Source organism: Rhododendron vialii, chromosome 3a, assembly GCF_030253575.1.
Source record: "Rhododendron vialii isolate Sample 1 chromosome 3a, ASM3025357v1".
NCBI classification, from domain to species: domain Eukaryota; kingdom Viridiplantae; phylum Streptophyta; class Magnoliopsida; order Ericales; family Ericaceae; genus Rhododendron; species Rhododendron vialii.
In genome coordinates this window covers 29,314,626-29,386,714 of record NC_080559.1, presented here as the reverse complement: position 1 = coordinate 29,386,714, position 72,089 = coordinate 29,314,626, and the positions used below count along the sequence as shown (strand labels likewise).

The following is a 72,089-nucleotide window of genomic DNA, read 5'->3' as shown; positions in this document are numbered from 1 at the left end:
TACTTTTTACACCTAAGAAAATTTAAACATAAACAAAAAACATGGTGCCTTACATCAAAATATTATTTTAAATGTGAATTTTAAAATCACAATTATGCGCAAATCATGTTGTGCATAGCACGGGTTTTTTTCTAGGGAGAATTTTTCCCAGGTCCAATATACCACTTTTCAAACCCACTAAATCCACTTCTAAATTCTATAACCCTTAAATCCATTAACCTATTAACAAGGATATAATAATCCTGGTTGGTCTAATATACCCCTGCTTTGAAAAAAAATTTGCCTGTTTTTTCCTCCATTTCAAATAGATCCAATTCATCCCCTTACAAAATCCCTACCCCCCCCCCCCCCCGCCCCCCCCCCCCCCCCCCCCGCCCTTTTCCAGACAAACCAGGTTTTTGGTGAGAAACAGACGATTTCCCATTACGAACGAGACTCGTTGGCGTACGAACGAGACTAGTTGGCGTTCTAGACTCGTCGCCCTACTTCGTCTCCCCTTTCAAAACCCCTCACCCCCTCCCCACCCCCCTTCGTCGGCCTACTTCGTCCGAGAACGAGAATCAGAGGAAGAGTTGTTCAATCGCCTACCATTTGTCATCGGCGTTCTTTGTCGTCTTCGTCAGACGATCTCCGTCGTCCACCAACAGTCGCGCTCATACCGAACAGTCGCCCTAGTCTCTATCATTCTGCATCCTCGTCGCCGTTGAAACCCTTCGGTTCATCCCTATTGCTGTCAATCTCCTCCATTCGGTATGTTTCTTAGAAAAGTAAAAGTGAACTTTGGGTATATATGGTTATATATATTTGATAGGTTGGTGTTTGGTATAGTGATTGGTAAAGTTAGGGTTTTGACTGTGTAAGAGACATGGGCATGTAAAGTTAGGGTTTTATATACGAATATTGGGTTATATGTTGCAATTGTGAACTGTATGCGAGTCAATCTCCTCCGTTCGGTATGTTTCTGTGGGCAGCATGCCCTTTAAAAGGATTCCGTTCCTTTTAAATGCCGGTTCGAGGGAGCGCTAAGTTGGACGACAAGCGCTCGCAAAATACAGAGTCGCCACTCGGGTTTAAAGGTCCGACACCCAAGGAACCGTATTTCAAAGCACCTGCCGCGCTTGTTTGATTTGAAAAAGTTAAGGAACCAGTCCGTTATAACCATATCTGGGTTCGGGAGCCAGGCTACGAGAGGGGAAGGGTTTTTATGGCACCCCTCTCGCCCAATCCGGAGATCGGTCTCTACTTAGGCATTTGCAAAAAATGTTCGTGATTCTGTTTGATTAATCAATTCTTTAGCAAAAAGGGCGGGGGAACAGTTTAAAGGGAATTAAAGCTGTAACATGTTGCAAGATGTGAATGATAACATGGATGACATACTAGAAAATAAGTGAGATAAAACCCAAAATTGCGTCTGGATATCAAAACAGTGCGTTGGTGTGAATTTGACACAAACAATGGCCAACTTGCATGCGTGAATCTTCCAGCATGCAAGTCCACCATCGCGCGTCAGTCCCACTCCATCGCGCGAGGGTCGATGTCCTTCCAACAGATTAAGTTTTATCTCCTTCTGGGCTCTGGAAGGACCAGTGCACACCCAGGACAAACCAAGCAGTTTATAGGCAGCATAATATACGGATCTGAGCAGTTTAAAGGCTAAAAAACCCTACAAACTAACAAAACACCCCATAAATAGTGTGGGGACAAAATAATGGCCTAAAACCAAGTTACCCGTGCAAGGCCAGCCACTGGTCAGAGGCGCTCTGGCGCGCAATGGTTGCGCTCTGGCGTGCGATGAAGTCAGTCTGGCGTGCGATGGTCGCACCCTGGCGCAACCAGACCAGTGCTTGGTTTACATGTTTCTGGGTTTTGGGACAGGTCCAGAATGATCCCAGGAGTACTCCAGAATAACAGATATGAATGTTGAACTAAAGCTAACAGTTTTAACTAAAATGCAGCAAATGGGTTATTAGCATGCTTAACAGTGATCTATATACAAAATAAAGCATAAAACAGTAGGACACCAATCCCCACGCGGTCCATCGCGCGCGGCTACAAATTGTCGCACGCGAGACTGGGATCGTCGCGCGCTAGTTCCTACCACAACGATTTTTGAAACCCTACCAGCTTTAGGACCAGAACTGGTATTGATTACCAGCCTTGGCCCTACCAGCCCCCCTCAGGGATCAGAACAGAAAATAGTAGGTAAGCTATACCTAGATTGAGTTTGAAAGAGATTGAGCTTTGAGTGAGAGGTTGTTTGAGTGGTTGGATGATTGGAGGAGGAAGAACAAGCTTTGTTCTTGGATGGTTGAAGTGTGAAAATAGAGGATGGTGAGTGTAATCCTTATTTGGACTTAAAATTTGGTAACCCAAGGTGTAACCCTTTGAAATTCTTGAACCCTATTAATGGAAGAACCATAGGGGTATAAATAGGAAGAGAAGGAGGTAGGTGTAGGCTGCAAACAAAGGAGTTTAGCCAGTCCACGAGGCTGAGAGGGAGGTAGGTGTAGGCTGCAAACAAAGGAGTTCAGCCAGTCCACGAGGCTGGCTAAAGGTGCATTGGTGGCCAATTTTCCACCTGAAGAAAAGTTGGTGGGAACAGGCATTGGCGCTCCGGCGCGCGATGGAGTGAGTCTGGCGCGCGACGGAGTCAGTCTGGCGTGCGATGGTTGCGCCCTGGCGCGATGGTCAATGGTCAAACTTTGACTGTTGACCGCCACTTTGCAGTTTGACCATCGCGCGAAGGTCTGGGAGCAACGCGCGTCAGTAGGTTTTTTTGGCCTTTTGAAGTGGCTTAGGATCAAGTTAGGTTCAAGGGTTTTTCAAACACTCAAAGCTCAAGCACTTATCATTCCCGGGGAATTCTTGATCCATTTCATCATTGGGGAATCAAAAATTGTAAGTAAACTAATCTGGAAGTCCAGATTGGGGTGTCTACAGTTTCTTAGAAAAGTAAAAGTGAACTTTGGGTATATATGGTTATATATATTTGATAGGTTGGTGTTTGGTAAAGTTAGGGTTTTGACTATGTTACAGACATTGGCACGTAAAGTTAGGATTTTATATACAAATATTGGGTTATATGTTGCAAATGTGAACTGTATGCGAGTCAATCTCCTCTGTTCGGTATGTTCCCTAGAAAAAATACAAGTGAACTTTGGTTATATATATTTACTATGTTGGTGTTTGGTAAAGTGATTGGTAAAGTTAGGGTTTTGATTATGTAACAGACACGGGCATGTAAAGTTAGGGTTTTATATATGAATATATTGGGTTATATGTTGCAAATGTGAACTGTATGCGAATATCTGGGTATTTGTGGACAATCCATTGGTAATTTTTTGGATATATGGTTATATGCATAAATATGTTATACGTTAACATATGGTTATATCTGATGCAGTTTGTTACGCATGTTAACTGAAAACCTCAAAATTTCTTTTCACTAGAAATCTAAAGGGCATGGTACCATGGAGCAAATGTTATATGGCGATATGCTAATGCGAATGGTTATCTCTGATTATACATTCTTATAAAATCCCAAATAAGATAACATTTAACATTTGGTCTGTGAATATTTATGGTTATATAGTGGATGGTTTTGAGTTTAGTAAATCCACAATAAGTTGACATATAATGCCGTAGGTTTGCTTCTGTTTCACTGTTTGCTATATGTTTGATAAATAGATTTGATTTTGACTGACTCAATTAAGGTATCAGTTTTTGTTACTCTGTTTCTCAAAAAAACTGCATGAATATGGTTATATGTGAAATGTTATATCTGATTGTACGTGATTTGTAAATCTGAAATAAGGTAACATATAATGTTTAGGGTTTGTCCAGGTTATATCGATGTGGGCAACATATTCGGATCAATTAGGCCGCTGCGCGGACCAATTCAATAATGTAATTTTATAGTTTTATGTATAGATTAGACCAAATTTAACGAATATATGGTTTTCCCTCTGTATATGAGATACATATGGTTATATATCCAAAAATGTAACCCCCAGATGTTTAACTTTTTTCTTATATGTGCAAAAATGACAATTCGAAAAACAACAGGTAAAGAGAAAAAGGTGACCCCAACAAAAAAAAGTGAAGCCAATTAAAATCAATATCAAAAAGCACGAAGTTGATACGGTTAGTGAGAGAAAGAGAAAAAGGCAAAATAATGAAGATGAAGAAGTTGATACGGTTAATAAGGTTATATGATATCTGTTGTTCATGTTCTGTTGCTAAACTGATATAAAGTTATATGATATCTGCCGATATAACGTTATATCAAAGTGAATATGATATAAAGTTATATGATATCTGTTGTTATTCTGTCCATAACTGTTTTGTAATGCAACAGACTATATTACACGCAGACAATGACGACATGACAGAAGTTGTCCTTAACACAAAGCTTAAGCTTGTGTTTGAAAACATCCAATAACATGGGACTGAATACTATCGGTATTTGGTTTTCCCTATGAATGGCACTGAAAACAAAGGGTTGAAAATTACTCCATACCATTGGACGATTCTTTTCTTTGATGTTCGTAAAAAAACCTGGATGCACTACAATTCCTTAAGAAAAAGAGATGGCAGCGATCCACTCCTACAAGATGCGACCACCGTGGTACTTTTACATTAATCTCCTCATAAATCCAAAGTCAAACAATATCTAGACTAATTTTATCTTTTCCATATGCAGAAAAAATACAAGGAGAATTACATGAAGGAAAGACATACTGAGATGAGGAGTAAATTTTGCTTTGATCTCCTACCATCACAAGTACTCTTTGAAGAACAGGCTTTTGATGCTCCGATTTGTTCACCTCAAAATTCACCGTAACAACAAAGTACAACGTAAGCTTTAATCACAATGATTTATTCCAATACGGTAGAAACCAAATCTCCATATCATATTTTCTTATATTTTTCTCACAAAATTATCCAAGGGTTGATTGTGGGGTTATAGTATGCATAATCATTGATAAATTGAGACATCTTGAGCCAATCCCGGATAAGCTGTCAAGGTCTGAAATTGACGAGTTCAGAGCTGGATTAGTCTCTCGATTCTTGAATGATAAAGGACAAAGTTGGACATTAGGTGAATGGTAAGCCAGGCATATTCAAAATGAGCCAGATTAAGCGATTGTTGGCAAGATGGTGATAGAGATAGTGAAATGGTGTTTCCGAGACAAATACTTTTTAGTTTTAGGGCTTTCTTTGGATAAAGGGTATGTACATTTTGATCGGAACTGACTTCGCCTCTAAGCTGTTAGTGATGGTCTATTTTAGATGGTACATTGCTTCTCCTGAAATGCTTTCATCACTGTTGACGCGAGTAGTGCTAGAGGTGATGGAGAATTTGAAGGGAAGCTTGCATTGCCAGTGCAGTTTCTACATCTAGTTTTGGATTTTGTAGCATCGCTAAGAGTTTTAACACTGAACGCTCCTGAGTTTATATATTTATTGTATTCGTATTTTGTATCTACAATTGAATGACTTTTGGAACTTGTGTTAGTTATGTTACTTGTTAATTTGAGCTCAACTTGATTGCTGTTAATGAATGTGAGTGCTAATTATTTGGACATATTTTGCTCAAGTGTGTCTTGCCTTGAGTCAAAAAGGATATGCAATATGTTCCCCACCTTTGATAATTGCAGTTTGGCAGGCTGTTTCTTGGTTGATTTTGCTAAAACTGTCCTATAACTCAGCAGGGCCTGCCTAATTCCCCATTTCATATTGAACTGTGCAGGTGTACATGCATGGATGTGTTCAGAACCTTCATGCTTACATAAAATTCATTTTTAGCGGCAAAGGGAAAAACACTGAGAAAGAGATCGTGAAGTTTGCTCATCCCTCTCTCACCTCCTTCCCTAGTCTAATCCCGTTCCCAAACGATTGACTCCAAGGAATCCAAGCCCTAGTCTTGCCTCCCTCTCTCTCGGGTCTCTCTGTCTCTGTCTCCTTTTGTTTTTGATTTTGATATCGTTTCTGATCTTCAATTTGTTATCGTTGTTGGTGTTTTTGAAGTTGTTATTGTACATATGAGAGTTGCATGTTAAATCTGGTTTTGATTCGTATGTAACGTTGTTGTACTTATATAACATTATATAATAGTCGAAGATTCTTCTTATCTGATACACTGTATATTACGTTATTGTACATATATAACGTTATATATTCTCCTTTTTAGAGTTACATATGACATACGCAAATATATGACCATATATCTTTGTAACGTTGTACAGAGTTTGATATATAACCATGTTTCCGGTTTTTTGATTTTCTTATTTTATTGTGTCTTGTTATGTGTGCAGTTGTCATGGATTCAACAATCATGTTTCTTTGTAAATATGGATTGCAGATTCTTCGGGTCGGGTGGTAGTAGGTTGGAGGATGTCTTAAGTAGCATTTGTAATAGGTGGAAGAATCTGTCTGTTGGTAGGTTTTCTGTTTCATATGCTTATGAAGATGGTCATTGTGCTCTTTAGGATGAATTTGATTTTGAGAACATGTTTTTCCTGTTTAATAATTGTGATCGCATAAATGCAAAGATTGACGAGAATAAACATAGTAGCAGGTTAATTGTTGGTAGTACTATTGATGAAGTCGGTGATGTTGATGAAGTGGTTGATGATGAGTCAGAATATGTAGATAGAATGGACCCCACAGAAAAGTATAGTAAACATGCTGCGACTAGGTATTTGACGGAAGCTTGGGTTGATTTGATAGAGGGTGTTGGACAAGAATTTCCCTTATGTGTGAAGGAGTTCAGGGCGGTGCTGGCAAAATATGCGATTGAGAATGACTTTATGTCCCGTTTCGTGAAGAATGACAAACTTAGGGTGACGATTGTTTGTGTTATTGAAGGGTGTGGATGGCACGTGCATGCTATTGTAAATAGAACCAATGGAGCATTTCATATTAAAAAGTGTCATAACAAGCATAATTGTGGTTCAACATACCGAACCAATAAGCATAAGCGCGTGTCATCCCGTTTGGTTGCGAATGAGATAGCTGGGATTGTCGAGAAAAAATCCAAGACTTCTCCAATCGACATGCTGGATTAGTTTACAGACAAGTATGGTCTTGATTTGTGCTATCATAGTGCTTGGTTAGGTGTTGAGAAGGCAATGGGGGATTATATGGAGATTACGAAGGTTCATTCGATAGGCTTCGGTGGTACGTTGAAGCTGCAAGGGCAACGAATCCGAGGAGCGTATTGAGGCTTGAATCTGATCCTGTAACCAAGGAGTTTTCGCGGTTGTTTATGTCGTTTGACGCCTGTATCAAGGGGTTCAACTATTGTCGGCCTTTTCTGTGTCTTGATGCGACCCATCTGAAAGGTAAATTCAAAGGAATACTCCTCGTCGCAACAAGGAAGGATGCAAATCAATGTATGTTTGTGTTGGTTGTTTATCTTTTGACCTTATATATTGAATTTCATTTGTACAGTTTACAATATATAACATTATATATTATATGTTGAGAAGCTACACATGACAGAAGTTCGCATATAACGTAATACGTTATCATTCATGTGCAGGTTTATTCCCTATAGCTTTTGCCATTTGTGACGCTGAAAATGATGTGAATTGGATTTGGTTTTTTGGCCTTTTGAGGAGTACATTGTCCACTCGCCCTATTACCTTTATTACTGATCAAAACGTAGGTCTTGTCAACAACATTCTTGTTATGTTTCCCGGTTGTCATCATGCATACTGTCTATATCACTTACGGTTTAACTTGAAGGATCACTATCCAGGTTGGTTTAGGAAAGGTTTTCGGAACATGCTAGTTGAATTGTTCAACAAATGTGCATATGCTTCATCGGTGTCGGTTTTCAAAGCTGCTGAGGAAGAGTTTTACCAATTTGGTGGAGATAAAGCTCGGAGCTTTATTGCGAGTGTCCCCAAAGAGCATTGGAGTAACGCGTGTTTTGAATGTCAATGGTATGGCGAGATGAGCTCTAGTGCTGTGGAGTCGTTTAACAATTGGATTCTTAAAGCTCGGGAAATGTCTGTATTTTATTTAGTTGATGAGATTTGTCGCAAAATTGTGAAGCAAATGGCATCTAGGAGAGTAAAGTCGATGAAATGGAATTCAGTGATTTGTCTAAAGATGGATAAGAAGTTAGCTCGCTTTATCAAGAAAGGAGGGTCGTGGAGGATCATTATGTCGAAGGGGGGTTTGTACGAGATGCGCTGTCTTCCCCGGAAGTTAGTATCTGTTAAGGAAAGGACGTGCTCTTATGGTCAATGGCAGTCTACCGGTTTCATGTGTAGGCATGCTGCAACAGTTATTATAAAAGCTTGTGGAGGGGAAGGAACTTTGGTGGACCACATGGATCCGTTATACCTTGTTGATGCGTATCGGCGAGCATATGAAGAACTCATATATCCAGTTGTAGAGAGTGACATTCCTGATTTTATACAGGAAGGTGACCGGGTTATAAACTCTCCACAGAATAGGCGGCTAGTAGGTAGGCCCCAAGTTAAACGCATTCGTTCAAGGGGTGAAGAGTCATATACCAGGCCAAATAAATGTGGGAGGTGCCATAAGGCTACAAAGCACAACCGAAGAACATGCAAAGAGCCAAGCGATATATGAGACAAAGAGGTCGAATATGAGAATAAAGGAGAGATTATGATCAAGCGATATATGAGACAAGGAGGTCAAATATGAGAATAAAAGAGAGATTATGATGAAGAATAGAATAATGTTGTTTTGTTTTTCCTTATTTATGCTTAAATATTGAAATTGTTTCTCTTGGATTTTGGATAAATAAAGAGTTTAATGTTTTTTAGACATGAGTTGTGCACAGTTTGACATATGAGGATGCAAACTTAAACCAATTTTGGTTATGAAATGCCGAAATTTCCAGTATCTCTTTATAGTTGAGGGAAGTAGGATTTAGAACATAACTATAGATCGTAAGAATGTTTCTTGTTCTTCTTCTTGTTCTTCTTCTTCTATAGATCGTAGGATCTACATATGTTCCTTTTTTGAATGTTTACACATGAAAGCAGATCACATATAACGTTATATAATCGTTCAGATATATACATTTAACATTAGATACTTACGTTTAACGTTATATACTCATTCACATTTCACACAGGGATCAGAAGCCATGTGCAATTTGCCCAGCTGAGGTAGAGCTGCTTTTGAAATTATCAAACATCATTATCTTATCACCACAATGTCATAACGTAGTTAAAATGGAAATTGTTGTATCAAAAAAAGAAATATCTGCTATATTCCAATGTAAATGAGGAGATTTCAAACGTATAAGGGATAAGGGCTAAACGGATGGAGGGATTTGAATGGAAGGTTAATTTTGTCAATCACTATTTCCCCTTTTAAATGGAATGGAGTTTGTGCCTTACCAAATACATATTAGTGGACTTAGTGGGTTAGAAACTTAATTAGTGGATCTAAAGGGTTAGAAACATGGTATAGTGGACCATAGGCCAATTTTTTATTTTTTATAGTAGTATTATAAAGCAAAATATTCGTGTAGAAATTAGCCTCCATCACAATGATTAGTGCATAGTATAATTTAACATGACCATTACGTATAGAGTTGTGGATACTCTTTTCACGGCTCAACTTCTTGTTACATAAGATGCACAATCTGACATGGCGTGCTTCTTTTGGTGTTCCACTTTCATTGCGACAAATGGGTAATTGTCTTTCCCTATTGGATCGAATTAACGTTCAAGTAAAGAAAATTACGCAATCTATTCTTACCGTTAGGGGAGGAAGGGAAATAAGAACAAATGTTTTGAGATTTGAAAGTAAAATCGTTTGGAGATGAGATGGATAGGATAGGTTAAGAGGAGATAGTGAGAAAAATTGGATGTTTGGATCGAACACCTACACACATCGGATGGAGTTGAGTTCTTAAGGGATCATTTGAAATTTTTTTAAAAAAATTTTGAACGGCTCGGATTATCCGTGTGGGGCCCAGAGTGATCCCCTGTGCCGTCTTTGGCCGGGGTCGGCTGCCACGGTCGGTTGCTCTAGCATTTTCGTTTGTTCACCCATCTGATAAATACGTGAATTCAAAGGTAAAAATTACTGTTAAGTTCTAAAAGTCGCGGGTTGAATTATTTTTGTTACAGTAAGACCCTATTCCATTAACATTTTTTCTACTTTTTCTACTTTTTTTAGTTTTGTCCTTATTCAATTTTTTTTTACGTTTGTTAGTTTTACACCTTTCATTTTTACTTTTCCGATTCGTCTCTTCGAGGTGAATCGGAAAATTAAAAAAAATGAGGCGTAAAACTCAAAAACGTGAACAAAATTCAAATAAGGACAAAATTGAAAAAAGTCCTAAAAGTTTTTTTTTGGTCAAACAACTTTTAGGACTTTCTTTTTTAAGTCCTAAAAGTTGCTATTGGAACAAGGGTATAAAATTGGGATTTTGATTTTCACACTCCATTTTAGAGGATGAACATTACCAAAAAGTGTATTACATGGTAAGTGTGACATCACTTTGTGGTAGGATTCATACCATTTCAATCAATAGAAAAAAGGGTAACATTCTCCCTCTTTTAAGGAGCGTTAACAAAATTGCACTCACTTTTTATTGATGGTGCTCCACTTTGTTCATGAAGTTACTAGTAACTTCACGTTAAAAGTGGAGCGCCATCAATAAAAAATGAAGCACGAAAAGTCTAATTTTGTACATCAAGTGTAAAGCTTGTTAGCCCAAAGGTTTCTATGGAATACCTTATTGATTTTGATGATAACAAAACATATTTTATTGTAATTGACATATAATTAATAGTATGATATTTGCTATTGATATGTTTATTTTGTAGGATTTGATTGAGGTACACAAAGAAAGATTCTACATCAAATTTCTATCTTCAATAGTCAAGATTTATTTTGGAAGGAAGAAGATTAAGGACAAATTTTCTTCTAACATAAATGGCTAGAGAATTCTCTCAATGGAAAGTATGTGGTTTGATTGATCAAGATACAAGGAAAATCGTTCCCTAGGTGGTGGAATCCGAATTTGAAAGCATGCAAGATTTTTACCAGTTGATTGAGTCAGCTTTAGAAGAATTGAGTCTGCTCATTTTCAGGATTTGAATACATGATTGAAGGCCACGAATTTTGGAAGTATTATTCATTGGGAAAAGAAAAGGAAATGCTGGAGATTATATCTATATATTGCATTTTGGAAGGAGCTTCATTCAAGTCCAATCAAAGAAGAAAATGGAAAGAGTTGGAAAGGCAAGATTTGTGCTACAAGATTATTCTCCAACGGTTATATTTTCAAGCATATAATGAAGAGAAGAGGCATGCACGAAAATAGAAAAAGAGATTGAAGAAAAGTGCTTATTGTAAAGAAGAAATTAATCGTGAACTAAACTGGTTTTATCCACACTTAGAGAGAGTGTTATTTGTGAGTTGATATTCATTGTAAAAGGGATTGTACATCCCTATTCATACTCTTGTGAGAGTTAATCTTTTTGTGAGTGGTTTTGGAGAGAAAATCACTTGAGAGTTAGGTGTTACTAGCACCGGAGTCAAAACTAGTTGGGTTAGGTGTGACTAACACCGGAGTCAAAATCAGTCGGAGCGATTGGGGATAGATTGCTCGTTGTAAAGGTTGTCTAGCACCCGTGAAGCTAGAAGATTGTAACTATTGGAGATAGTGCAACAAATCTCAAGTTGGACACTTGGGGAGTGGACTAGGCCGTGAAGTTGCGGACCGAACCACTATAAATCCTTGCGTTCGATTCTCTCTTCCCTACTCTCTTTACTTTCCGTTTTTCATATCAATAATATTGCATGAGTAGAATAGTATATCATTGAAATTGCATTTGTAGTGGAATATATTGCAATTAGTTTTTTAAAATTGAGCGTTAAATTTGAGATACCCAATTCACCCCCCTCTTGGGTTGCTATTTGGACCAACAAAGCTGTATGAGGTGAAGACCACAAGATTATTTTGGGACTGCAATTTTTTTTCCCATGAACCCAATAAGGACTGCACGTCAAAATAAATTTCATTGGATAAGGACCGAAATCCGATCGATTTGATTTCTTGCAAAATGCTCTGCTCATCAAGCTCTACAAGTTACTACAACTGAACGATTTAAATTTTTGGACTCACGATGACACCATTTTTTGACGGCAAAATAATGTCTCACGTCAATGATGTCAAATTTGACATGAAATGCCAAGTCCATAGATTGGTATTTGAGCTAGCTCTAATCACAATGTAATTTTAATAAATGTCACTTTACATCTTCTCTCACATATGAAATTAACATGTAATGTCAGATATTTTTTTTAAATTACATTATTCTAAAAAAATGAATAAAATAACAGATAAAAACCAGACTATGGTGAAAACATACGAAAATCATAAACTTGACACGTGAATAAGCAGCTTCAAATTGAGATTCTCTATAAGATACATGCATGATTGAGATCATTGAGCTAGAACTCATAATGGATCGCCAATACATTCAAGATAAATTTTAGTGGTACACAATATGCATTTTAACCTTCTGTTTTTTTTTTTTTTTTTGTCAAAAATTGAGAAGATATATTAATAATTGTCTAGTGGCACCTACATAATGGAGTTTATTAATCAAACTAATCATCTAACCATTGGTTGAACATTCCTCGTAATTTTTTATTGGACATGAATCAATCGTTTACGGGGTTTCAAGCAGTAGATCTCTTCACTATCTAAACTAATTAAGAGGAGTGATTGGTAATGTTCGTACTCTTTTAAAGTCGTGGAACAAGCTTATTCTAAAAATCGTGTTTTGATGATTATATTTGGTGACAGTACACTGAATCAGGGCCGGCCCAAGATTTTTAGTGTCCCAAGATTTAATAAAAAAAAGTGTGCCCTTAAAAAGTTAATACTTAACAATCTTTACAGCAATAATCACAATACTAGAAAGCAAACCAATATAAAGTTCTACTAATCATTACAAACGAACACAAAATACAAAGTCTCCAAATAGGCAAATACATATTATCTCAAAAACGCATGAATATCACTTGAATATTACTCGTGTTGCATTTCTAAAAGGAAAAATATCAATTAAATTTGTATAGTCCACCTCTTTCATCAAGTCATTTTCAATTGATTGATAACACGGATAACTCATTTAGTCTTTCTCGTGACATGGTTGATTGAATGTAATTTTTGATCAATTTCAACTTTGAAAAGTTTCTGAAAAGTTTCTTTCTCTCGTGACAACACTAACCGGTATAGTCAACTTGGGGAGGTGTTATTCGGTGGTTTGGGGGAAATGATTTTGGGAATTTAGTGGGTTGGGCACTTGGGCTGGATTATGGGATGGTGGATTGGGCACTTGGACTTATGGGATGATGGGTTGGGCTAACTCATTACCTCCAATTGGGCAATTTTTTTTATTCTATTGGGCTCAAAAAGAGTCTTACTCAAATCCAAGCAGTAAAAATATTAGAGTACTCCTAAAATTTGGGATTTTCTAGATGCCCAAAAACTATCAATAGACCCATTGCCGTCACAGCTGAAAGTAATACAAATTATGTAAGAAACTGGTTTTAACTAATGGATATGTGCCTCAACTAATTGGTGTAAACTTACGGTCATCAAAACCAAAAAGAACTAAAAGTCGTTGATGCTGAAAAAATTTTATTCCAAAGAAAGACAATCATTTCTTCGTACCTCCAAGCCTCCCACTGCAAACCAAATCTCTCATAAAGCTGACACATCTTGAATTCGTGCAAGCCACAATGAAAGGAGCATGCCTTCCCTATCAAGCGCAATACCCAAAAAGTAAAAAATAAGAAACATTAGCTCCTGCACAGAGAAAGAAAACATGTTCACTTCATCAAATATTGAAATAAGTACTTGGCTGGGCTACCTACTTAACGCCACTAGAAAACCCCTGTTCTGAAACACTTGGTGTGCCACCTCCAGCTGCTGTTTCTCCTGCTTCAACTGAAACCAAAAACAAAACCCAATTAAAAAACCGTGTTCGATTCTACCTCTCATCTTGTTCGGCAACTAATTTCCAATTTTGAAGGGAGGGGGGGAGTGTTACCAAAATTTCTGATTTCTGTCCAATCGACGGAGAATACCAATCGACGGGAGGCTGTTTCGTGATTTTTGCTGGAATGTGGGGTGTAAAAGTGGAGTTTGGTTCCTTACCGTTTTCAGAACTCCTTTGGAAACAAACAATGAAGTGGATGAAATATGGAAGAAGATTAACAAATGGACTTTATTAATCTCCAAAATAGAAGTACAACCGACTGAGATAGTCGAGTGAACGATTACAAGTTATAACTACTCCTAGAAAAGAAAAGATAAAGGCATGTTGGCGTTGTTTGTGTTGTTCTTAAAACTATCATGATCTCAAGCATAAATAGGCCTGCTTAAGTTTGAATTTGAATCTTCCCTCTAATCCAATATGGCAGTTACTTCTCCTTTTCGTCCCTCTTTGTAAATAACTTCAACGAACATTTGAGCATATCCAAACAACTGCTCCTTTAATCGTGGGAGAACTACCCCTTTGATCATGGGAGAAACCGAACATCCTTCCTTTTGACACCTGTGATTTCAATCGTTGAAGGTAAGAAACTATAACAGTCAATCGACGGGTGAACCCTCCTCTCATGTTTCACTTAGAAGACTTTATTATGGCTCTGTAATAATCACGTTAATTAACCACATTAAATAACCAGACCATAAGTCTCATTGATTTTCCAATAATTCCCTTCTATCTATGTCACGTGTCGTTCAATCGACGGGAAATTCGAGAAATTACAAATATGGTGCAAGCGGGGTGGGGAGGGGGGATACCTCATGGTGGTGTGCCGGTGGTGGGAGTGGCGCCGTTGGTAGCGCTACGAGGTACGGTGCGGTGGTGGTGGTGGTGTGTTGGAGTGGCTAGGTGTGGGAGTAAGAGAGGGACGATTGAGAGAGTGAGGGAGGGAGGGGAGTGGCGTTGGGTAATGGGTATGAGTGGGTAGGTCAGTGGTGGTGGGTATGGGGAGAGAGACAATTGAGAGAGTGAGGGAAAGGGTGTGCGAGAAGATGGGGTGGAGAGGCAGCAAATCTGGAGGGAGAGAGAGACATAGGAGGAGAAGACGAGAGGAGGTGTTTGGGGGCTTGGGTTTTCTGAGGGGGTTGACGTGAGGGAGAGAGTTAGAATGGAGGGAGTGCAGACCGTTGGATCAAATGAATCTGAGCCGTTCCAATAACTTATCTCCACACCCTTTTGTTTTATAATAGTAATTACATGTCAATAGTCTTTTAAAATTTGTCCCGCCACTAATTTTGTGATATTCGAATGAATCGTAGTGCGCATAAAGATCACTCAGACTGGTTCTCCTTTCAAAAAATTTGTCTCCAACATTTTAGACTTTCATCATCCATATTTTTTCGTCTTTAGTAATTTATTTCTTATTTTTAACTTTTTAGATGTATATGGTGTACCTCTATCCAAAAATTAAAAAAAAAAAAAAAATCTGTTTAAAGAGAGAGTAATTAGTTGGTAATGAGGGGCGAGAAGCAAGGGGGTTTGCACGTGGGAAGCAAGGGGAAACAGCTAGACGAGAGAGAGAACAGAATTGAAGGGGAAGAAAATGTGGGGAACGTGACTGGTTGTGGCGGGGGCTCTTTGCTTGGAGTCTGGGACTGATTATACAACGCTCTTGGTGTGAGTTGTGGCATCTTTTACAACATGTATTGGGCTGATAAATAAATCAAGCAACTTGACTTCGAGTTTGTGTTCGTTCGTTAAAAACTTGTTCAAGATCGATTTGTTATGTAAACAAGTTAAATTTGAACATTTGTTAGGAAATTCGTTGAGCTTTCAAACTAAGCTCGAACAAGCTTATAATACCATCTCATTAATTAAACTTGCAAATGCTTTTGCAGCTTGTTAACTTTTCAAACTATTCTTGAACAGTTAACTGCTCGGTTTGTTCGGTTCGTTTATCAACCCTAATAATAATGTAAGTAAAAAATAAAAATCATGAAATACGGTGTAGTGCTCTAGAGCACTTAATAATTTTTTCTTAAGGAAGAATCACGGGACAGTGGAGCTCAGTGGAATTAATCACCACCTGAGGGTTCTGAGTTCTGAAATCACAGAAACATGGCACATCGCATAAATATTGACCAAAACATGGTAAGACTTTGTAAGTTTACGATTTTACCCCTTTCTTTAACAGCCAACAACGTTCTCCTCCTTACTGTCTTACACGTCTCCCTCCTCTTTTAACATACAACCTAAAACTCTTCATCAATTTTGAACTACTCTTTAAAATGCCACTTAAAAAAAATAAACAGCCTATTTGAATTACTTTTTCGTCTTTGTTCATATTTTTTCCCGCATTTTTTGTTTTGTGTTAATTTTTTCGTCAATTATTGGTTCGTCATAACGAGAGTAATCTAAACAGTAGAAAATATTGTCCAAAATTTTAAAAGAAAAAAAAAAAAAAGAAGCCGGAAATGAGTAAGTTTTAGATTATTTTTTACTTTATTCAAAAAATATAATTTTGAACATAATTTTTTTTTAGGAGACTTAAATATTCATCCTCAAACTTCATCCCAATTAAGTATTCATTCCGGTTATTTTGAATAGTTATATTTTCATCCTTTCAGATGGTGAATTACCTATCTTACCTTTTTAATAAGATAATCATATGTGTGTGTAAATTGACTTCCTAAATTAGTGGGATCCAACAATTTTCTAATTTGGTGGGATTCAATCTCAATATTTATAGGAGATAATTACAAAAATAATTTTAAAATTTAAGAAAATCATAATAACTAAATTTCACCAATTTATTTTTCATCAATTTAAATTGGAAAACCATACTTATTTTTCCAAGTATTATCATAAAACCTTTTGGAACATAGTGGATCAACCACATTTTGAAGAATTATATTTCGCAAAATTACCGTAAAAAACAGTTCGAAACATGGCAAATGAAACTGAAAACCAAATTCATATATTTTGAAACAAGCATTACCTATCTTACCTTTTTAATAAGATAATCATATGTGTGTGTAAATTGACTTCCTAAATTAGTGGGATCCAACAATTTTCTAATTTGGTGGGATTCAATCTCAATATTTACAGGAGATAATTACAAAAATAATTTTAAAATTTAAGAAAATCATAATAACTAAATTTCACCAATTTATTTTTCATCAATTTAAATTGGAAAACCATACTTATTTTTCCATGTATTATCATAAAACCTTTTGGAACATAGTGGATCAACCACGTTTTGAAGAATTATATTTCGCAAAATTACCGTAAAAAACAGTTCGAAACATGGCAAATGAAACTGAAAACCAAATTCATATATTTTGAAACAAGCATATTTCATGGCAAATGAAGCAAATAATTTACCATGAAATTGAATAAAACTAAATAAAACAAAATCGTGGTTTCATGGTAAATGAAGCAAATAATTTACCATGAAATCGAATAAACCAAAATCATGGTAAATGAGACAAATAATTTAAAATGAATTAAATAAAACTAAATAAACCAAAATCATGGTTTCATGGTTAATGAAGCAAATAATTTACCATGAATTAAATAAAACTAAATAAAATTAAAATCGGAGAACCAAAATCGGAGAACTTGGATTGGAAAATCATATTTCATGGTAAATGAAGCAAAGAATTTACTGCATATATACATGATGATACAGAATACACCATGATTGGCCGGAGCCCCAAACTAGATCAGAAATTATTTATTTAGAATACTAACTGTATGATTTCGATCGAGTACCCATTCCATGATACCCATTACAGATTGAAGATATACCCCATGATTTAATTGAAAAAGGAATACAATTAAAATAAACAAAAATACGATTATTTAATCGGTAAAATGATTTCAGAATATGAATTGATTTCTGAAATCAATTTACCCATTACAAAATACAACATGAGGGTCGATTTTCTATTCTACTTAACCTTGTTAGTGGCGTGAGGCCCACGGATTGGGCATCGGGATGGGTGGCGGAACTCGACGGTGGGTAGCGACTCAATTCTGACAAAAGATGGAACGGTTTCGTTCCTGCTTTGAAACGGTGACCGAGGAAGGCGATGTCAGGATGGGCGGAGAAACCCTATTCGGGTTGTAGAGGAAGATCCATGCGCTGATTTTCTTCCACGGATGTTGCAACAATGGAGGATTGGTGTGTGTTTTGCCATTTTGGATTTTATTCAAACAGGGGGTTAAAATTCAAATGGGGGGTTTCCATTTGAGGGGAACAGAGGAATCAATATCTACGACAAGATTTGCGGGATTGTGTGGCGAGTTTTATGGGGACCGAATGCCTAATTAAACGGTGGGACTTTTTTTTTTTTTTTTTTACAAGAACGGTGAGACTTGAAGTCTTAAAATTTCATCCCAAAAATCAATATATATATATTGTAACGCCCCGCTATTTTCTAAAAATAAACTCCAAAATACATTGTATTTCAAACACTTCTAGGCCCTAATTCTCTCCATAAATAAATTACATCACCAAAATAAACTTAAGCCGCCTTCTAAATAATCATTTAGATACTCCAAAATTATCAACTCTTCCAAGACCTCTCCAAATATATGCTCTGATTCAACTTCCACTAATCGGGCTCCACACTTGAAAAAGAAATTATCCGGAAAGTATACGATACAACAGAATAACAAAGCTCATAAGTGAAATCAATAAATGATAATCGACCACGAAGTCGAAGTAACAATCACAAATGATCTCATACCATGTCCTCCTCAGTACATGACTAGTGACACTCCCCCAATACCTTCCTCACCGAGTCATTCTCGACCCATTCTGGCTATTGGATAGGCTATTAGTGCATGAGTTCACTCGATCCCTGTACTAAACAATTCTATAGTACTCAGCTAATAACATCATATTCGATACTAATTCCACTTTTCAACAATATTCCACAGAAGTGAACAAAAATCACGAGATAATCAAAAGGAGTACAAAATTTGAGAGTGAAGAAAGGATTTCGGAAGTAGGAAGCATATCGTATACTCCTCGGATTACCTCAAAATATGTTGTGAATCATATGCATAACCGAGTACCACTACTCCACATCAATTGAATTCAGTCTATCGTAAAACACCTCAGCTCCTCTCCTATTTTCTCTTCTTTTTCTTTTGCCGACTACTCTTTCTCACTTTTTTTTCTCTCTATAAAAACTCAATCGAAGAAAACAAGAAGTGAGGAAGTGAGGTGTGGTGTGTTTGGAAAGGGAAGGAGGCTTGCCTATTTATACTAGTAAGAAGAAGAATCTAGATCATATCTAGAAAATCAAATCAAATCAAATATAGATCATAATCTTATAATATCTAAACAAAATCCAATCTAATCTTATCCTAATCAAATCTAATAAAATTCAATCCAATCTTATCCTAATCATATCTAATAAAATCTAATATAATCTTATCCTAGATTTTTTAGGATTATGAAGTAGGGCTAGGGTTTCCTAGAAAGTCTAGGTTTAGATTTATCAATTAACAAAATCAATTATATCTACAAAAATACTTTAATAAAATATTTAATTTTATTCAGAAAAAATATTGGCCTGAGATTCGAGTATATATAGTTCACGTATTATATAAGGGCAATCCTGAAATTATTTAAAAGCGAGGATGGAAACATAACTATTTGAAATGATCGAGATGAATACTTACATTGAATGGAGTTTGAGGATGAATCTTTAAATACTCCTTTTTTCTTTTTTTATACACCCAATCAGGACGAATCAATAATTCAAATAAACATTAATGCAAAATCAATCTTTCTGTTAACATGGATCATGTCATATTTTCTAAGAGAACCTTGCCCTTATTGTTTGAGGTATAAAAAAATAAGTCATTAATTATAAAAGACTATATTGGGTACTAATAAAGACCAATATTTCTGTTAACATGGACCAAGTCATATTTTCTGAGAGAACCTTGTCACAAATGATTAACTATTGTTTGAGGTATAAAAGAGCAAATCATTAATTATAAGAGACTACGTCTGGTATTAATAAAGACCAATCTTTTTAATAACATGGACATGTCCTTTTTTTTTTTATAGAACTTTGTCCCTATTATCTGAGGTATAGAAGAGCAAGTTATTAATTATAAAAGACTACGTCCAATATTAGTAAAGACCAATCTTTCTATTAACATGGACCAAGTAATATTTTTCGAGGGAATCTTGTCCCATGTGATTGCCCAAAGAATAAGTCATTGATTATAAAAAACTACGTTCGGTATTAGTAAAGACCAATTTTTCTGTTAACATGGACCAAGTCATATTTTTCGATGGAACATTGTCCTATATGATTGACCATTGTCTGACGTATGAAAAAGCAAGTCATTGATTGTAAAGGGTTACGTCAGGTATTAGTAAAGATCAATCTCTCTATTTTGATTATAAAAGACTATATCGAGTATAAAAGATACAGAGCTATTCAAATCAAGAACAAGAAGAACACAAATTCAAACATATTTGATTGAAATTACAAGACCCACAATTAAATTCACATAAATCAAAACCCACAATCGATACACATATGATTTCCGAAAATTAATTTTTATTTTCATTTTCTTCTCTTTCTTGTGAACCAAACATAAAAAATAGAAAATCAAGAAATTATTTGGAAGTCTTCAAATTGTTTAAGACTTGTTTAATCTGAAATTACGGGAAAAAAATTCCTAGCGAAAAATATTCCAACTACAGAGCAAAACATTCAAGTCTATATTAATCTAAAAAAACAAAATTACCCAAGACCTGATACAAAGCAAAACTCCCCAAAACATTCAATCGTGGGCTTCAACCACACCTGTATTCACCAAGTATGGTTTGGAAGACTGGAACTATGGATGTAATGGAAAACAGCAAGCTAGTCCCATAAATTAAACTAAAAAAGGTTTGAGTTGGATTAAGAGAAAGGATCTGCACTTCATTTGTTTGAAAAATATATAGAAAATTGTTTGACAGAGTCAGATCTCTAACAACGGAAACCAAGGGAATACTCATTGTACATCACCGGCTCAAAATGGGAGACTTGGATTGGCGTATTGTATTCTTTGCTTGGGTCACCGCCACATCCTTGATCCAACGGGCAGAATTTTTCATGGAATAATAGATGAGAGAGAGAGAGAGAGAGAGAGAGAGAGAGAGAGAGAGAGATTAGCCCCTGCTATTGGGTTAAGGCTTTTGACTTTCTTTTTTTAACTGATTTCTTTAAGGAAATGGATCCTTCACTAATTGTTATCCTTCACTAATTGTTCTGGACAATTGTGAGTTGTCTTACAAATGCTTTCCCGTTCCTCAAAAAACAAATGCTTTCCCAAAAAAAGAAAAGAAAAGAAGTGAGTTGTCTTACAAACAAGGGTACACAGAAATGGGATAATCTTGTTCGTTGAAAAATCTGCAGCCAATTCTGAATTAGAAGTAAATTGTTAGATTTGTTAAGATGTTATGTCCCGATTTTTCAAGAAATTTCGGGAGCATTCATAATTATTTTTCGAAAAAAATTTCTTTATTCAACCAAATATTTCCCGGATGTTCCAACATAGAAATTTAATTATTACAACACAAAATTGAATATACTAGTTTTTATCAAAAATAATAATCTGTTTGACAAAGCACAGAGCTAACTTCTAGTTTTGACAAGGGTTCCAAGCAAACTCTCACTTGGTCTCCATCTGTGGAGTCTCTCTTGGAAGATGCTGATTTGCTATGGGCCCTCCAGTTTATCTGCAAAAGAAATCTGGTCGAAGCGGGGCCACAGTACTCCGTACCATGAGTGACGGGATTCACCCAGTAGAACAATCCTTCACATCTATTCCCTTACTTTATAGCTAGCAAGAAGATAATATAATATGGATGCGAAAGCATACAGATGGATAACACATACTCTTTTTCTTACTATCCTTTAACCTGATGTGTAATCTAAGATTTTCTCCACAAAATCCTTTCCTCCCCAACGGCTAGTCAAGCCTTGTCCCATGAGATCATTCCCTCTTGTTGTCGCGATTACACTTAAGTTATTTACTAAGCGTGCATCCCCAACTACAAACAAGGGGGTACCTTATCATGCCATGACGTAACAAGGGTTCGTCTCAAGAATTCCCAACTACTAATCATGATATGTCCCATGGGATCGATCACTCATTCTTGTCTTTCCCTAACAAGAGGGTAGCTTACTATGCCATTACATGACTAAGATTCGCCACAATAATCAATAATGGGCCCCACCCATCTCAAATCACAATTCGAAATCGCCATTGGACTCCCGCTAGCTTGGAGACTGGGCCCTATTTAGCACTCATCTCAGATCACAACTTGAAATCCATCTACAATCAACCCAGATCATAACTCAATAACTTTCCAATTTATCATTTACCTAGCAATGTCTAGGTGAATTCTATCGTAAACCACCCCATGTCTCTAAAGTCTGATATAACACGTAGGTTCATGAATCGAACAATAATCAATAAGATGCACATTATTGAAGCAACAAGCATAATGCTATTGAACAGTAAATCAAGTAACATTTTATGGATGGCCTGTTGCTCTTAATCTTGTATGAAAACAATTATTAAATTTTACAAATTTGATTGTTAATATATATATCGGGACGGTTCCGGGGACACTTAAAAAAACCCTTAAAAAAACACTTTATAGTTCCCGATCGAATTTTGATGATCCGGGCCGCTCAATGTGATCAGAACGTGATTTTAAGGATGCTCGCGAGAAATCAGCAAAAAAAAAGACCGGGAAGAGCTTCATCCGAACAGTTTTTTATTGAACTTTATTGAACGGTCCAATAAAAAACTACTCAAATTAAGCCCTTCCCGGTTAGTTTTTTTGCCAGTTTCTTGCGACCACCCTTAAAATCACGTTCTGAACACATTGAGCGGCTCGGATCATCAAAATTTGATCGGAAACTATGAGATTAAGATTTGGAGTGTTTTTTTAAGGGTTTTTTTAAGTGTCCCCGGAACCGCCCCGTACACATATATATATACACAAAAAAGTGTAAGGCAATTATAATACTAATATAACATTTAAGTTGCGAAAAAAATAGATTAGAACCATTAGTAGAAAAATAAACTTATCGTTACTATAAAATATTATTAATATTTTATTTGATCATTATTTTTTTATGTTATTTTATGTCGGTAAGGTTCTGTTCGTTGTTCTTCTATTTATTGTGACTTAAAAGAAAAGGATTGGTTAAAATAATGAGTTTTTATAATAATAGAGAGGATTTAATAGTGTATACATTTCCATGTCAAAAAAAAAAAAATTAGTGTATACATTTAATTTGATTTAATTTATCAACTAAATAAATAGTAAAATATTAAAATTGGTCACATAATATTGTTAGGGGTCTTAACAGTCTAAATAATCATGTTTGGGTGTCAAAAACGTTGTTTGGAGGGTCAAAAATGGGTTCTGGACGGTTTCTGCTCAAACCGCAAGGTTCAAAGAGGTAACCTTGCGTAACTCAAGTTCTGACCAGGTCATAATTCGCGTCTCACGACTGAACTTTCTGGTGGATGTCTGGTCCTTGCGGCCGCAAGGTTGAATCTGATTTTTGAAATTTTCTTGTTTCACCATGGTTTTGATGCATGGGACCATATGGTACTATGGGTTATGCTTAAAAACATAAAAATATACTATAGAAGAGATGGAAAGAATATAAAATCTTTAATTTGCCGAATTGGATTGAAATCGAAACTTCAAGAATTGGGGAAGATGACTTCGGCTTTGATGATTGGTGAAACTTGGGATTGAATTGAGGTTTGTTTGGTGATACTTTGGGTTGTAGGAGGTGATTGGTGTGATCAATTTGGATTTCGGTTGGGTCTAAGGGTAAACCCACTTTTGGCTCTCTTCCTTTTTGAGGGTTAAACTTTGGACGTGGATGCACCCAATAAAAGGCATTGACTTAGGGATATGAATTTCTTTCCAATGAGTCACTTACCACATAATTACCTTCGCTTAGCAATATTTTCCTATAATTTCGCTCTTCATATTACCTAAGTGGAGAAGGTGAACCATGTGTATTTTATTGTTTGTATTGAGCTGAGTGACTCTCAGGAGCAAAACGTAGAGTTGTACTTTTTATATTAATTATAAAGTTAGAATAATTTATCTGTCCACCTCCTGTTACCTCTTGACTCTTGTTAACTGGGGGAGGCAGATTTAATTTTGTGCATTTACTCCTCTCCCCCTCTCTCTTTCTCTCCTCACCTCAAACTTCTTTTGTTGTTGCCCTCCTCAACTCTGCAAGCACTACAAAGTTTCCTAACTGACATACTTTTTGGTGCTTAATTTTCTTCACAAACCAAGAACAGAGATGGAATCTCTCGTTATTTCTGCAGTTGAGGGGATCGCAAAGAAGGTGCTTCCACTTGCTGTTGAAGGGGCTACCCTTGCTTGGGGTTTCAAAGAAGAGCTTGAAAGCCTCAGCAAAAGGTTTGAAACTGCCCAGATTTTATTAAATGATGCTGAAAAACAGCAAAAGATGGGGACACCAACGGTGCAGAATTGGCTGAAGAAACTCAAGGTGGTGACGTGTGAAGCTGATGACATTCTGGATGAGTATGCATATGAAGTTTGTCGAAGGAAGTTGGAGGTACAAAACAGAATTAGGAATAAGGTACTCAACTTCTTTTCCCTCTCAAACCCGTTGGCGTTTCGTCTCAAGATGGCTTATAAGGTCAAGAATATCCATCAATCACTAGATAAACTTTACAAAAGTGCAACTGGTGAACTTGGTCTTAGCCCAGTAAAGTTAACAAGTAGCAGTTCTGTAGAAGCTCCCACAGTTGTGCAGACTCACCCCTATATTAGTGAATCTGAAATTGTAGGAAGAGGTGATGATGTAACAAAAGTAGTAGAGATGTTACAAAGCTCCGAAAGCAACGATCAGAATTATATCCCTGTAACTGCGGTTGTAGGGATGGGAGGGCTAGGCAAGACTTCCCTTGCTCAGCTGGTTTTCAATAATCCGGAGGTGGTGAAGAGTTTTAGTGATCATAGAATGTGGATTTGTGTGTCTGATGATTTTCGAGTCGAAATGATACTGAATCAAATGGAATTATCTCTTGGTGGAACTAAACTGGATGAGTCAAATACTCAAGGAATGGTCCAAAAGCTTAAAGAAAAGCTCGGTGGGAAAAGGTATTTGCTGGTGCTTGACGATGTGTGGAATGAGATCCCTGAAAAATGGGAAACACTCTTAAGTGCTTTGATTGGAATAAGTGGTGATAAGGGAAGCCGAATTCTAGTCACGACTCGCAATTATAAAGTTGTGAATGCCCTGCAAAATTTTTCTGTTTACCCTTTAAGTAAACTATCACCTGATGATAGTTGGACAATGTTTTGTAAAAGAGCATTTGCTGCCGGAGGGCCAAGAAAAACTTCATATTTGGAGGAGGTTGGTAAAAAGATTGTGGAAAGGTGTGGGGGTGTGCCGCTGGCTGTAAAGGCAATAGGAGGTTTGATGTACTCAAAGAAGCTTGAACATGAGTGGTTGAAAATCCAGGAGGAGAGTGGATTATGGAATTCACTTGGAAGTGACAATAATGTGGAAAGTGCTTTATTATTGAGTTTTAATCACTTACCCTCAGCATCTTTGAAACAGTGTTTTGCATATTGTTCACTTTTTCAAAAGGATGATAATATTGTAAAGGATGACTTAATCCAGCGCTGGATGGCCCAAGGGTATCTTCAGCCCCCTCAAGAAAGTAATCGGTCGATGGAGGATATAGGTAATGATTATTTCTGTGTGTTGTTGTGGAACTCTTTATTACAAGATGTCAAAAAGGATGGGTACGGAAATATAAAAAGCTGCAAGATGCATGATCTTGTACATGATCTTGCACTCCGTGTCTCAAATAATTACTACTGCATAACTTCAAGGTCTAGAGAGGTGAACGATGTTCCTGAGGTCCTCCATTTATCATTGTTTTCTGGGACAGGGGAAGGCATAAGCATTCCAAAAGTAAGAGCTCGAAGACTGAGAACCTTGCGTTTATCAGGCGATCTCCTCCACTGTGAATTGAGGAAATTTAAGGGCTTACGTGAAATTAACTTGATTGGCTTTGGCACTGAAAATTTGCCAGAGTCAATTGGCAAGCTGAAACATTTAAGGTATCTCAATGTTTCAAAGACACTAATCAACAGGTTGCCTGATTCTCTGTGTAAGCTCTATAATTTGCAGACTTTGAATGTGTCAAGAAGCAGTGAATTTAAGGAGCTTCCAACAGATTTTTGCAAGTTGATCAGTTTGAGACATCTTTACTTAAAATCTCCAATTTCATTGCCCATAGGAATACGACAATTAACGTCTCTTCAAACATTACCATTTTTTGTTGTGGGACAAGACGAAGGGCACCGAATTGAAGAGCTGGGATTCTTAACCAACCTCAGAGGCGAATTAGGGATTTGCGGACTTGAGAATGTGGCAAACAGAGCAGAAGCACAGAAAGCAAATTTGTCATGCAAGCCATACATTCAGGTGCTAAGTTTTAACTGGAGCTATCGAAGAGAAAAAAAGATTAACAGTGACGAAGATGTGTTGGAAGGCCTTCTACCACACAACAGTTTAAAAGGCTTACGCATTACGCGCTTTGAGGGCGAAAATTTTTCATCATGGATGATGACACCAAGTCCCACGTTGGTGCTTTGTAATTTGGTCAAGATAAACTTGATGAACTGCAACAAATGCAAACAAGTTCCCTCACTGGGGCACCTTCCTTGTCTTGAGGAGGTTGTGATAGATGAGATGAAGAACTTGGAATGTATTGGTGCTGAGTTCTATGGTCCTATTAGTGAAGGCGCAGCTGTATTTCCATCATTAAGAGTGCTCATCCTAAGACGTGTACTCAACCTAGTGAAATGGATGGGTGTAGATGAGTGTGCTGCATCCGTTTTTCCTTGCCTTGAGGTGTTGAAGATGGAACAATGTGGGAAGTTGATTACTGCTCCAAGTCATTTCCCATCAATTAAGGAATTGATAATTTTTTCTTCCAGAAGCCAGGCATTAGAAAAGATGAGCAGCACAATTACCACACTAGAGCACGTGCAATTCAATAAAGCCTCAGGGCCAGAGCTCAATTTGGTACTCGAACGAATGCTGGTAAAAAACAAATTTCTAAGAAAATTTTCAATTGCTCTTTGCCATGACTTGTCATTCTTGCCCAGTGGGCTAGGAAATCTTTCGTATCTCTCAGAAGCTAGTCTGCGGTACTGCTCTAGTCTGACGTGTTTTCCAAGTGGGCTGTACCTCCCTGTATCTCTTGAGAATTTACAGATAGATCATTGCCCTAAACTAATGGTGGCCAACCTTGTTCCTAGCAAGCCCATGTCCCTCAAGAAGCTTACATTGAATGGCTTTGAGACATTGACAATTGACTGGACCAGGTTCCTGCTCTCTCTCACTGGCCTTAGAAGTTTGGTAATTGGTGATTTCTCAACTGAGCTTGATTATTTCCCCTGGCCTGATCCTTTTGTTGCTGCTGCTGGAGAGAAAGAGGATGAAGATGAAGCCATCACCCAACAACGAAACCACCTTCCGTACCCATTGGTTTCCCTGGAGTCCCTGAAGTTAGTAGGGTGGGAAAGTGTCAAGTCTCTGCCAGAGCACCTTCAGCATCTCACTGCCTTAAAAGCGTTGGAACTGGAAGATTTTCATGGGTTGGAATCTCTGTCTGAGTGGCTGGGAAACCTTTCCTCTCTTCAGTCTCTCTCTATTCGTTATGCAGATAAACTGATGAAACTGCCCGAAGCAGAAGTAATGCAACGCCTCACCAAGTTACGCTCTTTGGTTTTTTATGATTGTCCGCTTCTCAAGGAAAGATGCAAGAAGGAAATCGGCCCGGAGTGGCACAAGATCCGCCATATTCCATCAATCAGGATAGATCACGAAGAACTTCAATCGCAAGATCAATTACTATCAAATTGGTAAGCTGATGATCCCCCAATTTTGTGTGATTTCTTCTTCAATATGTCTTCCCCTCTCATGCTTTCTTTGTTTCATTGCTGATCTCTCTCTCTCTCTCTCTCTCTCTCTCTCTCTCTCTCTCTCTCTCTCTCTCTCTCTCTCTCTCTCTCTCTCTCTGCAGATTATGGAGAAATAACCGCAATCCAACCTTTTCTACTTGGACTTTTGAGGTAACCACAACTTCATTCCCTGCCAATCATTTAACTTCTCTTTTGCTCCGACCAGAACAGCAAATTGCATTTATACATGTCATTTAATTTTTTGTTTCTATCCATTCAATATGCACTTGCTACTTCTTTGTATCAACTGATATAATTGAGTTTGGGAAATGATTTTGATACTCTACTTTTTACAAAATACACTTCCTCTGTCATTCTCCTATACTTTACTGACTTATCGATGCTATGTTTGTGATTAGATAATGCTGATTAAGAGACTTACTTAATTCGCACTTCCATAATTTTTTTGTAGGATAGCTATCCGTTGACACTTAACAATCTGTTTTGTTCTTTTGGCCCAAAGAAACTGTGATTAATTATATAATCTGATAAGAAAGTGATTTGTCATTGATGTTTAGGTAAAACCTTCTCTTTGTCAACGTTTTGCAAATTGACATTGACTTCATGGCTAATGGTATCTTTCAATTAAAAGCTTCGGTTAACGTGTTTACGAATTTTACATACTTACGCGTATTCAGATTCAAATCAACAGTATTTAGTTTAAAAATTATCCTCTCTTTTTTTTTTTTATCAAAGTTAACCAATCAATCGATCAATATACTAAGCAATGTGTTGTGTACTCTCAAGCCTTTAAACACCCATTCCTAATTTATTGGATTTTTCATTTTTTTAATATTTTAAAATTCAATGAGAGAGAGAGAGAGAGAGAGAGAGAGAGAGAGAAAGAGAGATATTTTAAAATTCAATGAGAGAGAGAGAGAGAGAGAGAGAGAGAGAGAGAGAGAGAGAGAGAAATGGGAGTTAAGTTTTACCCTATTAGATAAAAAAGATAAATAAATATCATAATTTGTAGCTTTAATTTGTTTATTTTACTTTTTTATTTTATATTTTTTTAATGGCAAATTAATTTGAATTTATTTTATTTACACTTCAAATTGTTAATTTATAATAGTAGATATATGTCTTCATGTGCATGGAATGGAAACAACGGTAGCGTGCACGTACATGGAGCCAAAAAAAAAAAAATTTATCTTTTTTATCGGCTAGCGTTGTGACCGATGGATACACGGAGCCGAAAAAAATACCAATGTTTTTTTTTTTTTCATGCATTGAACGGACACGATGCTAGTTATATATACTTGCACGTGTATGTATATGATATATCAAAGCTAACCACTTTTTTCTTTTTATCAAAGTTAACTAGTTTTTATCTTTCTGTTTATCTGTTTGTCTTTTTGAAGTGGAGGAGATATTGCTTTGCTCAGCTTTCTGCTATATGATGTTTATTATAATGTCTTCAACCGTAAGGCATTACTACGTTCTTCTATTTGGAATATGCAATTCGCTCTTTCTGACTATTGTTTCTATCTTTTCTTATGCATTTAAATGCTCCTTCATCCCAATTTCTTTGTCCCTTTTGGGCAGTTGTGACCTTTAATTAGGTCGACAATTGATATCTAAAAGATTTCCCATTCAAAAGATCTCACTTTGCTCTTGTAGACAAAGATTTCAAAATCATCTAAAAAGAAATAAACTAGAAGATATCCGGATAGTAAATTAAAATGGGCAAATAAGCCGGCAGGAAGGGACCATTGCTTCTTGTTGCACAATTTGCTGCTATGTAGTCATGATGTTGATTTTAGAAGCTACTGTACTTATATATGGTGATCGCCTGCAATTTGTAACTACGAACACCATCTTCCAAGTACTTGACATAGGGACTTTTCTTAAGATGACAGATGACTAGTTGACTGTAATGGGAACGACTAGACCCTTTCGTGTCAACATTACATAACTGAGGGCCTGAGGCTATGATGTGAGATTATAGTACTAGATGTTTTTTTGTCTGCTCAAGTTATCAGCTTGTGCACGGGTTGTACAACTAGATGTTATACAGATGGCTAATGTCTTTAGACTCGATTTTGTGTGTTTTCTTTCTCCCAGTCATTACTGGATTCGCTGCCGGCCCTATTGCTCATGTTATTGAAGGTGTGAATTCTGCTGATTATGCTTAGTCAAGTGGAAATCTGGATGGCCTCTGTCTCCTGCACTCTGGCTTCCTGCTTCCCTGTGCTTCATCTGCTCTTGTTTCTGGTGGTTGCTCCTGTTGTCTGTTGCTGCTCCTTTTGATCTTCTTTATTTGATGGTTTTTTGCTTTGCCCTTGCTTTCATCTGGATATTCTGTCACATTTTCCTTATTGCTAGCTGCTTGTTTCTGCTTCATTAGTTTCCTGGGCTATGCCCTCCCTAAATAATCTTGCACTTCCAGTTTTTCTTTCTGCTGCAGAAAACATACACTGATGTGAGTTATGCATCGGTTGTGCGATTCGAAATTTGAAGTATGATTATAGATTGTTTAGAATGCCTCCATAGGCAGAATTAACTTTTGGTGAACTAGCTAGTTTGGACACAGCGCTGATATTTTTAGTGTAAAACTTTAGAGCTGAACCACAACCGAACCTTTTTTGCGGCTTGGGCTGATTTGGTTCCAGATATTAATCTGTTCAATTTTGGTCCAAGAACTCTGGAACTGTAGGTACCGGTATACCACCATACCAGTTAAGTTTTTGGTACGCCTAGAAACCGAACTAAATCAATCCATCTCTCGCGGTTCTCCCAAAGTCTTGTGTGCCAGTCCCATTTTTTGCCGGATACTTGTATATGATTATCTGATATACAAACACAACTTTTATCATTTTGATATAGTTTCTAGTTGAACTGGAGATCAGAATAAAAGATCCACAGATAAAAAAAAAATTTATTGGCACCACTCAAGCATTTTACAGGTCCTGTTTGATTTCACAGCCCCCACACTATAAATTTCATAAGCTGTAAAGACTACATGCCACTAAACATTAAAAATTTATCACTAAACAGTTTTAGTGACAACAATTTTGTCACCCAGGACTGCACATGCCCTGGAACTTATGCCTCTGCACTCTACCACTAATTCAGCAGATAACATCATCAACCATGCTCGATGAACCGTTACTAGCAATGAACCTGTACTATGCATGGATAATAACACCGAACCTATGCTAAATTAGTGATTTGATTAATAAAATTAATCGATTTCATTCTTGATGAACACAGCATACTTTTTACACCTAAGAAAATGTAAACATAAACAAAAAATATGGTGCCTTACATCAAACTATTATTTTAAACGTGAATTTTAAAATCACAATTATGCGCTAATCACGTTGTGCATAGCACGGGTTTTTTCTAGTAGTAGTATAAAGCAAAATACCTATTTGTGTAGAAATTAGAGGCATAATAGCAGCCTCCATCACAATGTTTAGTGCCTATATTTCAGGTACTTACCGGGTGGTTCTACATCATTCAGTTTTATAATTCTCCGTACGTCAGAGGTACCAACCGTTTGGATTGTTGCAATATTATTATGGAAAAAAACATACGTTTAAAAAGCACATCAAACAGCAAATGCAAAGAAAATAAGAGTATATGATTTGAAATAATTAACATGAGTCACACGACCATTACGTATAGAGTTGTGGATACTCTTTTCACTGCTCAACTTCTTGTTACGTAAGATGCACAATCTAACATGACGTGCTTCTTTTGGTGTTCCATTTTCATTGCGACATATGGGTAATTGTATTTTACCTATTGGATCAAATTAACGTTCAAGTAAAGAAAATTACGAAATCTATTCTTACCGTTAGGGGAGGAAGGGAACTAAGAACAAATGTTTTGAGATTTGAAAGTAAAATCGTTTGGAGATGAGATGGATAGGATAGGTTAAGAGGAGCTAGTGAGAAAAATGGGATGATTGAATCGAACACCTACACAAGTAACGCCCCAAGCAAACCACTGGCTTAGTACCCTGATTTTGATCTACAAGCCACACCATATGGCCCAAAAGCTTAAGCACAAGGTACTAATAGTAGCCCACAAGATTTGTTATATGCCCAAGATCATCCATGTAGACTTCCGATGTAGGACGGGGTGTTACAATCTCCCCAACTTTATAGCCTCGCGCCCTCGTGAGGGGTTGAGCACTATAATCATCAATACAAATCAAACTAACAACCAAATCAAACCAAACTCCAAGGCCCACATGGTCGTGCACATGGATGGCACCACTGGCCTAGTACCCTGATTTTGATCTACAAGCCACACCATATGGCCCAAAAGCTTAAGTACAAGGTACTAATAGTAGCCCACAAGATTTGTTATATACCCAAGATCATCCATGTAGACTTCCGATGTGGGACGGGGTGTTACAGATTGGATGGAGTTGAGTTCTTGCGGGCCCACTTGGAATTTTTTTTAAAAATTTTGAACGGCTCGGATCATCCGTGTGGGGCCCGGAGTGATCCCCATGTGCCGTCTGTGGCCGGGGTCGGTGGCCACGGTCGGTCGCTCTAGCATTTTCGTTTGTTCACCCTTCTGATAAATAGGTGAATTCTAAGGTAAAAATTACTGTTAAGTTCTAAAAGTCGCAGGTTGAATTATTTTTGTTACGGTAAGACCTCATCCCATCAACATTTTTTCTATTTTTTTTTGATTTTGTCTTTATTCAAAAAAATTTCACGTTTGTTAGTTTTACACCTTACTTTTTTACTTTTTCGATTAGTCTCATTGAGGTGAATCGGAAAAGTAAAAAAATGAGGTGTAAAACTCAAAAACGCGAAAAAAATTCAAATATATACAAAATTAAAAAAAGTCCTAAAAGTTTTTTTTTTTTTTTTTTGGGTCAAACAACTCTTAGGACCTTTTTTTTTTTTTTTGAAGTCCTAAAAGTTGAACTTGACTTTACAATGATTAGTATCCCTACTTATATGAAATTACACCCGAAATGAACATGAAATGAAATACAAAGAATCAAAGGAACTTCACTCTACATTTCAATGAAAAATTACAATCTGCATTTCAATCTAACTTGCAATTAACTGCCAGCTGGACTTTGACAGATTGGTGGAGCAGACTCTAAAGCCTTGTTCGTTTGCGAATTTTGAGTATTTTAGTTTGGGTAGTGGGTAGAGAGAGAAATATGGTAATAATTAAAGATAGAGGTAATGAGTAGAGAGACATAGAGAGAGAAATGAAAGTAATAATTGAAAAAATAAGGTAACGATCGGAGAAAGATATAGAATAATGATTAGAAAACAAAGTTAAGTATAGAAACAAACAAAGTCTAAGCCGTTTTACTTTTGTGAAAAAAAGAACTTTTTGAAAAAGAAGACAATTTCAAGCTCACAAATTATGTATTTACGCAAATAATTTTCCTACCAATATAGATCTTGTTTGATAGATTTCATTAAGATCTTTTAAACGATGCAAAAAAAATTAAAAAAATATTTTTTATTTTCATTATATTTAAATTTAAAATTACCTTCGTTTGAAAAAAAATACTTTCTGAAAAAGTGGAACACCATCTAACTCATTTGGAGCTAAGCTGGTAGTGCCTTGACCACTATTACTTGACATTTACTCCTCTCCCCCTCTCTATTTCTCTCATCACCTCAAACTTCTTTTGTTGTTGCCCTCCTCAACTCTGCAAGCACTACAAAGTTTCCTAACTGACATACTTTTTGGTGCTTAATTATCTTCACAAACCAAGAACAAAGATGGAATCTCTCGTTATTGCTGCAGTTGAGGGGATCGCAGAGAAGGTGCTTCCACTAGCTGTTGAAGGGGCTAACCTGGCTTGGGGTTTCAAGGAAGAGCTTGAAAGCCTCAGCAAAAGGTTTGAAACTGCCCAGATTTTATTAAATGATGCTGAAAAACGGCAAAAGATGGGGACACCAACGGTGCAGAATTGGCTGAAGAAACTCAAGGTGGTGACGTGCGAAGCTGATGACATTCTGGATGAGTATGCATATGAAGTTTGTCGAAGGAAGTTGGAAAACAGAATTAGGAATAAGGTACGCAACTTCTTTTCCCTCTCAAACCCGTTGGCGTTTCGTCTCAAGATGGCTTATAAGGTCAAGAATATCCATCAATCACTAGATAAACTTTACAAAAGTGCAACTGGTGAACTTGGTCTTAGCCCAGTAAAGTTAACAAGTAGCAGTTCTGTAGAAGCTCCCACAGTTGTGCAGACTCACCCCTATATTAGCGAATCTGAAATTGTAGGAAGAGGTGATGATGTAACAAAAGTAGTAGAGATGTTACAAAGCTCCGAAAGCAACGATCAGAATTATACCCCTGTAACCGCGGTTGTAGGGATGGGGGGGCTAGGCAAGACTTCCCTTGCTCAGCTGGTTTTCAATAATCCGGAGGTGGTGAAGAGTTTTAGTGATCATAGAATGTGGATTTGTGTGTCTGATGATTTTCGAGTCGAAATGATACTGAATCAAATGGAATTATCTCTTGGTGGAACTAAACTGGACGAGTCAAATACTCAAGGAATGGTCCAAAAGCTTAAAGAAAAGCTTGGTGGGAAAAGGTATTTGCTGGTGCTTGACGATGTGTGGAATGAGATCCCTGAAAAATGGGAAACACTCTTAAGTGCTTTGATTGGAATAAGTGGTGATAAGGGAAGCCGAATTCTAGTCACGACTCGCAATTATAAAGTTGTGAATGCCCTGCAAAATTCTTCTGTTTACCCTTTAAGTAAACTATCACCTGATGATAGTTGGACAATGTTTTGTAAAAGAGCATTTGCTGCTGGAGGGCCAAGAAAAACTTCATATTTGGAGGAGGTTGGTAAAAAGATTGTGGAAAGGTGTGGGGGTGTGCCGCTGGCTGTAAAGGCAATAGGAGGTTTGATGTACTCAAAGAAGCTTGAACATGAGTGGTTGAAAATCCAGGAGGAGAGTGGATTATGGAATTCACTTGGAAGTGACAATAATGTGGAAAGTGCTTTATTATTGAGTTTTAATCACTTACCCTCAGCATCTTTGAAACAGTGTTTTGCATATTGTTCACTTTTTCAAAAGGATGATAATATTGTAAAGGATGACTTAATCCAGCGCTGGATGGCCCAGGGGTATCTTCAGCCCCCTCAAGAAAGTAATCGGTTGATGGAGGATATAGGTAATGATTATTTCTGTGTGTTGTTGTGGAACTCTTTATTACAAGATGTCAAAAAGGATGAGTACGGAAATATAAAAAGCTGCAAGATGCATGATCTTGTACATGATCTTGCACTCCGTGTCTCAAATAATTACTACTGCATAACTTCAAGGTCTAGAGAGGTGAACGATGTTCCTGAGGTCCTCCATTTATCATTGTTTTCTGGGACAGGGGAAGGCATAAGCATTCCAAAAGTAAGAGCTCGAAGACTGAGAACCTTGCGTTTATCAGGCGATCTCCTCCACTGTGAATTGAGGAAATTTAAGGGCTTACGTGAAATTGACTTGATTGACTTTGGCACTGAAAATTTGCCAGAGTCAATTGGCAAGCTGAAACATTTAAGGTATCTCAATGTTTCAAAGACACTAATCAACAGGTTGCCTGATTCTCTGTGTAAGCTCTATAATTTGCAGACTTTGAATGTGTCAAGAAGCAGTGAATTTAAGGAGCTTCCAACAGATTTTTGCAAGTTGATCAGTTTGAGACATCTTTACTTAAAATCTCCAATTTCATTGCCCATAGGAATACGACAATTAACGTCTCTTCAAACATTACCATTTTTTGTTGTGGGACAAGACGAAGGGCGCCGAATTGAAGAGCTGGGATTCTTAACCAACCTCAGAGGCGAATTAGGGATTTGCGGACTTGAGAATGTGGCAAACAGAGCAGAAGCACAGAAAGCAAATTTGCCATGCAAGCCATACATTCAGGTGCTAAGTTTTAGCTGGAGCGATGAAAGAGAAGAAAAGATTAACAGTGACGAAGATGTGTTGGAAGGCCTTCTACCACACAACAGTTTAAAAGGCTTACGCATTACGCGCTTTGAGGGCGAAAATTTTGCATCATGGATGATGACACCAAGTCCCACGTTGGTGCTTTGTAATTTGGTTAAGATAAACTTGATGAACTGCAACAAATGCAAACAAGTTCCCTCACTGGGGCACCTTCCTTGTCTTGAGGAGGTTGTGATAGATGAGATGAAGAACTTGGAATGTATTGGTGCTGAGTTCTATGGTCCTATTAGTGAAGGCGCAGCTGTATTTCCATCATTAAGAGTGCTCATCCTAAGACGTGTACTCAACCTAGTGAAATGGATGGGTGTAGATGAGTGTGCTGCATCTGTTTTTCCTTGCCTTGAGGTGTTGGAGATGGAACAATGTGGGAAGTTGATTACTGCTCCAAGTCATTTCCCATCAATTAAGGAATTGATAATTTTTTCTTCCAGAAGCCAGGCATTAGAAAAGATGAGCAGCACAATTACCACACTAGAGCACGTGCAATTCTATAAAGCCTCAGGGCCAGAGCTCAATTTGGTACTCGAACGAATGCTGGTAAAAAACAAATTTCTAAGAAAATTTTCAATTGCTTTTTGCCGTGACTTGTCATTCTTGCCCAGTGGGCTAGGAAATCTTTCGTATCTCTCAGAAGCTAGTCTGCGGTACTGCTCTAGTCTGACATGTTTTCCAAGTGGGCTGTACCTCCCTGTATCTCTTGAGAATTTACAGATAGATCATTGCCCTAAACTAATGGTGGCCAACCTTGTTCCTAACAAGCCCATGTCCCTCAAGGAGCTTACATTGACTGGCTTTGAGACATTGACAATTGACTGGACCAGGTTCCTGCTCTCTCTCACTGGCCTTAGAAGTTTGGTAATTGGTTATTTCTCAACTGAGCTTGATTATTTCCCCTGGCCTGATCCTTTTGTTGCTGCTGCTGGAGAGAAAGAGGATGAAGATGAAGCCATCACCCAACAACGAAACCACCTTCAGTACCCCTTGGTTTCCCTGGAATCCCTGACATTAAGAGGGCGGAAAAGTGTCAAGTCTCTGCCAGAGCACCTTCAGCATCTCACTGCCTTAAAAGCGTTGGAACTGGAACATTTTCGTGGGTTGGAATCTCTGTCTGAGTGGCTGGGAAACCTTTCCTCTCTTCAGTCTCTCTCTATTCGTTATGCAGACGAACTGATGAAACTGCCCGAAGCAGAAGTAATGCAACGCCTCACAAAGTTACGCTCTTTGTATTTTTATGATTGTCCGCTTCTCAAGGAAAGATGCAAGAAGGAAATCGGCCCAGAGTGGCACAAGATCCGCCATATTCCATCAATCACGATAGATGACGAAGAACTTCAATCGCAAGATCAATTACTAGCAAACTGGTAAGCTGATGATCCCCCAGTTTCGTGCGATTTCTTCTTTAATATGTCTTCCCCCTCTCATGCTTTCTTTGTTACATTGTAAAACATTTTACATCGAAACAAATGGAGCCTAGGATTTTGCCACAAAAAAAAAATGGAGCCTAGGATTGCACACGCTCTGGAACTTATGCCACTGCACTCTACCACTAATTCAGCAGATAACATCGTCAACCTTGCTAGATGAACCCGTACTATGCATGGATAATAACACCGAACCTATGCTAAATTAGTGATTTGATTAATAGAATTAATCGATTTCATTCTTGATGAACACATTTATGTACTGGTGGTAACGGGGCACACTTTTTACACCTAAGAAAATGTAAACATAAACAAAAAATATGGTGCCTTGCATCAAAATATTACTTTTAAATGTGAATTTTAAAATCACAATTATGCGCTAATCATGTTGTGCATAGCACGGGTCCGTTTTTTCTAGCAGTATTATAAAGCAAAATATTCGTGTAGAAATTAGAGGCATAATAGCGGCCTCCATCACAATGATCAGTGCATAGTACAATTTAACATGACCATTATGTATAGAGTTGTGGATACTCTTTTCACGGCTCAACTTCTTGTTATGTAAGATGAACAATCTAACATGGCTTTCTTCTTTTGGTGTTCCACTTTTATTGCGATGTATGGGTAATTGTCTTTTCCTATTGGATCGAATAATATTAGGATCGAAAGCAAAGGAAATTGCGCAATCTATTCTTACCGTAAGGGGAGGAAGGGAACTAAGAACAAATGTTTTGAGATTTGAAAGTAAAATCGTTTGGAGATGAGATGGATATGATAGGTTAAGAGGAGATAGTGAGAAAAATGGAATGATTGGATCGAGCACCTACACACATCGGATGGAGTTGAGTTTTTGAGAGCCCACTTGGATTTTTTTTTTTAAAATTTTGAACGGCTCGGATCATCTTTGTGGGGCCCGAAGTGATCCTCGGGTGCCGTTAGTGGCCGAGGTCGGTTGCTCTAGCATTTTCGTTTGTTCACCCTTCAGATAAATTGGTGAATTCAAAGGTAAAAAATTACTGTTAAGTTCTCGCGGGTTGATTTATTTTTGTTACGGTAAGACCCCATTTCATTAACATTTTTTCTACTTTTTCTATTTTTTTTGGTTTTGTCTTTATTCAAAAAAAATTCACGTTTGTTAGTTTTATACCTTACTTTTTTACTTTTCCGATTTCGTCTCGTCAGGGTGAATCGAAAAAGTAAAAAAAATGGGGCATAAAACTTAGAAACGTGAAAAAAATTCAAAATGAGGACAAAATTGAAAAAAGTCTTAGAAGTTTTTTTTTGGGTCAAACAACTTTTAGGACCTTTTTTCTTAAGTCCTAAAAGTTGCTATTGGAACAAGGGTATAAAATTGGGATTTTGATTTTTGCACTTCATTTTATTCATGAAATTACTAGTAACTTCACGTTAAAAGTAGAGTACCATCAGTAAAAAGTGAAGCGCAAAAATCACTTTGATAAGGACCGAAATCCAATTTTGTACATCAAGTGTAAAGCCGTATGAGGTGAAGACCACAAGATTATTAGGGATGGCACTTTTTTTTCCCATGAACCCAATAGGGACTGCACGTCAAAATAAATTTCATTTGATAAGGACCGAAATCCGATCAAATTGATTTGTAGCAAACTGCTCTGCTCGTCAAGCTTTACAAGTTACTACAACTGAACGATTTAAATTATTTGGACTCACGATGACACCATTTTTTGACGGCAAAACAATGCCTCACGTCAATGATGTCAAGTCTATAGATTGGTATTTAAGCTAGCTCCAATCACAATGTATAATTTTAATAAATGTCGCTTCACATCTTCTCTCACATACGAAATTAACATGTAATGTCAGATTTTTTTAAAATTAATAATATCTTGAACAAAATTAAACTAATCATCCAACCATTGATTGAACATTCCTCGTAATTTTTCATTGGACACGAATCCATCGTTTAACGGGGGGGATTCAAGCAGTAGATCTCTTCAGGATCTAAACTAAAAGGAGTGATTGGTAATGTTCGAATGAATTGTAGTGCTCGTGAAGATCACTCAAGCTTGTTTGGTTCTCTTTTCAAAAAAATTCTCTCCAAAAATTTTAGACTTGTAATTCATTTTTTTCGTCTCTATTAATTTTTTATCAAAATTATTACTTATTTTTTGAAAACTTTTTAGATGTATATAGCGTATCTCTATCTAAAAATTAAAAAAATTTGTTAAAATTTGTTAAAACATTGTCAAGTACGCAGACTTATGAGATTTTTTACTCTCAAAATTGAAGGCCAAACAAAGAAAGTACTCACATTTTGTTTGTTCTCCACCAATAAACGTTCGGATTTGGTCCACGTGTACAAATGAAACGCGATATATCGCCGGCTACTTAAAAGAAACATTAGGAAAACAGATAACGGAATTAGAGACGAATTTTAATACTCCAAGAAAAGAAAACGAGAAGAAGGGAGCTGCGTACGACGACATGAGGAGGGAGAGAGAGAGAGAGAGAGAGAGAGACCCTAAAAAAAAGCCCTAACCCTCACAAAATATCGCGATAAATCACCAAAAATTCTAAAATCTGCAACTTCCGATTCTCTCTCTCTCTCTCTCTCTCTCTCTCTCTCTCTCTCTCCGAAGTACCCGACGAGTTCTCTCTTTCCATCTCTGTAAGCTTTCCTTATACTATTTCTCGCTGTTTTCTCTTTCACTCCTCCTCACATATATGTGCATTATATACATCTCAAATATATCGTTTCAGTATACGTATATCCCTCTGCAATTGACGAAAATCTGGAAGGGATTCAATTACGTTCGTTTGGGTGCTGCTGTGATAACCTGTTTGGTTCCTGAGAAAATGGAGGGGGATGAGGGGGGGAAAAAAAAAGAGCGTTGAAACTGTTTTAACTTTTTTGGGTTGTCTCAGTTTTTTGATCTAGGTTAAATTTCTGAGGTTGTGTGAGGATGAAGTACGGAGATACGATTAGAGAGTATAGTGCACTGATTGAGTGAAGCTAGAGAGATATTCAACCCTACCACTCTGTTCAACTTCAAATATGCTAGGTCAAATTGTTGACCTAGTTTTGAAATTCACTTCTGAGTTTCATTAAGTTATGCCAATAGTTCAGATTGCTGAATTTTGAAAAATTTCGAGGAATGTCAAATTTTTGGGCAGTCTTATAAGATTTTGGCCAATTCCTGTGTCTAATTGTCATTGAGAAGTTTTTTTATATGAATTTTTTTTGGGTATGTTGGTCAGGGATGGGTGGCTAGCCTAGGGGCTCCTCAACTAAACTCCTCCCCGATCTGGTCAAAGGCAGGTCATTTACGTCAAGCCTAAGGAATTCACCGGAACTTACTTTCTTGCGATTTAGTCCAAGCAGTGTTTTAAATGGTGAAAAGCGCACCGAGGCGTCAAGGTCCCCTAGAGCTTTAGCGCAAGGCGAGAAGCGCACTTTATTGACGCAAAGCGCAAATTTTTATTTTTTTGCTGGGCAGCGAGGCACGATTTATTAGAACAAGTTTTCTACACAAACAGTGTTTCAATTTTTTTGCGGTCTAGCCCAAGTAGTGTTTCAAAATATTTTTTTTGTTGCTTGCCTCGCCATGGTGCGAGGCACGCGCTTTTTAAATCACTGAGCCAAGAGTCGATCCCATTCAATTGTGGGGGGAGCACCCCACCGACTACCTGGACTAACCCTCAAGGTTCTTGTGCATTTTGTTGTACAGAGTAAATGTCTCGGCACAAAAACTTATCTGAACTAAAAAGTACATGTAAGAATGTTACTCGGAGAATTGAAAAACTTGTGAGGACTGAGGAATAAAATGATGGCTAATCAGTAGAGGAATGGTCCTAGGCCGGGCTTGCAGGAATTGTGTTCCCATAGCAAGATCTGCTTGTTTTGGAGCTACACATACTTCCTATTTGGATGACTGCTGGTTTGAAGGTTGATTGTAGGAGCTTTAAACCATTTAAGTGCGAAGGAGATAGGCATTTTTACGGAAAGCTGTATGAAATGTTGAAGGGAAAATGTCTAAAGGAACACTAACTGTTTTGGATCACAACTTAGACAGTTAATCAACATACTTCTCAATAGAAAACCGTCGTCATACAATACAATAAACCAAATATAATCAGGTTGATGTCGTGTCTTATTGCCGTGACGGTGTAGATCAGCTAGGAAAAACCACGAGGTTTGAAGACTTGAGGAGGGGGCCCTCGTTGCTTATACGTGAGCACGTGGAGATATATGATTGGTCCACTTGTCACGTACGAGGCTAACACGTGGCGACATGCCTATAGGAGATGTGGTGATTGTGTGGAGATACTACAGCGTAGGAGCCAGATCTCTGTACCCTCGATTTCTTGCATTGCGTTTTTTAGTGCAGCTACTTAAGTACTTTCCTTTGATTGTCTCTTGGAAACAATAAAATATTCTTGGTTTCATGGGTTTTCATGTACTTCCCCGCTAGAATCATACTTGTCCATTAGATCACGGCAGCATTAACACTCACGAGCCAAAGCATTCTCTTTCTCTTATGATTATGGACCATCTAATGTTGAAACATATTTATTGCTGGTAGCCTAGCATTTCTTCTTTTTTTCATACACTTTGCTCATATATATCCCGCTGGTGTTGCTTGTAAGGTTGAGGCTCGTGAGTGTTGATTGTGTGCACCTTAACTTCCTTAAAGTTTAGCGTGTATTTATGAATGTCAATCAGATTGTTCCATACATTGCTGTTGTTGGCACTCTTTTTCTCTGTCATTATTGTGGTTGATCTACTTCATTTCCTCAATTGGTAGTTCCTGAAAATTGTTTGCTGACTTTGATCTTATGTCTGGTTTTAGCAAGTATAGAGGACGGAAGGGCATCTGCATCGTCAGTAAGTCCTTGCCTTTTTCTTGTCACAAATTTCGTTTGAAAAAAAAAAAAAAAGATTACATAAAAAGTTGCATGCATCCTGAAGCATGGTTATTGTTACAGTTGGGGCTTATCCACCTCATGTCAGCAGTATTGTCAAATTTCTGCAAACCTTTTAGTATGTTGAGATAAGCTACCCATGCAAAATTCTACTGACCAAAGGAAGGAAAAAGATTTTTTTTTGTATAATTACACTTTTTGTGAACAAGTTGCTGTTACTGTCAAAGACTGGTAGATTGATTTGTACAATAGAGTATGGGTTATGTCTCTCTCTTATAAATACGGATCTGGTGCTTTTGGAGTTTGTGACGCTCAACTATAGTCATAAAAAGGTAGTAGACGGCAAAGTCTGGGTCATGAATTCCGGGTTTTTGTCCAACCACACCACCTGCAGAATTCAAGAGAAGTCAGTATGGAGTCTATTAACTCCTCCCAGTAATCTACAAATAACCATACGACTAGTCTTAGTGTAGGACGAGGAATTATCAATGTTTGTGTTCAAGAATAAAAACCTTAAAAGCACTGATATTCTTCTGAAATGAGGTGATATTTTGTTTTCAGTTGGTTTTTCTCTTCGTCATAAATAGTAGTTTAAGGTTGAATAGTGGAGAGAAGGAAATTTGCTATAACACCTTGTAAATAAATTGGTTGATTGTTTTCGTGGCAGTGGTTCGAGAAAAAGATGTTTGTTGGGAATATGCCGATAAGTTAGATGGTAACAAGGTGAGATGCAAATTCTGCTTCAGAATTCTAAATGGCGGCATTAGCAGATTAAAGCATCATCTTTCACGGATTCCTAGTAAAGGTGTAAATCCATGTAGCAAAGTAAGGGATGATGTCACTGATAAGGTGAGGGCAATAATAGCATCAAAGGATGATGGCAAAGAGAATTCTATTGCTAAGAAGCAAAAGCCAGTAGATGCAAAATCTCCTGTAAATTCTTCTGCAAGCAAGTCCCTCATTTCCATGGACACGCCATCTCCCATTGCCAAAATATTTCCACCCCTCACAATGGTGGCCTCTTCCCCTGCAACAAACGACCAAGAAAATGCAGACAGGAGTATTGCTTTGTTCTTTTTTGAGAATAAACTGGACATCAGTGCAGCTCGTTCGTTGTCGTACCAGCTCATGATTGATGCAGTTGGAAAATGTGGTATCGGATTTAGGGGTCCATCTGCAGAAACCCTGAAGACCATTTGGCTGGACAGGATCAAATCTGAAGTGAGCTTACAGACAAAAGACATTGAGAAAGAATGGGCTACAACAGGTTGTACTATAATTGCCCAAACATGGACAGATAACAAATCAAAAGCTCTGATCAACTTCTTTGTTTCATCTCCTTCCAGAACCTTTTTTCACAAATCAGTAGATGTATCTTCACATCACAAGAACATAAAATTCTACCCTGATTTGTTTGATTCCGTACTACAAGATTTTGGCCCAGAGAATGTTGTGCAGATAATTGTGGATAATAATCTCAACTGCATTGGTTTATCAAACCATCTCCTGCAGAATTACGGAACCATGTTTATGTCCCCTTGTGCTTCCCACTGTGTGAATGCGATTTTGGAGGAGTTTTCTAAGGTAGATTGGGTGAACAGATGCATATTGCAAGCACAAGCTATTTCCAAGTTTGTATATAACAACTCAGGGGTTCTTGATCTGATGAAGAAGTTCACGGGGGGACAAGAAATCATTAAGACTGGTATCACAAAACCCGTTTCCAACTTTCTTTCGTTGCAGTCTATATTGAAGCAGAGGTCAAGATTGAAGCATATGTTCAACAGCCCTGAGTTTTCTTCAAATCCTGTTTATGCAAATAAATCTCAAAGCATAACTTGTATTGAAATACTTGACGATGGTGAGTTCTGGAGAGCAGTTGAAGAGTGTGTTGCTTTTTCTGAGCCATTCCTGAAAGTGCTAAGGGAAGTATCTGGACGGAAACCCGCCATGGGATATATATATGAGCTGATGACCAGAGCCAAAGAGTCGATAAGGACATACTACATTATGGATGAGATTAAGTGCAAGACATTTTTAGATATTGTTGATAAAAATTGGCACAACCACCTCCATTCACCTCTCCATGCAGCAGCTGCATTTTTGAACCCTAGCATCCAGTATAATCCCGAAATCAAGTTTCTTCGGTCTATAAAGGAAGATTTTTTGAGAGTTCTGGAGAAGCTACTACCCACACCTGAATTAAGACGAGACATTACCAATCAGATTCTGTTGTTTACAAGGGCAACCGGGATGTTTGGTTGTAACCTTGCAAAGGAGGCAATTGATACAGTCTCACCTGGTAAGCATATAGTTTCGGTGGGGTATATGGTTATATTAAGAACTTTCATACATTACAGTGATTACACTCTTTTGTTTGCTAATTCTTGTGATATATATTAGTGGGAAAAACAGTTTGATAACCAAATTTATCCTCAATTTTAGCCATAGTGACCTCTTTAGTGCCTGTCACTGCACATAGCGATATAAACAGGTTCTTTCCTCAAACCTCACTTGAACTTTTATTTAAGCTCCGTGTCACTCAAACTACTTGTGAACTGTTGTCAATTGTATACAGTTTGTGCAGGTTAAGCTGTTAAGCCATTGATTTGTTCTTGTCGTTTTCTTATTGCATGCATCAGAGATAGAAAACTAAAATATGGGGGAAGAAGAGTGCGTGTGTGACATTCTTGCGTATATGTGTGTATGGTACGAGTTACTGAGTACTATTTGTTGAAATACTAAACATACTGCAAATACATTAATGCAGGGCTTTGGTGGGAACAGTATGGTGACGCTGCTCCGACATTGCAACGAGTTGCCATTAGAATACTCAGTCAGGTTTGCAGCACTCCTACAGTAGAGAAGCAGTGGAACACATTTAAGCAAATACACTCAGAGAAGCGCAACAAGATTGATAAGGAAACACTGAATGACCTCGCCTACATAAGTTACAACCTCAAGTTGTCTAGATCAACAAAGTCCAAGTCTCCAGAATCCGACCCACTTCAACTTGATGACATCAATATGACTTCAGAGTGGGTAGAGGAAGCTGAAAGTTCAAGCCCCACTCAATGGCTTGACCGATTCGGTTCTGCTCTGGATGGGAGCGACCTGAATACGAGACAGTTCAGTGCTGCTATATTTGGTGGCGCCGACTTATTCGGTTTGTAGTCTTGCAACCCCTTGAGGTAGTTGGTATTCTTAATTTCGTTTTAAGTTTTCGCCTTTTGCAATCTTGCATTCATAGAATTTGTTGTATGAGTAGTTAGTTTGACAGCAAGTCAGTTTTCTTTACTTATTGCAGTGGCTTGATAGTTCTTGCCTTCTTGTAGATATTAGGTAGGTATGTTTGCTTGTAAAACAATCCACCAGCTAGACAAGTACGCTTATCGCTTTGTATTCCCTTGTAATTATGGAGTTAGGATCCTCTCATGTGACGATATCGCGTGATCCCACATGCACAAAATTAGATCCACTGTGGTCCCATTTGACAACCTGTTCATTTTGTAGATCACGTTATGTTAATCATCCAAGCATAAAACTAGACTAATGAGGCAATGATAAAAGTTTGGTCAAATCAGATCTGTTTTTGCGAGCAATGAACTGTCAGACTCTAACCATCAATTGCTCTTAAAATAAGTATGGTTCGTTCTAACAGATATCAATGTCCGTTTAACTTGAATTTTTCATAAATGGTGTATATGTCTAGACCAGTAAAAATAAATGGTTTGGATCATGAAATAAGACCGTGATAAATCCAATTTTGAGCCACATGAGAAGATCTTGATTAGAAGGTATGGGTTTCACCAGGAGGTCCAGGATTCATGCAGGAAGAACTAGCATGAGATAGATATGGAAATATAATGTTTTCGAAAAAGATTCGCATTTGTTAGTTTTGCGCCGAACTTCTGTGACTTATTGATTCGTCTCAGCAAGAGGAATTGAAAAAGTACAAATTTTTGTTCAAAACTCAATTTTTTTTTAAAAAGACAAAAATAAGTAAAAAATAAAGTTGTCTTTTTGACTTATTTTTGTCTTTATTCAAAAAATTATGAGTTTCAATCATATTTTTTTTACTTTTCCGATTCCTCCTAACGAAATGAATCAATAAGTCACAAAATTTTAATGCAAAACAAACAAATGCAAAAAAAATTGAATAAAGACAAAAAAAAAAAATCACCTACCTTTTTAATCCAAACCTACACATAATTGCTGTCATCAAGCTGAAGCAAATGGCGTTTCAAACTTTTTAGGCTATTCAGCGCATACAAAGTAAAAGAATCAATTCCCTCGGATACTCCCACATGAGACAATCTTTTTTTCCAGATGCTCTCTGGTAAACATTAGCTGTAAAAGATTCCAACAAACAAATGGGCAATTATAAAACATATTTGTGGTCAACAACAACATTTACATGTGATGACAAGATGTGTAGTCAACTCTATTAGATTATTTGCTTCATTTTCTCTCCATTTGACAGGCATCCTAGTTAAAAATCAATTGTTGATACGGCTTATGCTTATGTCTGCTCAAAAGAATCATGTTATAGCTAGCATCCTTCACATATGTCTGGAATTTGTTGTTCGAGTTATTCTTCTCATGATTTTTGGCGTGATCATACACCTGCGCAGACAGCTCCTGAAACACAAAAATAGCATGTCCATTCAGCTCAAAGCAGTTTTCTCAACCATTCGAAGAGAAAAAATTGATCATAAAAACTCAGAGAGAGAGAGAGAGAGAGAGAGAGAGAGAGAGAGAGAGAGAGAGACCTGATGACCAAGATGAGGATGAGCAGCAAAAAGTTTTCTCATCAACATGTTTAACATCAAGCCCAATAAACCAGGAACCAACACTAACATCGTCATGGGCATAAGTACGAAGAATAGATCTGCGAATTCAATAGTGCAGAGATCTGTAACTGTTCCACATGTAGTGGATGATAAAACGGCGGGCCTGAAGCAGTAAGCAACAAAGGAACTGACCTGTTTATTGAAACAAACTTAGCCAATGCTTGGGAAATGACAAACATCTCGCCTGAAGCATGACGGAAGTACCTGTTGCATATGAGAAGCCAATCGTTAATATAGGGAAAAGTGAAAACCATGGTGCAAGAGTAAGACCAAGCATATCAGCAGCATCTGTGTTTAATGAGTCGGATGTTAGAGTAACATAACAGAACAGGAAACTGCAAAATGAAGGATCATATACTGCTTTTCAAATGTAATTCACATAGGGAATTCCATTTATCAGCTGGAGAAGAAAAAGGTCAATGACAAGCAAATAGAATTCCAGTCAGGATAAAAATCGCAAAACTGGTTTCCTTGCATTGAGACAGAACTAAGAAACTGGGTGTGGAAAATAATGAATTGTGAACTTCATCTTCACATGACTAACAAGACATAATCAGATCCAGTACAACTTACGATTTTTTATTCCCAAATTTCCACCAATCTGGTTCATACCACTTGTGGCTCCTACCAAATTCCAGAAAGGCAAATTCGTAAGTAAAGATAAGATTTCATATTCATATTCTACACTGATGCTTGTTCTCCTTAGCTTTTTTGGGAGCATTTTGGGCTTTTTGAGTTTTGTCTTTATTCAAAAAAAAAAATCGCGTTTGTTAGTCTTGTGTCAAACTTTTGTGGATTATTGGTTCATCTCGTCGACACAAATCGGAAAAGTAAAATATTATGACTTTCATCCAAATACTTTTGGAAAAATCCAAGATAAAGCCCAAAAAGCTATAAAAAGTTTACTTTTCCGATTCCTCTCATCGAGATGAATCAATAATCCACAAAAGTTTGCCGCAAAACTAATAAACGCCAAATTTTTGTGAATAAGGACAAAATGCCCAAAAAGCTAAGGACAATTGTTTATAACCATTGTCACTGAGCTAAACTTGTAAGCCACTCACTGTTCAGAGAAAACTTCTCCTGATTTCATACACCCAATGTATGTGCGAGGCTTGTCCAAATGAGCTGCAAGTGTACTTCCCAGGGCATCTGCGCAGAAAAAATATTTTAAGCATCACAATCCACGAAGGTAAGCTCATTCATTTGGCCATAGCATTTTTCATGTGACCAGGTCATGCCATCGTTCAAGTAGAAGACTGACATGTTGGATAGAGCTTAGCTGGGTTTTTACTTAATTGAATTGCTGAGGTAATTGTTCTAGTAGAGGCATATCAGGTTAAGGACAGAGGTTTGAGTTGTAGCCACTTTGCAAAGTTCTTTAGGGTTCTACACTAGATTTTAAATATTGGAAAAACAATTAGCATTAAGAAATTCTTGATTACCAACCAATATTTACATAAACATCGTCGTTGACTTTGGCAAAGAACTCAGCATCCCATTTCTCTGAGGCTTGAGCAAAGAAATTCTTTGTCTTCTTTGGAAGCTCCTCAAGCGCCTCTATATGGTTCTCCTATAAAAGGGTAAAAATAAAAGATAACAAATGCTAATAATTAGCATATGTTGACAGGAAATTGCACATGCAAGAGACAATTATATCTGCTAAGGCATGACAAAAGTAAGAACCACTAGAAATGCAACTCAGAGTAAAGATAAAGCATGGTAAATGCATTCAAAGAGCTCTTCAACATACAAGAATACTGAAGTCATTGGTCTGCTTATTTTCACTGTCAATGGCCCTTTCCAGACTGTCCCCACGATTAGAGCTGCATGTTAATACTCCACCATCATATTGAGCTCCAGTTAGCTACCATATAATATAGGCATGAGAAAAAAAGAATATGATAAAAGCAACCTTCTTCCAATGACGAATCGAACAATGATGCCCTTTCGATCTTCCATCTTTTGCAATGCCGAACCTGAAAGATAAGGAGCACGGTTTGGTACTTAGGAAGATGATAAACATGCTAAATTTATACTTCAATAAGCCAAACAGTTTTGTTAAAAAAAACCTCAAACCGCTAAATTTCTTCAGTACAGAGAATTCTTTATGAGAACATACAACAGAAAGTGTGGCCAGGGCTACCAAATCATAGAGGCATGACAAATCCTACTGAAAATCTCATCCACAATTGGTTAGTATTACGGAAGACATCATACAGGGTAGGTTTGCTTTAATCATGATTTTTGCCGAGTCAAACTTGAACAGCACCATAATTGAAAGAAAACTAAGGAACAAACCACCAGTTTAAAGCAGATGAGGCCCTTTACGCCCATGATTGAGTTCCCTCGATTATAAACACCAAGATTTTGGTAAGTGAAGGAGGATTTCAGAAGATAAACGAAAAGAGACTTGAAAAGAAGAAAATTAGACTTGACAAGAATGAAGGGCATAACCCGTTGTCTGAACACTGTCTGTATCCAGTTAGATGAATTTCCCTCCATTTACCATGTCGTGGAACATCTTTAGTATATCCAAAAGCACTGACGCCTCATTTCACCTTCTTTTAACTTCCATCTCCTTCACTCACTTTTTTTGAAGTACATAATCAAATGATTAGCAAGTGCTTTTCTGTAACTAGTTTTATGCTTGTAAAAACTGCATACTCTAGTCCTATAACAGAAATATATCTCATAATCAATCTTTGCCTCATGGAAATCAATCTTTGCATTCACTAGTTTCTCTTCCCATATGTTGAAGCACAGAAGTGGTAATGCAAATGGTGCAAAACAAAAATGGTAACATGTAGATTTCTTCATTGAATGCAAACTGTCATCAAATGCATATTCCTATCATCAGCCTATAACCCCTGGATATTCAGTAGTCACCCAGAGTCGTAAATCTGCAGCTTCTTTTACCAACGTTTCTCTTCATTTTAATACTTCACCCTTTATACAGAAAAGAATGCCATCGTGTGTAGGACAGATGGAAAAAAAAAACTTGTCCATGATAGAGGAGGATATAATATCAACTATCAAGTGACATAGGAGAATGGTACCCTACCAGTTCCCATCCATGCTTTACGGATCGCATCTCTATTGGTCTTGCGGCTAAACCCTGTGAGTACTCCTATGACCACTAGAGGCCTTTTCTTAGGTGGCTGATTAGTCACAGCCAAGTGGTTCGACTTGAAACCCTCTGGTCTGGCAGCAGCCAGTTCCATCTCAAGAGCTGATAATTTCTTCTGTTGTTCCCTGACAAGCATAAGATCCTTTTTACAAACTGGTTTTGAAAAGAGAAATAATGCAAGTAAAGCAAAGGCTGCTCTCTGGGTCTTACTGAATGATAATCACAACTACCTTACCTGCAGGCTATTATTTTCAATGTATCATCCACGGATACTGCAGATTGCCCCTACAAAAGGAAGTGTTAAAATTAAACTAATCCAAAGAAAGCTTTACGTGTTCCATGCAAGTGTGTGCACGCGTGTGGAAACAAAAGTTATCAGCTTCAATGTGAGCAGGCACAAAGGCACTGTTGTAAAACCCTTATTGGTGCAGAATAGTCCACTTCACAAACAACATCAATATAACCCATTTTGAACCTCACATTGACGATAACTTGACAGAGCTAAATGGAAAAAACGGATTCATGTAGCCGACCCCAATTGATTGGGACTTAAGGCTCGATTTGGTTATCGACGATAACTTGACAATCATCACTAGTGCTATAATAAATACTACTGAAAATCTCAATGCATAGCAGTTTGATTATGTGACACTTCACATGTACCTTTCGCTAAAAAGGTAAGATGTAGTGCAATTTGTCTGAACACTCATAAGCTTAGCTATGACATATCATACCTCATGCCTTGACCCGAAAGGCATGCTTTTCCTGTACATTGTGACATAATCTTTTCTACATCATCAACACTGAAAAAACTCATGAACAATCACTGTTTCATTACCTGTCCAGTTATCCTATCAAGCTCTTTGATTATATAGACCCGGTTCTCTGCGTCCTGCCACAAACTATTGCCAAAAAAACAAAAGAAAAGCCAGAAAGATATAGTTAGTAAATCTGATATTACGAGGAAAAATGTGGTTGTACCGGGCTGAATAATACAGTTCGAACCAGATGGTTCGTTCAGCAAAGGGTTTGAACCTAACGGTCCTAACCCATCATTCACCCGGTTCAACTGGACAATTTTCCAAGTCCCGTAGTTCGGTGCTCAGGCACCACTACACTCGGACAGAGCATATCTTGATCATTGAATAACAGGTGCATCCGTGCCTCGTTGGCTCGGACACCATGCTTCGGACAACTCATTGGTGCCAGCTCGTCCGTGTGCACTTAACCGCCTTACTCAATACGTCCTGACTAACGTCGTCCAAACAGTTACAGCACGAGCCAATGTGATGACAGCTCACGCACGTGAATGGTTACAACTCACAACCTTATCTCATACGTGACGTCACCCAAATGCGGTTACTGTGCATGCTAGGCACACCCCAACTTGGAGAGCAAGTCACAAGAGTATGTATAAGGAACAGGGATAAACCCTAGAAAGGTACGTTCTACTTGGCTGTTGGCTCCCAAAACCTAGTCCTGTACTTTATCTCTCTTGAGCACATACTTACTAGACGGTCGGAGTGCCTTTCCGGTTGGCCTCCGACCGGTTTGGCACTAACAATGAGCTATCTGTGCAAGCTAAGGTGGACGGAGCAAGGTGGAGCAAGAGGTTAACCAGAGGGCTCGACGAGGACCTCTCTTCCGAACACAAACCCCCACAATGGTGATGAGCCAATTATAGATGTGCTTGTTGCATGAGCTAAAAAGCTAGCTATGAATGTTGATAAATGAGTTTGTTCACCCAAATTCCTTTCTTTCTTTTTTTCTCTTTCTTTCCTTTTCCTCATAGGTGTTACTCACATCTCAATCCCGTTCACAAAGACACTGAAAGATGCCTCCATAAAAGACCCTTTATATTGCACAGAACAAGTATCCAAGTTTCTTTAATTTTCATGCTCTTGGTGGAAGCGCTAAAATGAAGACAAAAAAAGGAGAGGTGCAATGTTCGGATTTCTAGATTCTAGTCAAATATGTATGTGCACTTCGGCAATAACCAAGATACCAATCTTTGGAGATAGATACACCTTTTAAGCACATTTACGACAATAAGACGAAGTTATGCAAGTAGAATAGGTCAATCAACTCCCAAGGTTGGCTTAGTGGTCTTGGGACTTAGAGTTTGCTCTCTCCCAAGGTCTTAGATTTGAAGCCTCTAAGGTACTATCAACTTCTTTAGGACCAGTCCATACGGAGCTTTGCTCCATTTTTAATTGGGCTCCCCGCAAGTGGGTGTTGGAATTGGGCCCCAATATTAATCGAGGTGCGCGTAAGATGTTACAAACTGACGGGTAAAACTCACCCTTGAAAATCGGCTTATAAGAGGAGCGTGCCCAAGAGCTTATGTACACAAGGCCAAGTCCATACTTGGGCGATTTGGGACATTATGATTGTAACATACCACCACGCTCCGCAACCAACGACCACGGCGGCCCACTCTATCGATTCTAACCCGATGGTAGCCCTTTCTCTTTTTTGGCAGCTCCACTCACCTATCAGTCCTCAATACTTTTAAGTATTTTCATCCAGCCTATAGGTCGCCCCCCTAGAAAACCGGCTCACTGGGAGGGTGCCCAAGAGCTTATGTACACAAATTGCGACAAATTAACATGGCAAAACTAAGCTAAATTACTAAATTCAACTAATACTTATAAATAAATAAAAAAAAGAAAGAAAGAAAGAAGAAGATTTCAAGCAGCAGAAATTACATAATGTGGTCAAATACTCCAAGAAAGACGATACGAAGAGAAAAACTCACCGGCCGGCGACGTAGAAGGAGGCGATGGTGGCGAGCATGGAGAGCATGAGAGTTGAAATGCGAGATGTGTACGTAGTACCGGAGAGCCGACTGCTCGATCCCTTGCTCTGCATTTTCGTTTCAATCGAGTTGGAGTTGCTTCAACCGATCCGAAACGTTGCAAACGGGGACGGATCTTCCTTCAACCGACTGATCATTGGCTCCGATTGACTCCAATTAACAAGAAGGTAGATTTACAGGTAGGATTTGTTTGAACTTATTAAAAAACAATTTCTATAAGACGAGGCCTGGGAAGTGGGAACCACCAAACTTGCTAGATTGGTCTCCGAATTCAGTGCCCGGGCGGAACTAGTGACTTCATTTTCAGGTGAGGTTTCTAAGGAATTGGGAGATGCTGCCAAGCCGACCCGAACCCTGGTGTGCGTGCTGTCCCATGTGTTTTGGGTCAATTCGAGTAATCCATGCTTCGTAATGGATGATTCAGATTGCATTTTCGTCGAACGGTAATGAACGGCCGAAATTTATTCGGTCAAAATGTAATCTGAACCGTCCATTGTCGAGTATGAATAGTTCGAATTGACCCAATACCCATATTGTCCTCTTAGCACCCCCAATTCACGGTTTGTTCGTAGGAGCAACTCCAATCAAGCTTTACTCCAAATCTCTAAAGAGAGATTTTGTATTTTGCTTTCTCTTTTTTTTTTTCTTTTGATACTTAATCCTTTTTAGAAATTTTGGTCCCCAAAATAAAATTGGATGTCTTTAGTTTTGAGACCTAAAAACAAATTTAGAGACCAAACCCCACGGGTTGGCCAAGAAGTCTTGATCTGAAACTTCGGTATTTGCTCCATACTAAAGTTTTAGGTTCGATTCTTTTTGCCAATAATTTTTAGGGCCACCTCACTTCACGCGTAAGCGTATGAAATTGCTGTGGAAATGGTTATAGAAATTAGTTCGAAGTGTGCGGGAGCTAACTCGGGACACCCTGTATTACCAAAAAAAAATGGAGACAAAAAAAAATTGAAGACCAATTCTCTAAAAACGACAATGAATCCCTCCAAGATTCTCGCATAGAATACAAAAAAATTGAAGAAAAGAGAGGATAACTTACATACTTACCCTTCAATATAGAAATTTAGAACATTATAGAGCATGGTTGGAGTTGCTCTGAGGGGACAAAATTGACCCTGCTGTTAATCGAGCCCGGAAATGTATTGGGCCGAACAAGGAGACCAACAGTTGAGGGTCCTTTAGGTGCCACAATAACTAGCCCATTCACGATGCTGGACCGGCCCATAGGTGTATCTGCAGATGATCCAACCTAGTATACGAGTTAGACCCTCAGCACTGATCAGCACTAAACTTGCTATACGAGGTTTAATGCTTTTTTTTTAATAATAAAATGATTTATAAAATAAAAAATAATTAGTATCAAATTCTAATTTAGTCTGATATTTGCTGGGATTATGAGAGAATCCGTTTTCCTGTCAAGCGTCTGTTACTTTTTTCGTACTAAAGAAAAATGGATTTGATGTTTTCAACGTCTCTATAGTTACGTATTTTTTGATAATCGGATGTATGAATCATTTTGCGCGCACGTTAATTGACTCCAAGGTCCTGGGGCGGTCGCACTAAGGAATGAAGGGGCTCAAGGGAACCCTCTGGGTCTAAAAAATGCTCTAAATTTTTTGTATTTTTTACATGTAATTTCATTTTCCTTTAATATTGTCGGTACTGAATTGTTCATACGTAGCTAAAATAATAAAAGCTCACTTAAAATTTGTGAGATACAAAAATCTCCTTTATATTTTTGTCACCAATGAACTATAATCCTGGAGCCGCCCTTGATTATTTTTAACAGATGCAGTAATCAGAAAAGCTTGTTAAATTTTCATACAATTTATGATATATAGCATCACTGTAATCGGAAATGATGTCTTGTTGTCCGCAAGGGACAATATGCGTGTATCCGAGCCATCCGTGCTTAGCAACGAACAGCTCATATTTTATCTTGGTAGACGACTGAGATCTATATTCGACTGAGATGAAATCTGAGTCGTCCCTTGCCGAACACAAACGACTCGAATGGGGGACAATATGCATGTTGTCAGGAACCCCCCAAATATATATTACATCCTTGTTAGCATCTTTTCCGCTCACCAAGTGACCAAGTGTGATATGCGTGTGACATAGTATATAGCCACCACAGCATGTGGCCAATAAATTAATGGTTACCAAACAAACAAGATCTTTGATATTAATAACCCGAGGGCCCTATCATATCTCCAACAAAATAATAATACTAGCAAACCCGGCCCCTGCAATGCGAATTTGTGTACGTGTAACTAATTTAAATTTATAAAACATATATATTTGTCTTTTCTAATCATCAAACTATACAAAATATTAATTACTACCACAACATGTTAATTATCTAGGGTTTTCTACTTTCTGCGGTGAGGACACGTGAAGCATGATGTGTTCAGGGTTTATGAACACAGATCACCACCATGAGAGAGAGAGAGAGAGAGAGAGAGAGAGAGAGAGAGAGAGAGAGAGAGAGAGAGAGAGAGAGAGAGAGAGAGAGAGAGAGAGATTTAACAAAAAAAAAAGAGAGAACAAAAGATGAATGGGTCTAGGAAAGTTCAGGGTTTTCTACTTTCCGTGGTGAGGGCACGTGGAGCAAGATGTGTTTTGGAACAACTAATTGAAGAGTTGGGATTAAAACCGAACCAAACCAACTCACCTATCAAACCAACCGAAATTGCCAAAAAATGTTCAGTTCAATCGATCGGTTCGGTTTTTCGATTTAAATTTCATCCCTACCCTATGGTGTAAATTGTTTGTCCAGGGAATGGATAAACAGAGAATACTTATCCCATGCCTTTTATGTCGTTGGATCAAATGTACTGAGGTCTTATTCGGCTAAATAAGCCTTTTTTTTTTTTTTTTGTTCTTATTCAATTTTTTCGCATTTGTTAGTTTTTTGTCGATTTTTTGAGAATTATTGTTTTGTCATGACGAGAGGAATCTAAAAATAAAAAATTACGATCGAAATCCAATTTTTTTTAATAAAAAGGAAAAAATTGGCTTATTGGCTTAAAGACGAAAATGAATCGAAAAGAGAAATTAACAGTTGAGATTCTTTGTGATGTAAATTTGAACCATTAATTTCTCTTTTCGGTGCATTTTCGGAGTAATTTGTCGGGGTACGTAGCATTGCTCTTCTTTTTGTTTGTTTTGTAGTACTTTATTTTCGTATTAGTATTAACTGAGATGATTTTTTTGCTAAAAAAAAAAAACTATGGTTAATAACTTCTCAATTAACCTGTCAATTAGTCTGTGTTATTTTCTCCTTTTTGGGCAATTACGAGAATATAAGAATATAAAAAACTCCAATTAACTTGTTAAATTTTTTGAAGGTTCCCAACCTAAAATAAATTGGCTATAGATAGTGTAACTTCTAGAATATATTAACCAAATTTTGGTGACTTAGATAAGCGATGTGAGATTTAGTCTAACAAAACTAATCATTGTTTCTTGACTTGAAAGATCTCACTTAAATTGGAGGGCTCTGTACCTAGCTTGTAACCTCAGCTTTGTTTGAGGGCTGGTCCCGACAATCCCTACACATTTGGTACGTGATCTTGTGATAGATTTTCTTGCATTTTTCCCACCGTAATCCTAATCGAAGTCACATAACGAACGTGCTTGACTCTTGAGCATGAAAAACAGAGCGAGCGCCAAAACATCATTCAAAGATATCTTAAACCACTAAATTTTGTGAGAGCGAAAAAACAAGAGCAAGAGCGCGAGCAAGGGTTAATTAAAAGCAATATCGAAGAAAGATCCTACCGGAAGATTATGCGACCGAACGAGATAGAAGTATGAGGGTGAGATGGTGAAATTTAATTCTGATGGCGCAAGTGGGAATAGAAGTATCTGGAAGCTAGCTTGAAGTAGTATCTGATCTGTGATAAGATATGGACGGTGTGTTCGTACTTATTGCCCTTGTTATTAGTTCTTTGCTAGCCACCGTCCATTCTCTCTCTCTCTCTAGCTCTCTCTCTCTCTCTCTCTCTGTCTATGTCGAAATTAACTTTTAGCAGAACCCACCACACAAATCTAACTCCAGCAAGCACATGGGAGCCTTTAATGGAAATTGGCATTATCCTCTTTATCATGGCGTACCCTAGCTGGCATATATCCAACCAGTGTCTCTATCACCCATTGCCCTTGAATCTTGATAATGCAATTCTCCCGTCTTCTCTCGGGTCGGATTTTGTTTGGGAAAGGTTTCTGGGGTAATATACAAAGATGGATAGAGAGGTCGGGGTAATAAACGAAAGAGAAAATGTATTGAAAATCGTGTTATGAGAGAGATGATGGTTTTGGGCAACAAAACCAAACGGAGTCGTTTGAGGGACTCATTTTGATGTGCTGCACACCCAAGTATAGATATTCGGATTTTCTTTGGCCAAGTAATTAACAAGTCAAATCTTTTATTAAACGGCAACCTTGGTCATTCAGGGGCCCAAATAGCGACGAATGCCCAAAAAGCGACTTAGGTCATGACAAAGCAATGGGTCTTAACCGTTGGACTATTCCGGATCAAACATAGGCGGGCACAACGTGAAATTCCGTAATTGCATAATTACTGTTTTGCTACCGTTGGCTTGAAATGCCTAGGGTACTCTTCTCCCATGACTTCTACATCAGGAAATAACATGGCTCTTATGCATGACTTTACCATCGGCACTGATCTCTTACGGGCATCCGGAAATAACATGGCTCTTATGCCTAGGGTACTGTTTTTTTTTTCTTTTTTATCCCCCTTCACTCCCTTCGGGTGTAAATCGTAGTAAAAAAAGAGAGAGTGCAGATGGTTAAAATGATAATGCAAGAATAACTGCTCTCGTTTATTCTTGTAAATATGGGTTTGCACAACCATGAACATATAAATATTTTTTTTTGTAATGCAGAGTGCCCTAAGTCAATTTGCACGCACCTCGGACTAATTCTTACAGCCCCTCCTACAGCCATTTCACATGTGTACTGTGGGGGGTGAGTTGGTCCCAAAAATTGTTTGTAAGGAGAATCGAACCTGAGACCTTAGGATGAAGCAAATACGTAAATCCCAGGTCAAGACTACTCGGCCAACCACTAAGGGTTGTGACCATGAACATATTCCCTAAAAGAAAACGTGACAATGAATACGAGCTCATATAGCTTATCAATGAACGTTCGTAGTGATCACAATAGTCAGTCAATATGAATAATGAAGCCAATGAACGAATCTTTTGTTGACCCTACATATATGCACATATTCAACTTTATGTTATTTGATTACTTATTATTTTATTCAATCATCTGGGCCGGGCTTTAGAAAATTTTAATTCAATCATGTCTGGTGGTGGGAGCCAGATGTGAGATTTTTTCCCATAGCCTAACCACATATTTGGTCGTGATGCACATGGTTTCAGAGTTGGTTGAACAGCTTTTCCCATTACGTTTGTTGGAATTTCCCGAATAATTGGTCAATGAATATGAGGGTCTCTTCAGGCAACCAAAAAATCTTACCGATAATGTTCATTCATCGAATTCGGACATGGTTTCATATTCATGGAAGTGGTACTGCATGAACTGGGAGAAGCTTTTGGTTTTCTCGAGCCTCCCAAATTGATTGTATCACATTCGTGGCCCGAATCCATGGCAGCATATCAAAGGTCCCTCATTGATATATATTGGAGCATCCCGTTTCTACGTTCTTCACCAATTTTGGAATCCATATATACAGTATATTTATGATGTATTCATTCTTTGTATGAGAGAAGGGAAAGACAATAATACACATTTCTTATTTGGGTGTGTATCATATGCACCATCCAAAATGTTATGAATTACAGAGAAAATGTTACGAATCGTATTGCTAAAAAGTTACGAATCGTATAAAGGTTACGAGATACACCAAATGTTATAAATCATAATGAAAATGTTACAAATCGTACTGTTAGAAGATTATGAATTCTAGAACAAAAGTTACGAAAAATACTAAAATGTTATGAATGAACCATATAATAGATGCATATGGTACACCCTTTTAAGGGGGTGTGTATTGTAGATTTTTCCATGAGGGAAAGGCAAACAAGGTTCGGTTCGCCAAGACAGTCTTCGATGGTGTTCCGCTGATCGCGATTCAAGTGATTTTTTTGGGTGATAGACGCAGGTGCAACCTCCAACACCCTTGCCGCAAATCTTTTTAAAGAGAGTACTTCTACTGTGTATCAGAGGACCCAGTGCGTTGGTTGTATTTCGTTTTCCCGGTCAACAGTTTTTTTCTTTTGGTAAGTCATTTCCCCGTCACCAGTTTCTGTCTTTTGTCGTAATTTCTCAAGGAATAGTCAAGTCGTTTTGCTCTTCCTCGCTCTTTTTGTTGGGGTCCACCCTGAGGGCCCCATAGGACTGCAAATAAATAGAGCCACTCGAGAACAGCTTGAGACTTGGTTCGGTAAAAGCTCGATTGTGCTCGACTCGAGACATAAATAAACAAGTTCAAACTCAAATTTTAGACTCGTTTCATTATCAAACCGAACACAAGCCAATAAAGGCTTGGCTCGAGTTGGCTCGCAAGCCAAGACTAGTAGACCTTATACGGTAATTATTACAATTAGCATTAGCATTTTGAATCTTTGATACCCTGATGCAGAATCCTTACAAAAAATATTACATATTATTATTATTCTAAAATTGAGATTATTTTCTTTTAGAGTATAAAAAAATGAAAGATATATACCCTCACAATTAAAATATTTTTGTTTGTATTAGGCCTATGCGAGGATATATATACATTTTTTGTTGGTCTGTTAAGGCTCGTGAACAAGCTCGAGCTTGAGTAATGTCATCTCGGCTCGAGCTTGACTCGTTAAATTTTCATTGAGTTTGGGTTCATTAAAAACTTAACAAACAAGGTTGAGCACCGTAAAACTCGGCTCGACTCGGCCATTTGCTGCCCTAGGGCCCCAAGACCTTATTTCTCTCTTTTTTAGTCCGGTCTTCTTCTTTTTTAGGAAGATAGAACATAACTCGGTTGTTTTTTTTAGAAATAGTGAGTGTGTGCTAGTGACTGGAGGGAGAGTGGGAGAGTTGTGTGAGGCTCCTCCTTCGAGAGGAGTCGGAGATGCTCGAATACTCCGTTGGAGAGGGGAGAGTCGGTTTGTGACTCTCTGAGAGAGATTTTTTCATTTCATAAACGAGCTGAGCTTAAACTAGTCGAAACTCAGCTTGCAAGCCCAATTATTTTTATATTTATGTATGTGTGTGCGCGCGCGCGTGTATAGATATATATATATATATATATTATATTGAATATATATGACCACTGTAACTTCTCTTTGACTGCCAACACCAAAGGTTGTCTATAGGGCACTGAGGAGTGGCAACACGTGGAAAAGTGAGATCCATCACGAAGCTTTGTAGGGTATTGAGTTGCTCTTCAACTTGTATTTTTTCGATGTGGGACAAGGCCATAAAACCCCTTCCTTCTTCTTTTGCTTTTCCTTTAGTCCCACATCGCTAGTTCAGAAGGAAAAAACACCACGGTATAACTTGAGGGTTTCAACTTATTTCCCTTGAGCATTGAACTCGAACGTATTTTTCAAGCCTAAGTGAGCCGACCTCGAGCTCTGTAAATATATCTCTAGTCAAGCTCGAGCTCGCGTCTTGCAGCTTGTCATGAGCTCGAGCCGAGCTTGAGCCAACCTGATTTTTGACGAGCCAAGCTTAAGCACTCTAAAATTCAGCTCGTTTGCAGTCCTAGTAACTGTGGTCAATATACACATATAGCCCCTTCTAACTTTTAAAAACTGATAATAAACAATATATCATTTATCATTGCATTGGGCATGGGTCCCGGTCTTCAACCCGTCGGCAAGAGTGGGTTGTCACATGCCGGTCAGGGATGGACTGGGAACGGCTCTTCATAAGACCTTCTCCCAGCGTCAACAGTTAACTCAAAACTGATATGGACAAGGGGCGAATCTGATTGTTTAATTAAAACAAAGCATTAATGCAATGGTCTATGCGGATGCTCACGCAATGTAATTTATGTCAAGTGCTCTGAGTGTCAAAGTGAACACAAGAGGCACTTGTGTATATACATACATATACCTGCGGTGAATAACAAGTACTGTAATAAATTGCACAATAACGACAAATTGCGCTATAACGAGTAATAAATGTGGAAGCCAAGTGATTATTGATCCAATATTGCTGTCGGATTCAATTGTGGTTCGGCTGTAGGGCTGTTCCTTGATTATAAAAAAAAAAAATTATTGATCCAATATTCACATGAACAAAGAGGGGGGTGCGGACGAAATGAAAGGAGATGTGAAAGGGCCGTGAATGTAAAGGATTAAATAACATCTGTATAGAAGTTCAATAATTCTAAGTACTCCGAACAATTACCCCGAAAATGTATTGAAAAGAGAAATCAACTGTTGAGATTTACTGTAATGTGAATTTGAACCTTAAATTTTTCTTTTTGGAGTAATTTCTCGAGGTACGTAGTATTGCTCTTCTTTTTGTTTGTTTTGTTGTATTTTATTTTATTTTATTTTTGTATTTTGTTTTCGTATTAGTATAACTGGGATGACCTTTTGCCTAAAAAGGAACAAAAGCTATGGTTAATAACTTCTCAATTAACCTGTATTATTGGTTTTCAAAAAAATTTCTCCTTTTTGAGCTATGCTTCTTTTAATTACGACAATGTGAGCCATCCAGACATTTGCAAAACAAATATTAAATAAGATCAAATCAACTTTAAAAAATTCCTAATTTCCAACGGAAAAAACAATTAAGAAATTACGACAATGTAATAAGAATATAAAAAAAGAATTCCAAAAATCTTTTCATACTTAATTCAAAAGATGTCACTTAAATGTTGTCCTCCTCTTTAATTAAAGTACTAATTAAACCCGCAAAATCAAGTATGACCAGTACTGTACCTTCTCGACAGCACTAGTCTTTGTATTTTCCTTTGGTAAAACATTTTCTCCATTAGTTTTGGAGATTGGAACCTTAAAAGAGGATTAATTAATGACCAACTGTTTTTATTTTTTAGGACAATTACAATTAAGATCCCGGAAAAATTGGAGCTCTAGATCAGGCTCCGTTTGTTTGGACGCAAAATATTTTTCGATAAATTTTTTTTATCTATTTTCCAGTATTTAATTGTGTAAAAAATGAAAAAAACATTTTACATGTAAAACATTTTCCATCAATTGGATAAAAATGACTTACCCTTAAATCTTCCATAAGTTATTTTCCGAAATGAACCCGCTACCTTTCACTGCAATTCTCACTACTCAGTTTTTCTCGATCGTCGGTTCTGACCGACGTTCAATTCCAATAATCTCATATCTCTCCCCCATTTAAGCTCCTCATTTCTTTCTCTACACTATTTTGTCGATTTCTGAAAATATTTTCAATTGCCAACCAAACATCGAAAAATAAAAGTTCGAAGTTTGTTTTCTGAAAAAATATTTTACATGAAAATATTTTATATTACAAAACATTTTACATCGAAACAAACGGAGCCTAAAAGAAGATTAATTAATGACGAACTGTTTTTATTTTCTAGGACAATTATAATTAAGATCGCAGAAAAATTGGGGCTCTCGATTTTGTAAGCTTTGTTTGAGGGCTGGTCCCGACAATCCATACTCAATTGGTAACTGATCTTTTGATAGATTTTCTTGCTTTTTCCCCACCGTACTCCAAACCCAAGTCAAGTCATATAAGGAATGTGCTTGACTCTTGGGCATGAGAAACAGCATAAACGTCAAAACATCTTTCAAAAATATCTTAAACTATTAAAATTTGAGAATGAAAAAATAAAAGCGAGAGCCCGAGCAAGGATACATTAAACAATAATGCTACCCACACAGATTTTGTGCACAGATTTTTTGTGGGGCCCACTACGGATCCCACACAAATAATCCGAGCCGTTCATTAAATGTAAAACGTTTTTTCAAGAGCCCCCGCAAAAAATCAGCTCAATCCGATATCTATAAGTCTTTGATTCAATCATTTAACTTTTCATTATCCTGAGATTCGAATGAAAAGTTAAATGATTGAATCAAGCATCTATGAGTATCGGATTGAGCTGATTTTTTGCGGGGGCCATTGAAAAAATATTTTACATTTAATGAACGGCTCGGATTATTTGTGTGAGACCCGTAGTGAGTCCCACAAAAAATATGTGCACAAAATCTGTGCACAAAATATGTGTGTGTAGCATTACTGTAAATTAAAGCGGCACCGGAAGTAGTATCTGATCTGTGATAAGATATGGACGGTGCGTTCGTACTTATTGTCCTTGTTAGTTCTTGCTAGCTACCGTCCATTCTCTCTCTCTCTCTCTCTCTCTCTCTCTATGTCGAAATTAACTTTTAGCAGAACCCACCCCACAAATCTAATAACTCCAACACAAGCACATGGGATCCTTTACTGTAAATTGGCCTTATCCTCTTTATCATGGCGTACCCTAGCTAGCATATATCCAACCAGTGTCTCTATCACCCATGGCCCTTGATAACGCAATTCTCCCGCCTTCTCTTGGTGGAGCACGCGCCTTCTTTTAATGATAGAATCTTTAGGATGCAAAAATTTCGTGTTGCGTAAAGTTTTTAGATTGATCCAGAAGGTCTAAACGAAAAACAAGCTTATAAATAGCATAATTAAGTTATGAGGTTGAAGCAATACTTGATGTAACGGTCCATCATAGATCGATGTGACCATCATGAACTATCACATAAGATTAGAAAAGGTTTATAGGGTAATAGGCAAAGATGGGTAGAGTAGAGAGAACAGAGTAATTAATTGAGAGAAAATTTATTAAAAATCGTGTTATGAAAGAGACGTTGGTTTTGGGCGCCAAAACCAAACAGAGTCATTCAAGGGACTCATTTTGATGTGCACATGCACCAAACTAAAGATATTCAGATTTTCCTTACCCAAGTAATTAATGTCAAATTTTTCCTTAAACAACAAATTTGGTCATTTGGGGTTCTAGCAGCGACGAACGCCCGAAAAGCGGCTTAGGCCATGTCAAAGCGATGGGTATTGACCGTTGGGCTGTTTCGGATCGAGCATGGGCGGGCCGAACGTGAAATTCTGTAATCGTATAATTACTATTTTGCCACCCTAAGCTTAAAATGCCTAAGGTACTCTTCTCCTACGGCTTCTGCATCAGGAAATACCATGGCTATTATACATGACTTCACCATCAGCACTCTCTTATGGGCAGGGATTACTGTTTTTTTTCTTTTTTATCCCGCTTCACTCCCTTCGAGTGTAAATGATAGTAGTAAAAAAGAGAGTGCAGATGGTTAAAATAATAATGCGAGAATCACTGCTTTCGTTTATTCTTGTAAATATGGGTTTACACAACCATGAACATATACATATATTTTTTTGTAATGCAAGGTGCATGTCCTAAGTTAACGTGCGCGTACCTCGGACTAATTCTTACAGTCTTTCCTAGAGCCATTTCACATGCGTACTGTGGGGGGTAAGTTGGTCTCAAGAGTTGTTTGTAAAGAGAATCGAACATAAAACCTTAGAATGAAGCAAATACCTAAGTTCTAGGTCAAGACTACTCGGCCAACCGCTAGGGGTTGTGACCATGAACATATATTCCCTAAAAGAAAACGTGACAATGAATACGGGCTCATATAACTTATCAATGAAGGTTCGTAGTGATCACAATATTCAGTAAATAATGAAAGCCATTGAACGAATCTTTTGTTGACCGTACATATATGCACACATTCAACTATATGCAACATGTTATTATTTGATTATTATTTTATAAACAGCCAATACCTGCAAAAATTTCGACCACTCATTTCGTCAATTACAAAACGAACGGAATTCAATCATGTGGGCTGGGCTTTTGAAAAATTTAATTCAATCATGTCTGGTGGTGGGAGCTAGATATGAGATTTTTGTGTTGCAAATCGGGTACCATGTGCTGCACGGTTGCAAATCGGGTACCATGGGGTACCCGTGCAGCACATTCAAGCCGTCGAAACAATGCAACTGACGGCTCGGATTAAAACACTATTTTCTTTTTTTTTTAAATCCGTTCGGTACCTTTCAATCCAAACCGTCAATTGCATGTTTGGACGGTTCGGATGTGTTGTACGAATATCACGTCAACCATACCTTATTTGCACCCAAAAATTTCTAGCTTGGAAGAAACATTTAATCTTGTGAGGCCCATAGCCTAACCACATATTTGGTCGTGATGCACATGGTTTCACAGTTGGTTGAACAGCTTTTCCCATTACGTTCGTTGGAATTTTTGGAATAATTGGTCGATGAATATTTTAGGCATTCGGAGGGTCTCTTCAGGCAACTGAAAAATTTTGCCGATAACATTCATTCATCGAATTCAGACATGGTTTCATATTCATGGAAGTGGTACTGCATGAACAGGGAGAAGCTTTTGGTTTTCCCTAGCCTCCCAAATTGATTGTATTACATTCGTGGCCCGAATCCATGGCAGCATATCAAAGGTCCCTCATTGATATATACTGGAGCATCCTGTTTCTATGTTCTTCACCAATTTCGGAATCCATATATACAGTATGTTTATGATATATTCTTTCTTTGTATGAGAAGAAAGGCAAGCAAGGTTCGGTTTGCCAAGACAGTTTTCGGTGGTGTTCCACTGATTGTTGTTCTAGTCGTTTTTCTTGGATGATAGACGCAAGTGCAACCTCCAACACCCTCCCGGCAAATCTTTTTAAAGAGAGTACTTCTACTGTGTATCAGAGGACTCAGTGAGCGGGTTGTATTTCGTTTTCCCCGTCAACAGATTTTTTTTTTTTGGTAAGTCTTTTCCCCGTCAACAGTTTCTGTCTTTTGTCGTAATTTCTCAAGGAATAGTCAAGTCTTTTTGCTCTTCTTCCGCTCTTTTTGTTGGGGTCCACCCTTGTAGAGTTTGTAAGGTCCAAATAGGGCTGCAAACGAACAGAGCCGCTCGCGAGTCGCTCAAGACTTGGTTCGGTAAAAACTCATTCGAGCTCGACTCGAGACATAAATAAACAAGTTCGAACTCAAATTCTAAGCTCGTTTCGTTATCAAGCTGAACACAAGCCAATAGAGGCTCAGCTCGAGTTGGCTCGCAAGCCAAGACTTAGTAGACCTTTTACGTTAATTATTACAATTAGCATTAGCATTTTGATACCCTGATGCAGAATCCTTACAAAAACATATTACATATTTTTATTCTAAAATTGAGATTGTTTTCTTGCAGACTATAGAAAAATGAAAGAAATATACCTTCACAATTAAAATATTTTTGGTTGTATTATGTCTATGCGATGATATATATACATTTTTCGTTGGTCCGTTAAGGCTTGTAAACAAGCTCGAGCTCGAATCAAGCCAAGGCCCGCTCTACTCAAGCTCGACTCGTTAAATTTTCATTGAGCTCGAGCTCGAGCTCGAATTCGTTAAAAACTTAATAAACAAACTTGAGCACGGTAAAACTCGGCTCGTTTGCAACCCTAGGACCCCAAGACCTTATTTCTCTCTTTTTTAGTCCCGTTTTTTTTTTAGGAAGATAGAACATAACTCGGTTGTTTTTTTGAGTGTGTGCTAGTGACTGGAGGGAGAGTGGGAGAGTTGTGTGAGGCTCCTCCTTCGAGAGGAGTCGGAGATGCTCGGATCCTCCCAGAGGCGGCTCTATGTAGATGAATCTATAGTCAACTGAACACCCGAACAATTTTTTTTGTTTAGAATATATGTAAAAATTTTGGGCTAGCTTTTTTTTGAACACCGAACGTAAATATCAATGAACACCCAATTCTAAAAGTCTTGAACACCTAACCCAAAACCAATTGAACACTCAATGACAACCCATCAATCCAGGTAATTCATATTTGAACACCTAACATATTACCTCAAGTAAAGCTCATAATCAGTAAAAAAAATTATAAAAAGAAAGTGAAAAGAAGAATCTATTGGTGTAAGTATTATACTCTACGTTCTCTCTCCATTTTTATTATCAATAGTCTAAATGTGTTAATTTCGCACTGATGACAATAACTTCCTCTCTTTTTGTGTGTGTCTAGTTAGCTTATAAAATTACGGACCTAGCTTTAAAAAAATTCAACTACATTGCAATCCCGTTAACTTGAATAATATTCCTTCGAATTTAAGACTACAATATAAAATCTCATCATGTCATCCTGAAGAACAATAGATTTTTGAGAAGGTCAACCCCAACGTACTCGCTACAATTTTTTCAAAAGGGTTTTAGTAGCTTAGTACGCTGGTAAAACGTTGGCACAAAATATAAAAACTCAAAATTCATCTAGGACAACTGTAAAATTTTAACCCCTACATTTTCGAAACACAGTCTACTACGAAATACAACAACTTTCAACAAAAAATTTAATTTTTTGTTTAAAATTAGGTTTAAAGTTCTTATTTCGCCTCGTAGTTAATTTTTTTAGAATAGAGGTTATGTTTTTTGACCGTACTATTTATACAATTAAATGAGATATTGTACATAAATTATTAGTTGATATATCAACTAGTAGAGTTAAGGTAATTTCTGAACACCCTATCACAAATTCCTGGAGCTGCCACTGGATCCTCCGTCGGAGAGCTAGCCACCGGATGAGGGAGAGAGGGTGAGGACTGAGGGAAGAGTGGAGAGCCGGTTTATGGCTCTCCCGGAGAAGTTTTTTCATTTGTATATGTGTGTAAATATATACAAAGAGTTTTTTCTCAGTGTTTGTCTCTCATTTTGTGTTTGATTATTTTATGCTTGTGCTTAGAGGTGTGGATTGGGATCGGTCTCGACCCAACACTTTTTGTTAATGCATCAACGTACGTCTTTTAAACCAAAAAGCGATTTACAAAAAGCTTCAATATTCGACAAACAACACCACCATTTGGAAATTTTTAATTTAATTGTGGTCCAAGTTTTGATCATTTTGGAAATTTTAATTTAATACGTAATGTTTGAAGACCAAAATTAAATTCTTTACACTTTAGTCCCTTCAATCTCCATTAACTTTTGTATTTGATACTTCTTCGGTTCTTCCAGTGAATTTTTCCATCCGCCATTAGTGTCTATGTATAGTGTGCAGTGCCGGCCCCGATATTTGGGTTGCCCAAGCCCGACCTTCCGCTTGGTTGCCCACTCGAAAATTCTAATCGCAAGGAAGATTTGCAGGGAACCATGCAAGGAAAAATGCGTTTGAGCTCATTACGGGTCTCACAAAAATCTAGAAAAATATCTAAATTTTTTTGAATATTATTTTATGGGACCCTGTAAAAAAATCGGCTCTAAGGGATATCGATCGATAAGTATTACTTTTGGATTCGTTGGGGCGAAACTGCTCAATTCGCCCATATGAATTCAAAAGTAACACTTACTGATGTCCGTTGGAGCTGATTTTTTACAAAGCCCCATAAAATAATATTAAAAATTTTATGGATATTGTTCTAGATTTTTGTGAGACCTAGAATGGGCCCAAACGAGTTTTTCCTTGTGTGATTGTCTGCAAATCTTTATTGCGAATAACAGGACTCGTTGCCTACTAGTGTTAAGTATAAAAAAAAAAAAAAAAGACATACAAGCAACAAAAAAAAGGACAAAAATAAGATTATATTGTCCATTTAGCTTGAATTACATCATCCGTCCCTTCTCGTTTAAGGGTCATCATCGGGCCGGGCTAGGCCGGGCCAGCCCGCCAATGTACTACCCAAGCCCGCCCACGGGCCGGGCCGATCGGGCTTTTTCTTTTTGCGGGCCGGGCTACCTACTATAAATTGAAGCCCAAGCCCGGCCCGCGGGCTAGCCCAATTGACGGGCTAGCGGGCCAAAAATCGGGCGGGCCACCGGGCGGGCTTAAATTTCCTTGGGAAAGGGAAAAAAGAAAGGATTTTGTGGGATTTGGGGCTAATGCGCAGGCCCGTGGGCGGGCTTTTGGACGGGTACCACGGGCGGGCTACTGGGCGGGCTCACGGGCTGGGCCTACGGGCGGGCCGAGTAAAAATTTATAGGCCCGAGCCCGCCCATTACAATCTATGGGCTGGGCTGGCCTGCCCATTTCACGGGCTCGGACCGGGTAAAAGCCCGATGGGCCGGGCGGGCCGTGGGCCTTCGGGCCAAATGATGACCCTTATTCTCGTTGTTTTGGCTATAGCGTCCCTTTTCTTTTTTTCTTCTTATCTGATAGCCCTCCTAATTTTCTCTCTTAATAATTTGCCCTCCTAATTTCTTTTTATCTGTTATTTACCCCAGGTATGTAAAAACCTCTCTTTTACTCTCCTAATTTTCTTGAGTATCATAATTTTTTAAAGTATGTGAAAACCATACATATTTACTTTCTTTTAAAAATTTGTACAATTTTTTTTGGATGATGCCCCTTAATATATTTTTTGCTGGATTTCTATTTTTTTTTTTTTGTATACATACAATTTTTTTTTTTTTGTTGCCCCTTGCCGGGGGGTTGCCCGAGCCAGCCGGCTTGCGGGGCTTACCCCTGGCCGGCCCTGATAGTGTGATGGATTGCAAAAAAGAATTTAGGAAAACTATTGGAGTTGGTATTACTGGGAATGCATGACTGAATGGTGCTCCAGGTTTTAATAATTATTACACAATAAATTGTTTCATAACCTGTCAGAATTTCACTAAAATATGTTGTGACTAGGAATTCGGGAGTGGCGCGTTAGAGAGGTGCGAACAAACCGAGCCGATCGAGCTTTGCAGTGCTCGAGTTTTGTTCGTTTACTAAAATTACTCGAGCTGACAAGAACATAAATGAGCCGAACCTTCATAAATCAGCCGAGTGATCAATACAAACGAGCGGCTTATTTACTAACGAATAAAGCCGAGCCTCTCATTTCATTTGCAGCCTTAGGCACCCAATCATGTTTTTGGACCTCTAAATAATTAAACTCAGGCCTTGTTCCACTAATACTTTTAGGACTTTCAGAAAAAGTGCATGTTTTGTCTTTATTCAGAAAAAATTCGCATTTGTTGAATTTTTAGATTATTGATTCATCTCGACGAGACAAATCAAAAAATTAAAAAATATTCACTTTTATCCAAATATTTTGAAAAATAATTACATTTTTTTTTAAAGTCCTAAAAGTGTTAGTGAAATGGGGCCTTCGAAGTTCGAATAGACAGTGAACACGATCAATCGATCTCTCGTCTCCGCCACACAACAGAATAATTGGATTTGGATCTTGTGTCGTTGTCCTCAACAGTCGGTACATTGACAAAGAAAAACTACAGAACCGGCCGTACAAAATATGAGAGTAGCATGCACGTACCAGTTCCGGACGAGAGAAAATACAGTCTCTCTCGCGTCAGCCTCTACGAGTACAACCGTTGCTTTTCGAGCACGTTCGGACGAAAAAGGAAGTTTCCTTCCGGCTTATTTTCAGAAACTCATTTGATGGTCCGGCTTTAGATAGAGACTGTGATCTTGTTTTCGGTAGAGCACTCCCTAGTCCAAGTTGAAAGATCTGCTACATATATGCATTAAGATGCTGAGATTGATGAGACCCATTTTTACTTTCTTCTACTTTTTGGTATCGGAAAAATATTGGCAGGAATTGAAAAAGAAAGGCCCGCTGGACGAGGAGATCTATCTGTGAAAATTTTATATCCATCTCAAAATGGTAATTAGTGAAGTGGTGGTCTCAACATTATTAAGTGAATGACCACTCATTCCATTTTCAAGCAATGTTAGATTATATTTCCTTAACATTTTCTTCGCGTACAGTTGCATTTGAGATAACTTTTTTTGGGTTTATCATCATGCAGTCTTTTTGTTGGTCTATCATCGTAGGGTGCGGATTATAACTTTTCTAAAATATGGAGTGAAATGGACCCCGTTATGATAATATTTGAAAATTTTATATGAATCTCAAATTCAATTGAGAATGATTGTAGTGATCCCAAACATTATATCAAGCAACCACTCATTTCACTCTCAGACAATATGAGATTATATTTTCTCAACACCATCGACTTATGAGAGTCGTTTTGTTTTTGTGTTTTAACAAGGGCGTTTAGACAGTCCATCTGCTATCCCACCATTTTTTTTTGGAAGAGGGTGCTTGGTGTCTTTAAGAGCTGACATCAATCCTCTCTAGAGGAGTTTTATGTGTCTCATCTCACAGTCCGTCTTGGCAATCAATAGTCTGAATTTTAAAAACATCCTTTTAGAAAAGAGTTTTGGACGGTGAATTGCACACTGCTGTATGCTGCTCACCGCTGCCCCGCTTCCTATATGTTTGTGTGTATTTTTATATGTTGGACGTACGTACATATTGCTTATGCATGCAATTTAAGGTCCGCATTTGCTCCTCGCTTTTCATGACACCGGCACCCATCCACCCACTTGCTGCTGTGCGATTATATATCTGGGCGGTTATGAAGATAACCAATTAAACACCTAAAAAAACACTCCAAATTTCAATCTCAAAGTTTTCGATTAAACTTTTCTGATCCGAACAATTCAATATGTGCAGAATGTGATTTTAAAGATGCCCGCGAGAAATTAGCAAAAAATATGACTAGGAAGTGCTTATTTTGAGGAGCAGTTTTTTATTGAAGCGTTCATCAAATCTAAGCCAGAAAACTGCTCAGATCAAGCCATTCCCGGTCCTTTTTTTTTTACTAATTTCTCGCGGTACTCTTAAAACCACGTTCTGATCACATTGAGCGGCTCGGATCATTAAAATTTGATTGGGAGCTATAAGGTGTTTTTTTGAGTGTCTAATTAGTTGTCCCCGGAACCACCCCGATTATATATAGGGATAATAAGCCATAAGTACAGTAAAATAATTTTTTTTTAGAGGAAGGACGCCATCCAAAAAATTTTAGTAGAGGTCTTTCAACTTTTTGAGTTGTTTAACCATAAAGCCAAAACA

At 37.8% G+C, this 72,089-nt stretch overlaps 4 protein-coding genes across 6 annotated transcripts; 3 read left to right on the top strand and 1 right to left on the bottom strand.

The window, feature by feature from the left end:
- Positions 1 to 24,206: 24,206 nt before the first annotated feature.
- On the top strand, positions 24,207 to 30,603 carry LOC131319716 (putative disease resistance protein RGA4). The gene is made up of 3 exons (XM_058350107.1): positions 24,207 to 27,996; positions 28,158 to 28,206; positions 30,160 to 30,603. Coding segments are annotated over exons 1-2 (3,612 nt in total). The 5' UTR covers positions 24,207 to 24,385; the 3' UTR covers positions 28,159 to 28,206; positions 30,160 to 30,603.
- A 3,206-nt stretch (positions 30,604 to 33,809) lies between these two features.
- Positions 33,810 to 37,418, top strand: LOC131321323 (putative disease resistance protein RGA4). Its single transcript, XM_058352319.1, has one exon. It carries the CDS (start codon positions 33,810 to 33,812, stop codon positions 37,416 to 37,418), a length of 3,609 nt encoding a protein of 1,202 aa, XP_058208302.1.
- Positions 37,419 to 39,877: 2,459 nt separating this feature from the next.
- LOC131319715 (uncharacterized) lies at positions 39,878 to 45,870 on the top strand. 2 transcript variants are annotated; one of them, XM_058350106.1, is made up of 4 exons: positions 39,878 to 40,121; positions 42,304 to 42,338; positions 43,044 to 44,678; positions 45,147 to 45,870. In XM_058350106.1, coding segments are annotated over exons 2-4 (2,040 nt in total). In that variant the 5' UTR covers positions 39,878 to 40,121; positions 42,304 to 42,337; the 3' UTR covers positions 45,551 to 45,870. The 2 variants fall into 2 exon arrangements, with proteins under 2 accessions (XP_058206089.1, XP_058206088.1); XM_058350105.1 differs by lacking the exon at positions 39,878 to 40,121 and having other exon boundaries at positions 40,161 to 42,338.
- An 814-nt stretch (positions 45,871 to 46,684) lies between these two features.
- Positions 46,685 to 53,552, bottom strand: LOC131319714 (hydroxyproline O-galactosyltransferase HPGT1). Of its 2 annotated transcripts, XM_058350103.1 has the most exons (12): positions 53,118 to 53,552; positions 51,198 to 51,261; positions 50,595 to 50,644; positions 50,294 to 50,484; positions 49,145 to 49,208; positions 48,983 to 49,055; positions 48,679 to 48,802; positions 48,294 to 48,381; positions 47,803 to 47,853; positions 47,362 to 47,433; positions 47,149 to 47,267; positions 46,685 to 47,017 (listed from the first exon to the last, which is right to left on the bottom strand). In XM_058350103.1, the coding sequence occupies exons 1-12, from the start codon at positions 53,228 to 53,230 to the stop codon at positions 46,995 to 46,997; spliced, it is 1,032 nt and encodes a 343-aa protein (XP_058206086.1). In that variant the 5' UTR covers positions 53,231 to 53,552; the 3' UTR covers positions 46,685 to 46,994. The 2 variants fall into 2 exon arrangements, with proteins under 2 accessions (XP_058206086.1, XP_058206087.1); XM_058350104.1 differs by lacking the exon at positions 47,803 to 47,853 and having other exon boundaries at positions 53,118 to 53,473.
- Positions 53,553 to 72,089: the final 18,537 nt, after the last annotated feature.

Bases quoted from the DNA above. Each gene is read 5' to 3' on its own strand.
- LOC131319715 (XM_058350105.1), top strand. From the start codon at position 42,290: ATGTCTGGTTTTAGCAAGTATAGAGGACGGAAGGGCATCTGCATCGTC. The intron at 42,339-43,043 runs GTAAGTCCTTGC...TTTTCGTGGCAG, and splicing joins GAAGGGCATCTGCATCGTCA to TGGTTCGAGAAAAAGATGTT. The intron at 44,679-45,146 runs GTAAGCATATAG...ACATTAATGCAG, and splicing joins AATTGATACAGTCTCACCTG to GGCTTTGGTGGGAACAGTAT.
- LOC131319714 (XM_058350103.1), bottom strand. From the start codon at position 53,230: ATGCAGAGCAAGGGATCGAGCAGTCGGCTCTCCGGTACTACGTACACA. The intron at 50,645-51,197 runs GTAATGAAACAG...TTCCTTTTGTAG, and splicing joins TTGATAGGATAACTGGACAG to GGGCAATCTGCAGTATCCGT. The intron at 47,434-47,802 runs GTAAGTTGTACT...CATATGCAACAG, and splicing joins AAATTTGGGAATAAAAAATC to GTACTTCCGTCATGCTTCAG.
- LOC131321323 (XM_058352319.1), top strand. From the start codon at position 33,810: ATGGAATCTCTCGTTATTGCTGCAGTTGAGGGGATCGCAGAGAAGGTG.
- LOC131319716 (XM_058350107.1), top strand. From the start codon at position 24,386: ATGGAATCTCTCGTTATTTCTGCAGTTGAGGGGATCGCAAAGAAGGTG.